Source organism: Haemaphysalis longicornis, unplaced genomic scaffold (assembly GCF_048455015.1).
Source record: "Haemaphysalis longicornis isolate Haplotype H1 unplaced genomic scaffold, Haemaphysalis longicornis Haplotype H1 scaffold_3, whole genome shotgun sequence".
In the NCBI taxonomy this organism is placed as follows: domain Eukaryota; kingdom Metazoa; phylum Arthropoda; class Arachnida; order Ixodida; family Ixodidae; genus Haemaphysalis; species Haemaphysalis longicornis.
Window position 1 is genome coordinate 142,921,620 of NW_027526335.1, and position 71,708 is coordinate 142,993,327.

The 71,708-nt window shown below is 45.2% G+C and overlaps 3 protein-coding genes across 3 annotated transcripts; 1 reads left to right on the forward strand and 2 right to left on the reverse strand.

Annotated features, from left to right (window-relative positions):
- Positions 1-20,362: 20,362 nt before the first annotated feature.
- LOC144173438 (P2X purinoceptor 7-like) lies at positions 20,363-21,919 on the forward strand. The gene is made up of 3 exons (XM_077701864.1): positions 20,363-20,599; positions 20,883-21,098; positions 21,603-21,919. The coding sequence occupies exons 1-3, from the start codon at positions 20,400-20,402 to the stop codon at positions 21,754-21,756; spliced, it is 570 nt and encodes a 189-aa protein (XP_077557990.1). The 5' UTR covers positions 20,363-20,399; the 3' UTR covers positions 21,757-21,919.
- Positions 21,920-21,992: 73 nt separating this feature from the next.
- LOC144175112 (uncharacterized) lies at positions 21,993-27,784 on the reverse strand. The gene is made up of 4 exons (XM_077704193.1): positions 27,563-27,784; positions 26,508-26,679; positions 25,903-26,051; positions 21,993-24,357 (listed from the first exon to the last, which is right to left on the reverse strand). The coding sequence occupies exons 1-4, from the start codon at positions 27,657-27,659 to the stop codon at positions 24,200-24,202; spliced, it is 576 nt and encodes a 191-aa protein (XP_077560319.1). The 5' UTR covers positions 27,660-27,784; the 3' UTR covers positions 21,993-24,199.
- Positions 27,785-27,799: 15 nt separating this feature from the next.
- On the reverse strand, positions 27,800-39,965 carry LOC144175456 (uncharacterized). Its single transcript, XM_077704549.1, has 10 exons — positions 39,299-39,965; positions 39,130-39,226; positions 38,376-38,501; positions 38,082-38,232; positions 35,393-35,504; positions 33,133-33,375; positions 31,396-31,566; positions 29,484-29,608; positions 27,889-27,940; positions 27,800-27,805 (listed from the first exon to the last, which is right to left on the reverse strand). The coding sequence occupies exons 1-10, from the start codon at positions 39,626-39,628 to the stop codon at positions 27,800-27,802; spliced, it is 1,413 nt and encodes a 470-aa protein (XP_077560675.1). The 5' UTR covers positions 39,629-39,965.
- Between the last annotated feature and the right edge of the window lie 31,743 nt (positions 39,966-71,708).

Sequence of the window (71,708 nt, forward strand, 5' to 3'; positions counted from 1 at the left end):
TGATTGATTGATTGATTGATTGATTGATTGATTGATTGATTGATTGATTGATTGATTGATTGATTGATTGATTGATTGATTGATTGATTGATTGATTGATTGTAGGGTTTAACGCGCCGACGCAACGCAGGCGATGAGGCGCGCCGTAGTGGAGGGCTCCGTATTAGTTTTGAGCACTTGGGGATCTTTACGCGCGCCGAAATCTCGTACACACGGGCATTTTGCTTTTCGCCTACATCAGAGAAGCGGCCGCCGCAGCCGGGAAACGAACCCTCAACCTGTGCTCAGCAGCGCAACGCCTTAGCCACTTAGCCACCGCGAATTCAGTATAAGATTAGAACACCAAGAAAATCGGAACCACCCCGCGCCGCATTTAGAGGGCGTGGCTTTGAAAGCGGGCTGGGATCAGTCAGTAAGGTTTAAAATAAATAGCGAGGTTATCTAATTTAAGCGACGAAATGCTTATTGCAACTAGATTCTAGACGGCGCTGCACGCGCATGTTTGCACACACCGTGCTTTTTCAACGTTTCAAAGTGAGTGACATAAACAGGGCGAACTGACGAGAGTGTAAAGTTTGGCTTGTTGGTGATGCATTCTTGCAGGCAAAGCGCGAGGCAGAGAGAGGACGAGACAAGACATGAGACCAGGATGCCAAGCATTCCCCCCCGCGATTGTCCCGGATTTGCTCGAGCTTATCCGATGTTCTACTCTCACTACTTTGATATCTCGGGCAGCTGGAAAATCGAGGGTTAGCTATCCCGGGCCTTCTGGAATAGCGCCCCATATAAATGCACGTCTTATGTCTGGAGGTTATGCGTCCTCGATGTGATGTGTGAACGTATGCAAATTTTCCAGCACGCCCGGAGTGGGGCCAACGTAGAAGGAAAAACCGAATGATTTTATGGTGTCTTTCTGGAGCGATAGAACTGATACTCTCGATGAGTGATGGAATCCATATGTTGCATTTAATTCTTTAAAGTCAACCACCTGTTACCCAAGGTCATGCGTCATTGCTTTCAATGAAGCGGGCAGGTTCTACTACAGTTATTCAAAGAATTTATGCGGTTCTTGAAAAGTAACACCTCACGGAACGCTAGGAAAGTAGTGTTGATTTTGGGAATGCAAGTAATATCTCGTTCGTTGTGCATCGTAGTTTTTGAGCTGAACTTCGATGTGTGAAGTAAAGCTGCCACTATCATACGCTTGTGTTCATGCCATCCCTGCATTTGGTGTTTCCTATTCCGCGCAGTGTTCTGCAAACATTTTATTTCGAAGATATCAATGTCGCTGACGCTATGGTTTCTTCCATTTATGAAACCTGAAGAAAATCCTTCACCATGCCCTCGAAATTGTTTAACGTAGGACGACTACCACTGAATAGCAGAAAAGCACGACTCGCGCGAACGTCAGCAGCTCGATAAGGTTACACTCCTGGTGGCAGGAATGGCGAAGACGCCGGAGTCTGCTGGTCCAGCTGCCCGCAACGTGACGCATGGGGCAGCTTGACAACGTCACACTTGTTACTTAGGCCTCAAGGTGTCTGAAAAAAGTAAAGAGCCGCGCATCCCTCGATCAATCTCGGGGCACATAGAAAATGGTCCACTAAATGGACAGTCTCTGAGAACCTTGGGTCAAACCATATCCCCCCTTAGAGATTAAAAGCTGCAAGCACGTTCAGCCACTCGTTTAAACACAAATATATAATACGCGAGCACAGAAAAATTTTTATCTTGCTTCCTTTATTGCATATTCCCAGTTCGTTGATTTTCATCACTGTTGTGGTACGGGTAAGGCGAAAATATCGCAAACACGAGCACTGACTTACAACTGGCGTTAGCTTTGCCTGGCGGCCGTGTTTGTATTAATTCACTGTCGCCGTCCTAGCTTTGTTTATCTGTTTGTTCGGTTTATAAGAACTAGTCAGCAAAGTATATAAGTGATATTCACCTCACGATTACCATAATACCTACTGCGAACGTTGTGCACAGGGCGAAGTGCACTTTTCTAGGTGACGCCGCTACCTGCTGCGTCTCACGAGGGGATCGCCGCATCAGCGAACGTGCGAGGACGCACGGAATGCTCTGACGTTGTCTGGTAGCGCATCGCCGTGGTGCACCTTTACATGGACCTAATGCCATTCGTTCGTCCTCCACTTTTGCATGCAACGCATCTCATGCTCGCCCCTCTGTCCTTCCTGCGTCTGTCCGGCGTTGTCCGCACAGCTGCGCCTCTCCTCCTCTCCTCTCTCCCATAGCGAACACTATCTCCCAAACAGCCGCGGGTTAGCGCAGCGCGCTCTCACTCCGTTGCTAGACGCCGGTGGGCGGCGCTGCGCTGGACGCTTCGCGCGCTGCGCATGTCCAGTACTCTCTGTCTCCTCGCTGTCCTCTCCTTCGGGCGCTGTGAATATAAAGCGGCATGCCGCGCTCCGGCGGTCTCAGTCGACGGTGGTCCTCCCGCCTCCCCTTCGCGTGAGAATCCCTGCTATAAGCGTAATCAATACGATGGAAAACGCCAATGGAACCCCCAATAAGATGCGTTGCATCACACCAGGATTCCCGCGAGGGGAGGTGGGCGTAATGTTTTTATTTATTGATTGATTATGAGGTTTAAGGCGCTAACGCTACGCAGGCTATATGGCGCGCCGTAGTGGAGCACTCCCGATTATTTGGGACTACCTGGAGATCTTTAACTTGTGCAGAAATCTTTACACACGGGTGCTCTCGCTTTTGGCTTCTATTAGAAACGCCCTCCACTTTCATACTCGCTCTCGGTTATCTCGTAGCGCATCCACGCCATAGAAAACGTCTCACGCCGTCTCGGCATACCTCGCTCCCCCTCACAGTTTCTCAATAGTTTCCTCCTCCGCTTTCCTGCTCGTTCTATCTCGTTTGTCTTCGGAATCCCCTTCATTTTCTCAGTAACAACGAGGGACGACTGCGTCATGAAACTACAGGAGTGGGCGCTTAAGCACTGCGCACTCCAAATATTCATTTATTGGTAACAGTCCGCTTGGTATATTGATTTTAAAGAAACGTGTAAAGTACCAGGCTCCGTATTAAAATATTAAACCTGCTCAGTGTTTTTGAGGTGTCACAGGTGTCAAATAACTCCATTGGGATTTGCAAGTTCTTTGTTTACCCTGTCTGGACCATGCCGTGTTTTTTTTTTGAAGCACTAAAATGCCTTTACAGCGTATTTTTAATTATAAAGAGTGAAAGAGAGCAAAAAAAAGGAGAATTGTAGCAGCAAAGTAGAATAGGTGTCGTTCATACGACAGGAACGCATGCCCAGAAAAGCCGATCTTATAACCGGTCAAGGCAAACACGAGACACCATTACCATTCAGGGATCCAGACACTATACAAAGCCAGTTTTCCTAGAACGCAGCTAAATAATTGCACCGATTGTATTAAAAAGATTTTCCTACCCTGCCGTTTCCGCTTGCGCCTGCACAGAAGCTTCGTGACCTCGACTTTATTTCCAGCTTCTCCTATAACGTTCGCACCATTTCTGGACCCAGGTATTGTCGAGTTGCTTGTGGTATCACTCGTTTCTTCAACCACGAAACACGATCACACATGTTAAAAGGAAAAGCCTAGATCTGCCTAAAGGATATACATCGTTTGCGCCATTTTGTTTTAGCACACACACAAAAAACTGCGACCGCAACTGGACAAAGGTTGGTAACATTGACGTTTAGGAAGGGCGAACCTTCTCAGCAGTGTCATGACCACAAAAGAAGCAAGTTAAGTTGGACGTTCCGAGAGACCTTTAGTGAAGTGCTCATTTGGTGCACGCGCCAGCAAGCTCAAGATGTTTCGCGATGATTGTCTTTTTGTTGCCACACTTTAAAAATTCAGAAACAAACGTTTGAGGATTCTTTCTCCGCCTAATGACCGCGCATGCGACTACATGCTAGTAAACATTAGTAGTAGTAGTTGGGTAAGGTCGAGTTACGCGACCACTCCAAATACTAAAGCCCAAAGAATAATTCCACCCCCCCCCCCCCCGATAAGCACTGTACATGGTCGACCACTCTTTAAAATGCTTCAGTGAACAACAGTTTATTATACACGGTAATGACTAACCGTAACAAGATATTGCTTGCAATCTTCCGCTTCATGCGTTTCCACTAGGACGAAATGCTCGTCGTGCGTTCTGGAACTGTTCCTAATGGTAGCTCCATGAAGGTTTCTGCTCCTGTGGACAACATCTCGAATTATTACTGGCCACGGTGCTCTTCTTGCGGAAGCAAAAAGCGACAATGCAAGACATTTCTACACTCGTACAGATACTAATACGGCTTAAACGACCCGCCGCCATTCTTTATAACCAGCTTCAAGACACAAGCGCAAGTTCGGCGCGTTTAACTTGATATGTAATGTGAATATATGCTTAGAGATAATTTGTTGAACGTTCCCGCGGTAACTTTTAATATTTTGCCCTAAGCCTTTTTGTAATGAGGAGATTAAAAACTTCCACTGTTCATTATTACCTATTAGTTATGCTGAAGCGATCGTCTGGTAAATATCGGTAAAAGTTCCGTCGTTCTAAAAAGACGTAACAATATAGTACCCGTGGCATGAAATGAACGTTACCCACTAACGTCTTCGTTGAGGCAACCTGCGGCGTGTTGGGATATGCCCAAATCTTTTCAGTAAGCCAGCACTTTTTATTTAAAACTACCCTCTTTCGGATATGTACACCAGCACACATGCACCCAGTATGGTCTCCGGGAAGAGGGGAGGGTTGGTAAGCATTAAAAAATACGACGTATAAGCTGTACTACTGATCGTGAAAATGTTGAAAGAGCTCATGAAGACAGCTAAAAACTTAGCTTCATTCACTAAGGCTGCCACATCGAAAGAATACTCAAGTCGATTTTAAGGAGTATTTATTTATTACAAGAGAAATATTTCGAAAAACGAGCAAAGACATTGACAAGCTACGTCGCTGGACTGTAATTGTGGCGCTAAATATTTAATTTGCGCAATTGGCCGAGGATTTACAATAAATCAAAGAGCGGAATGAAGGCGAACTGAAGATGTCAGTTGTATTTCGTGTCACGGAGGGAAAAATTTTGAATTGCCCGTCTCTACACCTATCTATGCCACGGAAATACACCCTGACGCAGTGCCATGTTAAGCGTTACTCTGTTTTGTTACAGACTACTATATTTCGTTATTTTTTTCCCGTAGGCGTTGGGTAACTTTTCTATCTGCCCCATTTCAACATCACTATGAGCCTCAGTAAGAAAAGATTTGAACTACTCCATAAGCATTAAATCCCGATACCTGAAACCATAGTTTGCCTCGGCGAGATAGTTCAGCGAGGTGCGCGGAAACCAGACATTTGGAGGAAAGTCCATTGAACGTTGACTTAACGATTCTTTTTACCCCTAACTGCGGTGGTAGATGAATCGGCGAAGACCCCATATCATATCATGCAACCCTTTTCTCCGAGAAATGGAAAGCGATGGGTGGCCCGGCGAGGCACCTGCGTGACACATTTCAACAGCGAAAGAGAAATCCTGAACTGTCTAATGTTTATCACACGTCTTTTTGCATTATAGAGCGAGATAATGGCTTCTAGAACTTACTCAGGGAAGGCGTTTTACGTTTTCTCATGGTTATAAGCGTGTTTTCGAAGCTCTTCTGGAGCAATTCGGTTGGACCAACCGCCAATAATTCAACTATTTACCTGCGCACGGGCACAAATTGCTTCTGCCACTGCTGGTGTTACAAGAAAGAAGGACCGGCTTGCACGTGGCACCACAGCTCGTAAACGTATCCTAATAGATTTCGAGTGCAAGAAGGATTGTCGTACGACCGAGGGTAGGCAATGCACCGTTACTGTCGAGACTCCGGCAATGACAGCGTGCTTCTTGATGCTAGGAGACGCCAACACCACAGCCACCATCCCACACGAAACTATACAAGGCATGAGACTGTTTTCCGCGACCAACACTCTCAGTCCCAAACGACATTCGTGCCAAATCAAATCTTCCCGAAGTGGAGCCGATAGCTAATTTTTAGTTTATTAAGGGTTCTCAATTAGGTGGATTGGGATTTTGCAGTAAGCAAGAACAGCGTTGAGGGAGTGCGCACTACGTGCTGTCAGTGGCCTTGCAAACGTATCTCAATAGCTGGCTGTGTGACGCAAAACAGTTCACTCCCGCCACACCAAAAAAATATAGTTTATCCAACAACCCCGCAAACGCACCACAGGAAGAATTCCACACACTACTCCCTGACGTCCTGCTAGTTACCGCTTTGGCAACAGGACTTGTCCGCCTTCTCTCAATGACGCCTACAGGGAAGGCAATCTCATCTACCGACGGAATAATAAAACTACAATGTACGTGGTGCAATACCATCCCCCAGTAAAGCGACTGCATATGTAAAACCTTGTAAATTCCGCCTTGAGGCGTGCGCTCTGCACTACGTGGTTTGGGAGTGGCCGACGCATACCAACCCTTTTCCTAAGTTCTCTCCTCGGCTTCTTCTGTTCGCTTCGCTTAATGGGATGGCTTTCGATGTCGTGCGCACGTCCCATGATACGTTGGCGGGACACGTTGACGCTTTTCGAGACGTCCGCACCCACAAGCGACTATGTTTTAACGGCACAGTTGGCATGTATTTCTTCCTCTATAAGGCAAGCACTGAAGGCTGCATGATCTTCTTCCCGCCTTGTTTTCGGGTTATTGCGCCTGCCCCGCATTCATCCGTACTTCCCTGCCCCTAAAATGTCACCTCCTTTTGTGGTACAGGAGGCTCCTAATAGAGAGGCGGTTAATTGCTCACACTGCGACGCGTTTCATAGTGAGCGCTTTGTTTACTATAAAGAAGTGCGGACGCCAAGAACGTTCAATATTGACTGAAGGGCGAGTCAAACAAGGTTTCCGGCAAAATAAAAAATAACAAAACAGCAGACATAGCTGCTGACCCGAAAGCAGGTTAAGTGGTTGTGCTCAGACGTTTGTCCTGACCGACTCTCTTCCTTAACGTAAATTAGACTGCGGATTCCGAGCAACTGGACACAAAGAGAAACTCATTACTCAACCCAGCAAAATATTCCGGCCTGCTTTGAATCTGCTGCATATAACATGAAGTCCTTTGTCTGTAGCGTCCGGTCGGAAACCAGCACTAAAGGAAGTTTCCTGATCTTTTTGCTTTGCGAGGACGCCGGGACGTGTGTCTCAGCGGCACGCCTCCCGAAAAGAATGGCTCACTAGGTTATTATTCGGGTGGCGCGGTCAGTGCCCCACCTGACGTCTATGGAGTAACACTATATCGTGCTTTCGGGTCCAAGCAGACGCACAAAAAGGGCGTTCATTTTGTGTCTGCATTGAATGCGTACAACTACTTTTGTTGCGGTTTTTCTATGTATTGTGTTTACTGCTGTGCCGGAAACAAACTTTTCTGATCCAAAGCTGGAACCACCGTAGCGACATTTTCCCGTCTTCACTGGTTACTGTTGTGCCAACCCTGCTCGGTGAAGGTTCACCACCAAAACAATGGTGCTGCCTCTGGTTGCATACTTCTATCTTCCTGCGTAAAGTTTCAGTTTTTAGTTCTAGTCAAAGCTGAAGATATGTTTAACATCTATATATGGGATTGATAGGTTGTTGTGTCCGCTCATCTTTCATTTTAACATACATTCGACGTTTAGAGCTCTAATTTCTTGCAGCTTTTGGAAGAAAAATAAAAATACGTTGTGTAAGCGGCTTCCCTACAATTTACTACAGCGGAGTCTCAATGCAAAGTTAAATTGTTTTTGCTATGCCAACCTTCTAACACCCTATTATCGCCTCCATTTGGGCAAATATCTCACTCCTGCTTGTCCTCTCGCCGGCCAGACTAGTTGAACGTGCCGTCAATGCGTAGGTGAACATCTGTGTACGATGTTACAGGTTCAGGGGACATCATGATCATAAAGTTGGGCGCAGGATTCAGAGCTGGAATTATGGATTAGACACAAATATCAGGAAAATTTATGATGGATTACACGCCATAGGGGCCTAGCAAACAAGGACAGTTGAAACAAGAAAAGCTGCAAAGAACATCAAAGAAAAAATGAAAAGTAACCAAAACGATTGGTAATATTTACAAAATGTTTGAAGTATAGCATATACCTCGCTTTTTACACGGTAGTTGTGGACACGTGACCCGCCGCCAAGTCCTTAAAATAATGGGCGGGCATCCCACTCAAGAAGTAGCGGCGCTCAGCGGTGTAGCTTGTTGACGCAAGGATGAGGCAGGAAAAAAAGGCAAGAAGAGGTTATTTGCGTGAAAGTATGGCCACGGCCTAGTGTTCCTGCTGGCAATGCGGTGTCTGGACGTCCTACGACAACCACAAATCACCTGGATTCCACCGCAGGGCACGGTGCTGCCGGTAGGAACGTTGTGCCCTGGAGTGTTCAACACAGCTGCCGATCACCGCGCCTCTGGCCGTCTTGTAAGAGGCAGGAGAAAATCAAAACCCCGCCGGAAGCCTCGACTCTGCCGGCCAGTTGTCCTCCCTCCTAGACGCCCCCGTACTTTTTGCCAGCTTCCCCCAATTTCTCTGGCATCTGGCCATGTTGGTGACGGTGAACGTTTCTTCAACATATCTAATGCCGCCTTACGCTCTGTCTTTTCTGCTTTCTTTTCCTTTGCGATCACTGGCACCTCCTCCCACTTTGCAATACATTTCTATTTCTACTCTAATATTCCAGTGTGCCGATAAACTCACCCTAACGTCGCCGGCTCCGTTAAAATCTGTGTTGTTCGTGTCATGGTGAAGACGTACTCATATTCGTCGGCAGGGGGATAAGAGTAAGCGCGCAGGCGATCATCGGCTTATACGTGCTTTGTGGGCGATGTGTGCGTGGAAAGGGGAGCCGATTCCGCCTCTTTTTTGGCTCCATGATTCATGAATCCCAATACCCAGTTGCTACATTGCCACAGATATGCCTCTATTCCCAGGTGAATACGAGTCAAGGTGTTAGGAGTGATTCATCGAGTGTCGCATACCTATCTATAAATAAAAACGAAACCTGAACATGGCTTACACAACCTAGCATTTATATGACAAAAGTTTGGCCCCATGGCAGCAAACCTATACAGTGCCTCTTCTTTGCCGTGATTCCTACGCGTCAATTGCTAAATCTTTTGTTTGGCGGGGGCCACTATTGTTGCGGTAGTATTTCGATAAACTACGGTGAGTAAAGCGGCGTTAACAACGACACCCACTCTTACTGGAAGACCAATACACCGCTGTGTGCTATTCTGGTACGTGATATAGTTGTATAGGAGAACGTATGAGATAGTACTTTTATTTGTGTGTTCTGTGCGCTAAACGTTACATATCCCACAAGGAGAAATAGTGCTGCATCTTTACAAATCCAGTCATCCCCAACACGCACGAGCCATAACAAGGCTCTCGCAGATATATCTTATTCGTATTATGGCTGGTCTTGATTGTAGCTTCGGGTCGAAGTCTTGCACTACACAACATATTCTCGCCGGCATATCTGTGGAGCAACTTTCGTCACTTACGTTACGAGAAATGTGAGTGTATAAGTTTCTCTTTCTTACAAGAGAACATGCAATCGCAGCTGATCTAGTGTGAGCCCGAAGCGGTACCGGGGCGTGGTTGGTATAAATAGGCTAGGAGGCTCAGTGTTCAGGCGTAACTGTCTAATTTGCTTGCAGCACTTACTGAGCGAGCCAAACACGCTCACACACTCTGCAATCGGTGGTTCACGTATAACTAGGTAAAGTAGCCCTGAAGCGTCTATTGCCTTTTTCAGGAGTGCCCCGCATTATTTATCTTCAGTCAGGTCATATTTACCCTCTTTCTGTATGCCCTGTTGCGACCCTAATGTAGACGCGTTGTCTAAAGCCATATTTACGTTATAGTAAAACCGTTAGATCAATAGCGGCGGTGGCAAAGCAGTTTCAATTAGTAGACTCTCCCATCGCGTCGCATGTCATGGCTGCTGCCCCGTTTCTCGATTAAAGTGGCAATGCCAGACGAATGCAACCCCTTGCTTGCAGAAAATTTGCCCTCACCGCTTTGTCCAGCATGCAAAATTGTACAGGTTGACCATAACTAGCAAAAGTTCGCATGCCCGTTTGCATAGCTTGTAGTATTAAATCCCATCGAGCCTTTGAATTTCTATATAAAGATAACTTTCTGAACATCCAGTCATCGCTCGATGCCTCTTGGGTGATGTCCGCTAGGACGTCCTCGAGGTAAATATTAGGCGCCTGAGGTGTTGCCAGCCCGTGCTGACGACTACGAAGGCAGTATGAAGTGCGTGCCAACGGGGCGTGCTAACGAGAAGAGCGCAGTAAAGCAGAAGGCGCTGAATATGTCTTTCGGAGAGCACGCAAATGGAGTCCCCACGGGAGTGCGAGGACAAGAGTGGACGCTATAATATTTTACGGGAATAGCCTTCCTGAGATTTTCGAACTTTGCTCGGGCTCTTACTGGCGGCGCACGTCAGGGGAGGGCATTAGCTCCCGTCGTTTATTGTCGCTACTACGGCATACGATCGTTTGTCGTGGTTTGGCACCAGCCATTTTTGTGCGCCGCCGAGGCAGTTTGAATGTGCTCTCGTTGCGCGGGAGCCAGCCTGCGTGTATGAGGACCAGGGTAGACGCATTTTATTTTTTGGAGAGTAGCGGCGCTTTCATGCCCTGTGTAATTATGCCCACCATACCGCTGTACAGCGCTGTAATTACGGCATGGTGTGAATATATTTAGGCACAATTTATGACCGCACTGCAGCTTCTATCCACGTCCAAATACCTCGTTGAAATGCCAGAGACCTTTTGCTGTAATAAATGGCTGGCGCGAATTGGCTGCGGCCGCGAGTTCTTGTTATCACATCGCCTGCGGAAGTGTACCTCATTCAAAGGTGGAGGGGATTGGCAAGTAGCATACTGGGCTGTGTTATAGTCCCAACGGTCACTAAATAAGTTTCTGAAATTGGAGCTGCTTCCACAAAAAAACTTTCCACGGGGCAAAAATGCGATGTTATTTTTACATAACCGTCCCTTCGTACTGCTCGCCACCGTCAAATGAACGAACGGAATTTAGTCTACATGAATTTGATCAGTTATAAAATATTCTAATATTGAAGTTGTGGCTTAATGAACCGGAGACTAAACTGTTGATCGTAGGGTTTAACGCACCGACGCAACGCAAGCGATGAGGCGCGTCGTAGTGGAGGGCTCCGGATTAATATTGACCACCTGGGGATCTTTAACGTCCGCCGAAATCTCGTACACACGGGCGTTTTTGCTTTTCGCCTCCATCAGAAAAGTGGCCGCCGCAGCCGGGAATCGATCCCGCGACCTCGAGCTCAGCAGCGCAACGCCTTAGCCACTGAACCACGAAGGCGGGTAAAACTGACATATTGCTACAATACTAGGAAGCAGTGGCTCGGTGCCGGTAGAACCATGGTTTTATATCTATAGAGACGAGGATAAATCGACTGTGTCATCATAGCCTGGGTGTTCTTGCTATCGCGGCCGCCGTATCGGTTTTCCCCTCACCTCACATATTTCGCTACATTACTGTCATTACACCATCTAACATGTTTTGTAGAGGCTAAAGTGTTCATCCCTGTATCGGTCCTCCAACTCCGCACCATTTCGGTCCTAATACGACCATGTAGGTTACAGGTCATGCCCGGTAATTAAGGTACCTCCGCCCGCCGATCTAGCACGTCCATGTTTCCTATCCAGACTCGCCATCCCGCTTCTCTGCGGGGGCCAGCGCGCTGACCCGACGTAGAAAACAAGACGAGGCCACCATGACCAAAAAATCCACTTTGCTTTGACCACCATCCTTTCTTCCGTCGTGGTTTCATGTGCTTCAACAATTCTTCTTGGTCAGGGAGAGCTTCGCTGTTACGGGCCAGAGTTGATATAGCTTGCCTTTGTCGGTAGCGGCAGAATTATAATCTCGCTGTTTGAATTCAGCTTTCATCGTTGCGGCATTTGTCAATGGCGTACGGCCTTGAACGCGACAATTGCTAACATTTTAAAGCGAAGCTTTAGTGTTCTGACTGATTACTTCTGTAACAGGAAAACGCCGAAGGGAAAGAAAATAACGCTTCCCGTGCCCGAAATCAAATTCAGGTCCCTCGCATTATTAAGCCATCCAATTGCTCGATTTTGGTATGTTCGAAGCGGTGTGGAAAACTTAGACGAGAACCAAAGAATCCATCACGAAAAAGGGTCCCGTTAAACCCTCGTCGCCGCTTGACGGAGGTGCGCATGATTTATTTATTTTTTTTATATCAGAAAAGCATGGGCTTTTCTGGTACCTGCTCGCTTGGTGTCGGCTGGTTTGAAGTTTGTTTGTGTGTAGTAGAGTTGAAATATTTGAACCATGGAGCACAGAATGCCGTCTCACACAAAGCAATCAATGCTGTCTGCGGAGTCCATCCTGAGCGAAAGTGCCTAACGTGACCGCACGAAACTTCCAAAGCTTCAAACAAAATACTCCTGTCTTACGAAACGATGGTAGGGGCTACATTGAGGGCCAACTCTACATTAGGCACCTTGATCTCTTTCGTTGATTTCTGGTTTTGTTGATTTGCCAAGGCACACAACCTTTCCCTTTGCTAAAACGAGGTCGCAATGCCGAAGATTCAAAAACTTTGTGGATAAAAAACTAACACAATATATTTAAAACTCTACGTGCGTTAAGGTGTTCGGTGGAAACATCAGGCGTTAACATAAAGCTCTGCTAAAATAGGTAAAACTTCTACTCTCTTCCACGAAACCTAGCCATGTCGAAGGGTATCACCAGGGGAGCACTCAAACATTACGTATTTCACTTCTTCAAGACATGGGAGGCAGTTTGACCTGCTCGTTTCCTCAAAGTCAGTGCGAGCTGATTGAGAGGGCAAGGAAAGGAGCTGCTCCATCTGGTGCCGTGGACTCAGTTGAGCTCCCTGCCATCTCCTTACCCCATTTTCCTAAACCACCACAATTTCTTCCTGAACGAAGATATTCTATCTTCTCTTCTTCTCTTTCTTTCTTTCTCTGTCTCTCTCTTTTTATCTCTCTCTTTCTCTCTGTGAAAAAAGACAAAACTGTTCAGCCCTCCCTAGACATCACAGAATAAACATTTTGTTGCACTGACACGGACTCCTCCTCGCTCAAACTGACCAACACCTCGCATCCGCAACCTTTCAAGCGGACATTTTAAGTCACAGAAGCGCATAGAGCCTTTGCCTCTCCTAAGACACGGCAATTTAAAAACTCTCGTTTCTAATCTGTATCTCTTCAATGACCTTTTCGGCTTGTGAGGCATAGATCGGAAATACAGCAACTGCGTACGAACACGCTCTGTGGGAGTCGAAGTATCGCTATCAGGCCCTACATCCTTGGATACAAACGTAGATGTCTCTGCAACTTTTATTCCACATTATTCATCCCCATTTGAAGCAATAAAGACAACATTAAATGGTATCACCCCGCACTATACATCAAGATGAAATTCATCGTTATTTGTATACTCGCGAACCGTTATTGGTAAGTGCTTGAAAATAATAAACCGAGTGGCATTGTGTTTCAAGATTTTCCCGTCTTATCAAGCAAATAAACCCTTCAAGTGCTGTTATAAACCATTACTTCAACTGAATATATTTAAATAATATGTTAGTCACTTTTAGTACCCCATTCTTGAACTTACATCAATTGATTAAGACAGCTAAATATGTTCAATGATGCAGTTGCTAACACTAGAACGATGGTTTCCTTTCAGATGTTCTAACACGCTTCCAAAAGGCCGCTGGCCCTACAAACGTTCTAGTTACCCCATATAATGTATCTTGATTTTCATATATATTCTACCAGACTTTCGTCAATGGTGTACTAAGCATCGAATGTGCACATTAGCTCTGTGATGAGCCCAGTGCTTTGAACAAGATATATCACAGAAACAAATCTTCAATTATAAAATTATATCTTTTCCTACTCATGCCGCAACGTGCCCGCCAGCTCTAGCGGATACATTCATTAAGGCTACTCGTAAGGAATAATAGGAAGTGCTGGGAACTTCAGTATGGCTCTCCCACGTCTTGTCTAGCAACGGCAGCTGCAATTGTCACGCTTGCTCGAATTTACGTTAGTCTCAGCTCTTTCTCGATTCGCATAATCGATGCGCCAGCATTCATTCTTGCACATTGCAACCATGGGGAAATGAACGACAATATACATATCAGAATCGACATAAAACCGCAGAAAGCCACTGAAGAGACAACTGCAAAAGCCAACTGACGGCGCTTCTGGGGTTACCGATCCCGAATGAGACACGTTACGGATATTGCCGGATCGTTTTTTTTCTTGCGAATTAGGGCTGGAAAGGATAGGTCAGCGGCTGGTAGAGTTTTATGGCTAGGTATAAGAGCTATTCTGTGTATACGGAGGTTGGAGGAAGCAGGCCGCACACACAGTGTCAGATTCGGTGCTATAGACATGAAAGGTGCTGTGCTGAAGTATTCGTCACGCACGTTTTGTACTTCTTGAACTTGAACTTTAGATGCAATCATAACCTCTTGTTCTAGAGAGTCTCAAAGAGATAGAAGTACCCATTACGTTATTCGATAAAAATAAAATATCGCAAAGGCCTGGCCATTTATTTTCCGCGATATGTGGTTAATCTGGTAGCGATACTGGCAACTGTTAGCCAAGTATCCTAAAATGCACTTTTACTGTCACTTCCTAGTTATAATGAACGGCAGTGCGTAATTCGGGATAAGTCTATTTTTCTTTGTAAACCGCACGGTGCGAGCATGTGATTCCGAAAACGAGCGAGTTGTAATATAACAATCATGCACCCCTCCGTGTAACTACGACGACGATGGAACGCGGAGCTGACTCTTGATGTATTCTTTCGTTGGGGATTCTCACAAATCGAATATGTGCTACTCTGGACGTACGCATCACTTTTCCAGAATACCCACACCGACTGTACGGTGTGCACGCCGTAGGCCATAAGTTTGTGTTTGGGGTGTACGGCGCGAATCGCTACCTGCTGCTTGGTGTGCACTGACCAATTTTTGTGAGTGGGTGCCGGTTAAAGGTGGCAAACCTGAAGAGATGACGTTAGACGTAACGTCCTCAACCTCAAAATATGAAGTTAGGCTTAACATCTTGAGGCTATAAGCTTTAGGGTACGCAGAGCAACGCCATTCTTCTGGTAACGTATTCTTCGGTAGCAGTCCGAGATTTCTAAACCACTTCAATTATATCACGTGGAGCAATCCGATAGACGCCATCTTCATGACGCGAAGGACCCAGGTTTGATTCCGACGACGGGAAGCGTTTTTTCGTTCTCTTCTGGCACGATTATTTATCGTCATCGCCAGACAAAGTTGGCTTACCGGAAAAGCGTATTGGCACACAACACCATCAGTGAGGACACTAAAGCTTTAATATAGAAACTAACAACAAACAAACCGATCCCCTTCAAGGCCCTTCAGGATCAGCTTTTCAGGGCACAGGGGTGCATGACAAGCTGGTTCAACCTCGTGAAATTGTATACTATCCCTTGTGAAATCCCTGCCACTCGTAATGCCCAAGCCCTGTTTCCGGAACCCCTTCAGTCTTCACGTCTTCGCCTGTCTTTCCAATACGCCTTAACTTAGTATTAGCTCGTCTAGCACGCGCACGTTTCTGGCCCGCTCCCGCTGTCCTTCGTTCACGGAGGCCTGCTCTCCGGCGGAGCCCACCAAGCGCGACCTACTCACGGCGCAGCTCGCCTTGAACTGGCGAGAAACGCGCCACACGAAGTGAGATCGTTTCCCTGCTACGGTGGAAGGGAGTCCCTGTGATTGGCTGAGTACGGTGTGATCCAGAGCACCAATTTAGGGAGTGGTGAATTTCGCGGCCACTAGGTGCGGGTAAGAATGGAGGGAAATGAGTGATAAAGACGGTTTGGCGTGCAACAGCAACAGAAACACGAACGGTGACACGAGTCAGCCAATACGATCTTCGCCTGGAAACCCATATAGATTATTGGATTTTCTCAGACCCCTGCTGCGAATAGGCACCGTTCTGTGTTTACGTATGCTTTTATTGATAATAAAGAAACATGCATGCTAATAATGACTAGTTCAAGTGGTCATTTGTCCATCATTCGTTAAGCAGAAATGGAGAGGTCAGCCACTTTCATTCGAACACTTAGTTAAACTAATGCGTTTCTTCGAACTCTACACGCAGCGGGGCTATCTCTTTACTCTAAGAATGTTGTTTTATGGAGCCTAATCTATTGCGAACCTCACCATCATAATTGCTGCCCTGCAGTATCAAACGGAATTTCTTTAATTGAATAAAATTGTGAACAAAGAAATTATTCTACTCATCGTGCCACCAACCCAGCCGCTGTTTGTCTACTTGAAAATTGGGTGCCATATCCCCGCAACACTAACTTCTAGGAGCCATTCAGTCTGCATACGTATTTGGCAGCGAAAGCACCACGGTTTCCCCTGGGGATCATGTACTTGTTTGGTGACTTATCGTGCTTGCGTCTATTTTTTTCACTTTGGTTCCCGTGGTTTTTGGATCAAATTAATTTGGTAGACAGACTTACAGAACTGCTGGCCATGGCAACTCCAGAAGGAGAGTTGTTCGCGGCTGGCGTGAACTATTGCTCCTATTTTAGTCACGCTACATTATTTCCGAATGGCAGACTTCCAGGTAACTCCTGTTTTTCCACTGGCCACGTGCAGAGATAGCATGGTGCTAGCCCACTCGGCTTCTGCTTTGAAGACCGGGGTTCAATTGTCGCAATAACTCAAATGTTTTTTATTTACTCTTCAGGGCGACAGCCATTTTCTGTACCTGAAAATAACAAATACAACAGCACACACAACTCCGGTTTTTTGGCAGTTAGGCACCTAATGGCTTCGCCCCAAACTGCAACTCTTCAAAACTGGCCTCGGGGTATACAACAATGCCCGAAACGTTTAGTGCAATTCTCATTCAACGAGATCATGTTAAAATATTCCAATTTTTTGTTGAATTGGCCATTATAAACCCAATATTCCGCATAGGTCCGAAGAAACGTCTACTGCGCAGTACAGAACGTCGATTTATTTCCTGTTAACATGCGAGCAATCCAAAATCAATAAATATTGCACCGCGTTACATGATAGCGCCCTAGCATCCTGACTGCAGGCCCTCGCTCATATAAAATCCGAAAAGTACGTCTTTATATCAACATACTAATAACCAGAAAGAACTCAAAGCATCTGTGGGTCAACGTATAGTGGTTTGAAACTACAACGTGAACAGGGGCTTTACCGGGCGCTGTGAGTAAAGGCGCTTCCCTGGCCCGCACTCCGGCCTGGTACGGGGAGGTCAGTGTTATCGGCCGTAACTCTCCCGGGTCACTTTATCCGCTTGTTGTTTTCCCTTCCCCGTAGGTGTGCTACGCGTACCCCAAAACTATCTGATGCAAGACAAAACCCAGCGACACACACGACAAGAATGGAGAAGTACTCGTAGCAGCAGCAGCCCCTGGGAAACCCACAGACGAAGAAAAAAACTTCACTTTAATATAATAGCGTCACTAAAAGCGCTAGTATAGGAGAACGTGAGCAGGCGCATGGCTAGAGCGCAGAGAACCCTCGGCGCGGGACTTCGGAAGAAGGGGGGGGGGGGTGTAAAAAAAGCTGCGTTGCCGCCTTCTACAGCCGGAGCAAGGCGTGGACATTGGACAGGCCGAGGCTGAAGTTTACATGGGAGACTGGCGACACGCTCATGCCTTGGTAAGGCTCCACCAGGATATCAAACCGCTTCTTTCTTACGGAGCAGAGATTAACGTTGCTTTGCAACTGAGAGACTTCTTTATTTGGAGCACTCGTTACAAGACAAAGGGGATTGTATTGCTTTTCAAAGTCAACTTTCTCTGCGTTGCTAGTCGGCATAGCCCAGATTTGGAAAAAAAATGGAACGAAAAGTAAAAAGGAATTAAAATGTTTTTCTCAGTTGAGTCCCAAGAAGTGTACGAATAAACGAACCTTCACACGATTAAACTGGAAGAACAACCCAAGCAAATCAATTGTGTAGCAATGTTTCTCAACTCTCGAAAAACAAAAACAAGCGAAAAACTAAATTTTCCTCTGCAATGCACGCTGTCACGTAATAATGATATTAGGTGCTTTTGTCGTTCCTTGTACTTTTTTCATAACATAAATTAACATAAATATCTCTTCAGCCATTGCGTTCGCTTGCGTGTCGTCCCGTACGATCGAGCTCGAGATGTCTAACATTTTCACGAAGAAAAAAAAACAATAACGGTCTCTAATCTGCTTGTGTATCAAAGAATACAAGGCAGATAACAGCGTACCCACTAAAATACTAATAATGAAAACTGTTTTAGTGCCGCTGTGCGTTTTTTCATGCACAGTCGCTGGGGTTTTTTAAGGCAGTTCTGCACTATGGGAAGGCGTCGCTTTACTTATCAAAGCGGCCTTTGATGAAGTCGTTGTTTTATCGAACGAAATGGGATAACGGGAAAATTACGCCATTCACCAACGCTTTTGGTGTCTTCTAACCTCAGCTAAAATGTGTCGAAGAGGTTCGTCACCTTTTGTGAAGCTGCACGCCGATCGTTTTAGCTGCGCAGTTTAGCAATTTCGCACCGACATATGCCTCCCGTTCTTAAGGAATGCTGTAATATATTTTTATAAGGTTTATGATCCCGTGGGATACAACAGATAGAAAATATCCGCTTCAAGGATTCCACCCTGGCTCCCCATGCTTTGTTGTTATTCTATGATACAAAGCATGTATCCATCTATTATTTTATTGCATTTATTTAATTTTATCAATTTCATCTATTCAATTGCATTGTCATTATTTATTTTATTTATTGTATTTATTGTACCCATTTTTTAGACGCTATGATGTGTGTAAAATAAAACCGAATTCAGAAGAAAGGTGATAATAATCGATTCTTTAAAGCGTCCCCACTCAAGCTTACGATCCAGGAAGGGTTCCCAGTGCAAGTTGGCGAAATGTTGTGGTACGATGTTAAGCAGTCAAACGTTTATTGCTGTGATAATAACGGCACGTGCCCACACTAAACACCCATTAACCGTGCAGGAAACCGCAAAAATAGCTTCCGGATATATTTTGTGTTCCTGCTTCATGACGAAGCTCTTTTACTGCCCACTTCTGTTGACGGGCAGCCTGCGAAGAACTATATGGCTGCGTTCAGTCGGTATAGCGGGTGTAGGTTCCATATACTTCTCGGTTATTGAAGCTCTGCGGTCAAGCTTTGGCACGTGGCTTAGAAGAACGTTGACAAAATAGATAAAAAGGGGAAGAATGTCTGTCTTCAGTTCCATTCAGGCTTTTATGGTAGCTTAAGCAAAGAAAAATTGCTTAGTATTGCTTTTTCCTGTTGTTATGTGCAGCCGTAGCACTATAAAAAAAAAGTGGAATAAACTTTCCTTGAGGGTAGGTACATAAATGGGAAATATGTATCTTCGTAAACCATCAGTAAGAGATTTACGTGAGCTTTTTATTTGTTTGGGTTGATTTAAATGTAGTATGTCCGACGGCATAGACAGCAGCTTCATTTATTCTCGAGATCATCACCTTCACCATGGCTCACAGTGCGGCGTGTGAGGTGAAGACAAGGCCAAACAAAGATGCCGAAACGGCTTGTGGTTTGAACTTCGAGGCATGCTTTACCTACGCATGCTGCTGAATAAATTTGCTAATCACACAACAAAATTTCTCTTCCCTGACGAGATCGCTTTAATTGCTAGCTCCGCGTTCTGATCGCGGACCTAGCAAGGTGAAAAATTAGTGATGGAAAAAATTTTTACATTGCACAGAAGCTATCTTTATTGACTACCCTAGGAAGGTCTGTTTGTATGTAGATTCGTATTAGCCGCCGAACAAGACGACTGTAGACAAAGGCAGCTGTAGGCAATGTATATGAGAATTCTAGTGGGGGTGGGGGAAGAGGGAGTACTTGTTTCGGAAAACGTTCGACATAGGAACGAAGTTTTGAGCTATGCAGAAGTTCGGGAAGCGAAGCGTTCGCTGCTCCTAACGTTATTTGATGTAGGCTTAAAGGGGCACTGACACAAAAATCTTGCATCTTGTTTTTTTTGTTGCAATAACTAGCTAATGACCTATTTATCACGCGTACAAACCTCATTTGCTTCAGCGCACGACGGTTGTTTAATTAGAGACGTTTTTAATGCGGCCACTTTCAGTTTCGGTTTCAGCGGCTGCCACGAACTTCCGGATTTTTTATAACCAAAGCTGTCCACGTGACCACACAAAACTGTGACGTGCGCAGCTCCCTGCAACCCGCGCACGTGAGCGCGCTGCTTGAACGGTCTGGTTCGTTCGCACGAATTCGCCATGTCAACACCGTCGTCTTCGTCCGTGTCGTCCTCGTCATCCGTAGACGAGGATTTGTTGCAGGCGATAGACGACGCTCTGTTGGATGTGGCAAACCACTTCCAGTTTGACCCACTTGCCAGCAGCGAATCGGAGCATGATGCCCACAGTGACAGCGAGGAGCAGCCACACCAAGACCCGCGCGTTGGAAATGTTGAATGGTAAGTATCACTTAACTCCGTGTCGGGCGTCGTAACATCCAGGGCGCTCAACAGCGATGTCTAATTGATACATTTGTACGCCATTTCTTGCGAGACAGCGAAAAAAAAAAAGAAAAGAACGGCATGGCCCTGTAACGATGCATTGCAAAACATGCAGTTGGCTTGTCCGCTTTGCATGTTGTGTTTTTTTTCTTTACAAATTTTGCAAGGATTATACCTACGATGCTGAATAATGTATGCACGACGGATTGAAAGTGTGAAACGCTTCTCACGTTAATCGCAGGTGCCAGTGTGGACATTGCAGGGCGATGGGTACCGAAGTGGAGTCAGTTTGCTGCAGGGAGCTGGATCGTGTGGACAGATTGAGAGGCGACGACGACTGCATCACGGCACACGAAATGTTCGCTGTAGCTTTTTTGAACATACGTGTTCTTCAGATAATGTATTTCGAACTTCTGGAGGAGCGCCCTGAAGTTGTGCAAGCTCCGGAAATACACAGGTCGGACATTTACATACGTTTGCTACCGTGCTCGCGACCCTAAATGATCGTCGGTTCGCAAGATTAGGTTGTCAGTGCTAGCAGTTAGCCATCGCACTTGCGTACGCTTGAACAGCCGTGCTATCGGAGTTATCTTTGCGGCATCAGAAAACGTTCCGGCAGCGTAGAATATCTATTTTCTTCACTGGCATCGCGCAGGCTCTTTTTTTGTTGACTCGGACGATATGCTACACGAGGCACCTGCACCCTCATGTCAGTGCATAATTGTGTGTGTTATGTACGCGTGCGTGTGTGTGCGCGCGCCTAGTCATAGAATGCAAATATCAAGTGTTAAAAGGTACGAACAAGCTCAACCCCTGACAATGCATCATGTTGTTGGGAATAATTTACATGGGTATGTATTGGGGCTGGTCGTTGTGCTGGTTTGCTACATACAAAAATTTGCATTTCATGACATGAACGCAAGTGGCGAGATATTCCTAATGTGATACATTTTTTTTTTAGATGCTACAGGTACACTGCGTACCGCATGTTTGCCCGATGGGTCTGGCGTCGGCTGGGACGACGCAATAGGAGGGTCCTGCCCAGCTGTGTTGTGGGCACAATTAGGGACACCTTCCCCTCTCAAGAATACGCCGGCTTCCAGTACCCACAATAAGAAAGCTTTATTGTGTTGGTACTGTGAAATTTGACAAATGTATTTTTGTCAGCTGTTTATGTCAGTTATTTTTATGTCAGTATGTATGTTGCCAAGACCGTGCAATTTAAAAAAATTATTTCTATGTCAGCTGCTCTTATTTTTTTATGTCAGTATGTATGTTGCCAAGACAATTTTTTATGTCAGTATGTATGTTGCCAAGACAGTGCAATTTAAAAAAATATTTCTGTGTCAGCTGCTCCTATTTTTTTATGTCAGTATGTATGTTGCCAAGACCGTGCAATTTAAAAAAATTATTTCTATGTCAGCTGCTCCTATTTTTTTATGTCAGTATGTATGTTGCCAAGACCGTGCAATTTAAAAAAATTATTTCTATGTCAGCTGCTCCTATGTATGCTACCAAGGATATTTTCTGGCATATTTTACCTGTTGAATAAAATGTCACTAAAGTTCCATAAATTTTATTTCATGAGACTGCGTGAAAAATGCATCATTTGATCACTCAGTGTGGCCCGAGCTGCGCTATGGCTGCAAGCAATATACGTAACCATGAAAGTGAGCTTCTACGTCAACACGATTCATATTGGGGAGCAGATATAACAGATTTCAAAGGTGCCTTAGGTTGTGGCAAATAAGAAATAGTAATAAGAAAAGTGCATAAATGTGAAACTGCACATAGCATGGGTATAGTACTAGAACACAATAGCACGTATGAGCCTGATTGGAAAGCACTCATGATCGAAAAATAAACTCCCTGGTAGGTGTTTCTTTCTTTCTTTCTTTCTTTATTTGGTACCCACACCGCCTTTTTAGCATTACAGTGGGGGGGAATAACAAAAAGAAATACATCAACTAGTCACATTGATAACCAAAAAAAATGTTCCAGAGGCCGCGAGCCCCTTTTCAGATACATTTGTACACACAAGGGGAGAAAAAAAAAAAGATGTGCCATGCTCTTCAGGAACTAATAGTTGTCAGTAACAGCACAAGTGGTACAGAATATCAGCTAGTTTCAATACCTATACAAAGAAAAGGCCACAGCAAGTCGCTCCCTTGCTTTCCATCAGTTGCAGTCGCACAGAAAATATAACACACTGCATCAAGAAAAACACGAGCAAGTAATAGTCAAAAAAGTGAAAGTACAAGGCTGTCCTGTCCTACCATGTCGGGCTACAACGCAGTTCGAGTGTCACGTACACACACACACACGCACATACACAAAAAAAAAAACGCTTGTTTTGCATCACAATAAATTCACAGTGAACAAATGTGCATTAGTTCAAAGCTTTCAGCAAACACATGGAAGCGTAAAATGCATCCGCAGACTGTTCCGTAACTATGGGCGCAGGTAACCAATTCCATTGGTGTATTGTTTTCGGAAAAAATGAGTTTAGTGTCTCCCATTTCAAAAACTCTTGACAGTGACTTGCGCTAAACTTAGAGTTCCTAGGAGTCTTACCAATGGCGTACCGGGCTGCAAGGCTTTGTACCCTTTCTAATTTATTAGAAAGTTCGATACGGCGCAAGCGTACTCTAAGATCGACCTTACGTTAGACTTGTACAGCAATTCGCGCATTGCCTGTGGAAAGTTTCTTGTATTGCGCCGCAAAAAACCCAGAGTCCTACAAGCTTTACATACGGTGTAATCGACATTAACACTAGCAGATCAACACTAGTTGATCTGCTAGGCACATCATCACAATCAACACTAGCAGATAAGGGGAGGTAGCAAGTGCATAAAGTTCTGGATGAAGCACCAAAAATAATAGCACCAAAGATGAAGCACCAAAAAACCATCCCTCCCTGGCCTCCTCTAACCTGTATGACAACGTATGTGAGGGGGGACCCGCAGTGGTGGCAACAGGCGTGCAAAGTGGCACCGGCATCCCGAAGTCTACAACACAGCTGGTACACACATGGTACACGCTATGAACACTTTATTTAATACACTCTACTATCAAGTCAAGCAAATACAGCATGAAATTATAGTGAATGATACTTGACATATTTTCAGTACAAAAAAACACTGACAAGAAATGAACAATAGTGACATAACGTACTAACATGGATGATTGGAGTGCCCGTACATCTCCGGAAAAATGAGTGGTTGCCGTGCCTCTCTGTAAATTTGCCCGAAATAAATGCCACACACAAAAGAACCGAAGGCAGGCCTCTGTGCATATGGAAGACACCGGTGCTGCTCATTCTCTTGGGTGTGAAAATGCACCATCAAACCGGAAAGGGAAGAACACATCTAAATGTCGTATGGTCTGCTTTCTGCCGCGGCGTGCGGTGACACAGTGGACTCGGCACAACAGCACTGGGCGCAGAATTGACAAGTAGCGTCCACACAAGATCAAGGCAGCCAATGCCGCACGGAGCACAGATGCTGTGGCTATAGCACTGGTGGCGGTAGTGGCTGCGTATTGTCCTCCATCATCGTTTACTTTTTCCCAAACCTTGAAAGGTGGGACTTCACAAGGGCTGCCTTGTCAATAGAGACAAGTGCGGTTGTCAAATGAGGCGGCTTCACAGGAAGGGCATTTGGAGTTGCACCACTGACGTACTCCTCAAGGAGTGAAAAGAGACGGGCCACATAATCTGCATATCCAAAAGGCACTCATGTCTGTTAGAGAATCAAAGTAACAAGCACAACAAAAAGGTTATCAGAATTGTACTGGGTGCTCCAAAATTGTGGCAAATAAGTGCTACTGTCACAAACTCGGGCGTACGACGCCTAAAAGTATCATATAATTTTTTCATTTTATTGGACAGGGCCTAATTCTTGTTACAGTCGTCCTATTCATTCACTTTTGTTCTATTCGCCCCGAGAAAATGTTGGAACTCTCTCAAACGAAGCAGCGGTAACACGACCACTTGCCGGCAAGAAAATACCAAAATAAAAGCTCCGCCGCTTAGCTTTCACCGAAGCTTCGAGTTCTTTGGAGGGGGCGAGAGTAGCTTTGCCAGTGCTAAGGCGCGCCGATGATTCCAGAAGGCAGAAAGAGGGAAGTTGTGCACTCGACAGCGGCGGGTGCGTTGCGCCCTCTCTCTCCGCGCCAGCGCAGTTATAAAGGGAGAATCTGCGCCGAAGAAAATCAGCTACGTTTGGACGTCGTGATGTGACAACGGCTTCAGCCAGTTTGCGCACCACACCATCGGCGACCCGTGCCCTGGAGGACTCCAACGTACTCCCGGGCCTCAAATCACCGTGATTGTCCCGGACGGCCTGGCCTACGACGAAGCCACGCTTCACAGGTAGCCGAATCACCTCCGACAGCGGTGCATCGTCCGGCCCGGTCGGTGAATATTGTGGGACTCTGTCTCTCGTATGCATCGAACTGTTCATTTTCTTTTTAGTTAGCTTGTCTGCTTCGTAATATCTATTTGTTATTGCTCCTGATGGTATCATTTTGTCCAATTTTGAACTGTTTCTCGCACTTGTATTCATTCTAAGTTACCTCTCGTTTACGTTACATGTTCTCGTGCTTGTACAGTGTTTTGCCTGTCCAAATACAAGTCTTTCTTTGTGTTGCTTTCGTTCAGGGCTCGGACTCATTCTTACCGCTCTGGTCGGTGAACGCCGCACATCAGACGGCCACCCCCTTCGTCACCTGTGCTCTGTAGATTCGGTGGGGTTGTTTACTCGCTTGAGTCAACTCCCCACATCTTCTAGCAGCGCACCCAACTAAGGAAACGGTGACAATTTCTGGCGTCCAGAAATTGTCACCGTTTCCTTAGTCACTGTTTCCTTAGTATTAAATGAAGAGTGTAAAACATAGGTATATTAGTTTCTGTACATTTTTTTTGGTGAGATTACGCATCATCACCCTGCTACAAAGGGGATACCACTATCAATCATCATCAGCAGCACAAACACGGTTTAGCAAAAAGGAAAACAAAAGTGGTCATGGGGGGGGGGGGGGGGAGTTTTGAAAAGCGCTTTGCAGACCCCTGAAATGCCTTTGTGGACCACCTGAGGTGTACAGAGCCCCATTTTCACTCCGCTGAGCTAGCGTGCTAAATCTGAGGCCAAGATAGGTGATCAAAGAAAATAACCAGCTTTAGTGCGTTCAGCTACTGTTGTGTGCAACTTGTGGGAAATTACTGAAATTTTTATAAGAGGGGCACCAGCTTTCTCCATACCATAGGTGGGCGGTTCCTTGATAGAAGAGGCGGTTGCTTCCCCCTTCCGCGCTTTTGGGTTCTTCACCCTGAAGCGGGGCTCACCGCTGCGTGTCACTGCCTGTCCATTGTCGGCATTCTCATTGTAGTGCAAGGCAGCCAGTGCAGTTCTGCAGTACGTAAAGATGGCACAGTTATGTATATTACATATTCATAGGTCAGCACAAATGCAAATAGTAAGGCCACTGATATCATTATAATGGCCAGAAATCCCAATTGCAAATCCCAACTCCCAACAACGTGAAGGTAGATCTTCCTAAAGGGAGGTCGACTTGATGCATAAACAAAGACAATGACAATAATTTGATATATTTCGATGCCATTTGTATATACCAAGTCTAACTGCAGTGTTGTGTTTTCCTCACGAGTGACGCTAACTGTAAAAAAAAACATGTCTCTGCACCAGAGTATGGTCAGAGATGTAGTCCCTCTATGGGAGAAACTGGATTCGATGATGGTGAAGGGCACCAAATATACTCCATAACATGCCAAGCTTCGAACAACAATGAAGGTTCACTAATAAAATTATTCACACGTTTACCCAGGCATTTTTGCAACAGACTTGCCTTGCAAACATTCCGTGGAAGGAAAAGGCATACGCCTTGGGCGCGAAGCGATTAATGATGGAGTGGAAGGACTCCACGCTGAACGTCTGGAATCGTGGAGACATCTGACGAATGTCATCCAGGAGCCTCTTGCTTGTCACGATGACAGTCAGCTTGTCAAAAGCTTGGGTTCCTATAATAAGTTACAGGTTGAAATGTAAAAGTTACAGGCTGAAATGTAGAGCGCTGCTTGCAAAGCACTTCACTAGCAGCCACATAAAGTACAGCTTACAATTGCAGCAATTGTGTGCTTCCTAGCTTACGAAATGCCTGCAGCGTAATGCACACGTAGGAAACATGGACATTGAAGATCACAAGCCCATGTCAATTGTGGCAAGTGACATTTTGTGCCGTCCATACATTCATTTCCTCTCAGAAATTTACATTATGCGACCATCAGTTTTACGAATGGAATAGCATGTCGCCACAGTTTATCTACCCTTTGCGCTCACGATTACTTTCAACATGGGCTGCAGTTCGTGGTGATCCTGGTGTCCCGACGCCTCGTCTGCACATATTTTGGGTGAGCTGGGAGCTGCCATTTTGGGCAGCCGGTGCGTCACGTGAGTCATGACGGCTTCATGACCCCGCGCGACGCGCCGAACCTGCTCGTCGCGAATGTGTGCGGAGGGCGAGGCGGAAGGAGGACCAGTTCATTGCCTTCTCTCAAGCTGCCCTTTTCCCAACGGCTGGAGGAGACCACCTCTACCACCCCCTTCCCCCCCCCCCCCCCCCTCGAGCCGACGAGTGGCCCGCGGGAGCGTTCCGTGGGGACTGTAGGGGGGTGCGTAGCACTTTCTCTAGGGAAGTTAGCCGGGGTCCTCTGCTATCCTGCACGTTAGCCCACAAGTTGCGTAGCCCTGTTCAATTGGCCTGAGGTGCCAATTTTTGCCTCTCTCCCTCTCCATCCTAAATGGTACAAATACAGCCACTGCCAACCATTAAATTACCACTTAGGTGACCATTCACGGGAGAAAAAAAAGTGTTTCAATAAAAGAAGCATAACAAAAATGCACCTGGAAATATCCACTTTCGTGGTTCAAGGTCACCATGCTGGCACCGCTCGTACTGCAGGCTGTGGCCGTCATGTTTGTCCTGTATGTGGTTCATCATGGACAACCACACAGCCACTGCAAGGTCTCCATTCCCATCTCCACGCTTCACTGAAAAATACAGATGGTTCACAAGGGAGCGTGACCAGGAGCCGATGGCTGTGCAGCTGGTTGATTTGGCAGCTTGCAGAAGCTTCTTGTTCAGTCCTGCAAAATGAAAAAATGACACCAATGCAACCATGAGGGAGGGGTCTCTGTAGAAACAATTTACAATGCTGACCTTTGAACACGTGCCAGGAATCGAACCGATGGTCCACCTCAGGCTTCTCTGTCTTGAAGTACCTGTATTAACGCAGAAACAGAACTAGAAACTGAACTGCTCAAGTCAATATAGCATCTAATAAGTACAACCAGCATTTTAGCAATAACAAAATTACTTCATAAGGAAAAAGCAATGAAACATTACCAAGCTCAAACTACAAATGTCATTGCAAAGCTTGTAATGGTTCCCCAGCATCTTTCTAAGGGTGGACATGAGGAATCATGTAGGGGGAAAAACAGCAAAGTACGTTTTTTTTTTCTCTGTGTGCTCTGTGCTTGGGCAGCATTGCAATAGCAGGAAGGGGAGGGGAGAAGAGTGAAGTACTGGGTCTACAAGCAACCCTGTCTGCAAGCTGTGGTACATGCTGGCAACGAACAGGGGAAAAGGAGTCCTGTCATGTCTTTTCAGCTTTCAGCTGCTGTTTTTTTTTTTTTACAGTTCGGGTCTGAAAAATTTCACGCCTTGCATTTCGATGCATATATTATGCGCACTTTTACAATGAGTGCCAGGAAAGTTTTGTCTAGACCTATGAAATGTAGGAGTCAGTGGCGTAGCCAATGGGGGGGTTTGCAGGGTTCAACCCCCCCATTTTCACTGAACCCCCTCCCCCCTCCTCACTCCGTAGTTTTTAAGGAACCATATTCTGCCCACAGCGCCGCACATTGTGCCTCCTTTTCACCAAATTGGCGAACTAGGCCCGTAGCAAGTTGAAGTTATGAATGACGGCGATTTTCTTGCTACTTTTGGGACCACCGAAAGAAAAGAAAAAAAAAAAAAGACTGGAAGCAATGTGCTGCTTGCTTCCGCGGCGCGTTTCGCCCCTCTATCTACCACGACTATTCCACTCGGTACAAGCCTTGTTGATCGGCCATCACGGGCCTGGGAAAAATTCCTCGCAAGGTCTCTGCCAGGGTTTACGTGGATGAGTCACCTGAAGGCACGCGGCGTAACCAGGGGGGCTGACCGGGCTTCAGCCCCCCCCCCCCCCCCCCCCCCCCCACCTCCCCGAAATTTTTCCAGCCCGCGCCATGCTGCCTGTTATGCCTAAAGCCCTATAGATACAGGGGCTTTAGTTAAGCCCAGTACATCGCCTGTGAACAAAGGCGCAAAACCTTCATACGTGAAACTATTAAAAACATTCACGACTCAATACTTGTTTTAACGCATTGGTGCTTACACAAAACGAAGCGCCCACGTCAGGACAATTGCGGAGGGGTGCAGCTCCAAAAGCGGTGGCACCTTCGGGTAAGCTCAGCCCACGGGACGCTAAAGGGAGCATTGTGTCCCTTTGTGTGTGGCATGTCGCCACACAGAGAATAATTGGCCGGCTGAGTCGGCTGAGTGGCCCAGAAATAGACATTTTAATATTGCTTATAGTTTCGAATATGCAAGCACAGGTGGAATTACTACGTACAGAAGTTGGTGTTGCAATGCTTTTTTATGCATGATGGTCCCCACAGCATTCACATAATTTTGTGAAGATCAGTGTATAAGTGAGTGGTTTGGTCTACTTTTTTTTTTCATTTTTATTTTTTACTTTCATTTCTATTTAACAACACTTACTTGCGCACTTGTGGATGTCGGTCTGTCACCGCTTCGGTGACCCGCACACCGCTTTCTTCAAGGGCGGTTAGAGCCCTTTTCAGGCCCTCAAGTTCCATATGGCTGCTTGAAGCCACCTCGTTGCTCTAGAAACGAATGAAAATGCGTAATGTGAATACAGTCTACGCCCATCACAACGGACCCTGTTAATCCAGAAAAGAACGTCCGCTGTAGCCGAAGTATGCAGAATCCAACCCCCCCTCCCCGGGGGGGAGAGGGGGAGGAGGGGGGATATATGAGCGCAGAAGTGGGTACTTTGACCGGTATTGCATATACATACTATAGACGCTTTGTTCTCTCTACACACCTGCAGCACCTACGCAAAGTGTAAGCGCGAGGGCAAAGAATCACCTAAAGACCGTTTCTAAAGCTTAGCACCGGCACCTGGAAAAGGAAAAAGCCTAGCGCATGCGGTCAAGTGTATAAAGACGCATGATAAACTGAGAAAATAAAGCAAGACTATAACCAGGAGCAATTATTAACCAGCTATACAAATCAGTCGTGGCCACCAGAATTAGCTAAGCTCTTTCAAACCCCTTTGTGATGAGGAAGGTTTACCCGAAACCGTTTGTCAAACAAATCTGATCTCTGCCTGACGTTCTCCCAAAGCAGCTTCCGCATTTTTTATGATTTTAGTCTGGTCATTGAAGCAGCTTATACGAAATAATCTGATGAAGGACAGCTGTGAAATCAGAAGTTGGACAGTTAGACTGCGCACGGCTACCGGAAGATTGCACACAATGGATGGGAACCAACCCTCTACTTAATACATTTCTTACCTTTTTCACCAAACGGAACGGGAACGATGCATGCATATGAATAAGGTTCGAACTTCACTGAACCCGACTTCTTTATTGCATAAAAATACTGACAAGGGCAGACTTGACTCCAGGTGGACCACTTAGCGTATTCGATAGCGCTGTTGTTCAATCTCACCGGAGTCGCGTTTATCAGCAGCGGCCTTATTCTAGACGGCCGAGCGGACTGTCTGCTTAGACAGGCCTGTACTTCTAGCGATGTCGGCCTGTTTTTCCCCTTTTTCTACAGCGTTAATTATGCTCAATTTATCCAACAGTGAAATCAGCTACCCTGCTGCGCATGACGCTAGTCGCAAAAAAAAACAAAAAACAAGGCCACTGGCACTGGCTTGGCTGCACCAACGATCCTGCTGCCAATGATGTTGTCAGACATAACAGTTTTCTTGCCAAACTATACAAATAAAAAGCATATCGGGTGCCAGCCCCATGGAAGTTAGCTATCAGTCGAAACGATTTTTGCCTAAAGTTTAGTCTGTTGTAGCCGATAGTCTGCTCTAGTAGGGTCCGTCATGAGTGGAGTGGACTCTAAAATGCATGGGGACCAAACAAAGAAACGGTCTGTTGTAACCAGAAGACCGTTATTGCCAGATCCGCTGTAACGAGCGTAGACTGTAATTAAATGTGCCTACTACATGAAACAAACAGAGATGGGTGGCTGACAGAAAACAGGAGGGCCCGCCATGTGCACCATAATTACATGTGCAATGCAGATGACTGACATGAACCTGAAGCAAGCAGTAAAGCAAGCAGCAGTAAATGAGATCAAATTATGGCTGTAGAAATAAGTACAGTGAATGTGGAACCAAGCAAGATTCTGTGCATAATAGGGATCAGTTGTAAGAGATATTTGTCGCGAGTTATCATAGCCAACCGACATAATTACATAATAAAAAGTGATGAAGCTGTGCTGCAAGGAATTTCTGGTAAGTTGCAGCCACAATGAATGCTATAAAAGGACATTTTTCTATAAAAGGACAGAGTGGCACTATAAGCAGAAAATATTGACAAAAAGTATGTCTCCACTGATTGATGTAAGTGTATTACTGCACCCTCACCTGCACAAGCTGAATGTTGATTATTCTGTTTATGCTGGTCTCCAGGAGTGTGTAGACACCATATTTAGCACTATAGCCGGGAGAGTCAGCACGACTGTCTCCTGCCACCCTTGCGGTCCCTCCATTGGCCACCAGACTGCGCAGGAGTTCACCTTTTTCATCCTCCCAGACCTGAAATCAGCACATAAGTTCTTTATTGAAAGCATGTCTTTGAACATACAATATACGTAGTCATGAAATATACAAATAGTCATGATACATAGTGCCACTTTCACCTAACAGTGGGGCAAATGGGTTAGTCGATATGGGGAGCGTGTGACCCCTAAAAAGGGCACGCTGCTCCGCCGTGCCAGTACCACCATCGGCCGGGCCAGCGTCCCGTGGTGGGACAGGCGTGCTGCAGCCATCTACTGGACTGGCATTCGTGAAGGTGAACAATGTAATCCAGTGAGCTGAATTTCATGTATTCACAGCTCAAAATTTTTTACTGGCAAAAAATGGGGTAAAAACGTGACGTTTCCCAAGGGCAAGTGCATTTTTGCTTCTATACGCTTTACGCTTCAATGCTTCTTTACGACTGTTCGTATGCTTGCTGTTACGCCTAGTGCACTGCTTTCGGGCAAAACAAAACGCGATAAACAGGCACCAGGACTGGTAAAAGCTGCTATGTTGAAATGCATTTTCCTGTTTCACGTGAATAATTTCCAGCAACGAGTTCACTTAACTAAGCCGTCCATTTTCATGTTCAACAAATAGTTCTTGTATTTAATTTAGGTAGCCGCAGCAAGCAGCAGAAAAAACACATCCCATTCGAAAAACCCCTACGCTACTGATCCAGCACAGTTATATTTGAGCCAAAAATAAAGAGACTCCCAGTGAGGTATCAATTTGAAATACTAAAAAAAAAGCGCACAGCAGCATGTAGGTGTCGATCATAATATGTTTAGGTGCAGTAAGTGGCAGGCAGCGGTGGTGGCTAAAAAAAATTTCACACAGTGCACATGAAAAGAAGGCGCCACAAAGAAAAAGCTATAGGTAAAAAGATTCCAAGGCGCAAAGTGTGTTAAAAAGCAAAAACACCTGTCTGTTCGAGATTTCGGCGCTGTTAGAGGTTAAACGCCATAATCAACCAAATCAGTGAAAAGCGTTCCCTGACAAATACCAAAGAAACGACTGGATCCCCTGCCTTCAGCTTTCCCAGGCATTTTTCACTATGTCAGAGGCAAAATCATAGGTACATATCTTGCATGAGGGAAATCTTGTGTCTATCGATTGTCTACCACCAACTAAATGTGCGCTGATAATCTTATCCTCTTTGCTGGCTGCCATTAGGTTTTATCGGCCCAATGTTAACAAAGGAACAATTTCCATTCATCCTCCACGTGTGCACATACAACAAAATGTAAACAAGCATTACGTGAGGCACATAGGATATTGCTTGTGTTTGCTAGGCATGAAGGGGCGAACAAGCTAAAAATCGAAAGAGCTTCATTTCTAGAGGAGAAGTAGCAAAAGCATTAGCACAGTCCACAACATAAATATTCTTGCGCACACCATGAAGCCACCGTCACAGCATAACTACACCAATGACGTCTGTTTTGCAGCCCAATGCATACTCTAGAAAGCACCTTCGTGACGGCACAGCAGTATTGTTCCACGGTCCGTATATTCTACAAGCCCCTCCACCCCCGACAGATTCTGCTTCTGTGCATATGTGTAATACAGAAATTTCATTACCTTGTACACCGTGGGAAGCAGCAACTTCTTCTGCAAGCGATGGTAGGACCGTTCGCTGAAGCAAGCAATGCCTGCGTTGTTCAAAAAACGGAGGGACTGTTTTGTGCTTCCGCCCGTGAACAGAACAGCAGCAGCCAGCGTGATGTCGCCCAAAGCACGCTTGCCCTTCTTCGGCTGACTGTGCCATGTGATGACGTGGTTCTCCTGGCACGTTGTTGTGATCGTCGCAAGGGAACCTTTCACCTGCAAAAAGTATCCAGTACAACATTCACATAGACGCACATTGCAATGATCTGTTCATATGCATTTGCTATCATAGCAGTAAAAACACGAGAGGGGTGGGAAGGTCGTCAAGGCCATGACCTACTATAATTTCGAAAAGGCTACTGGTCCCATTTAAATGCATACATATCGAGTGAAGATTATGTGTCAGCAATTTCACACAATTTTGTTCAGTGTTACACCTGTGGAAAAGACCATTGGGTCGTTGTCAGCTGATATAGCACCATTTCAGTTCCGTTTTCAACTTTATGCATGTTTTCCCGCATCGCGTGCTTGTCCCAAATACTCTGCTGGCCGTCAATGGAAATTCAGTCATAGACAAGATGCTCTGACATTACGTGGGGGCAAATTCGTGCCTCTGATAATGTCAAACCGCCAGATTTCTTCCATGGAACCACCCGAAATTGCACATTTTGAAATGGAGGTTGGGCTTCATCGCGTGGAACGAGACACCTGCTAACATTTTTATTTATATCTGACAAACTGTTCCGCGCAAGTCGACATTTTTTCTAGGGCGTGTTTTTGAAATATTTCCCTACAAAATGTATATTCTAATTTTTTCTACTAACGATGGTCTGTAATACACAACCCCCTTTTCGTCATTTCCTTCGACAACTCGACAAAACTTTTGATTTTAATATTTTTTTTTACAACTATGATGTACGAAAACATTTCAAAACTGGTGTTATTGGAAAAGACGTTAAATATTCTGCATTTTGTGTTTTCATGATTAGTGCCTAACCAATTTTTTTTTGGCAGAAAAAAATGTTTTGTTGGACCCCTAAGGGTTGGTCAATTTCCCGCGGTCAAGAAAGAGTTAAGAAAGCTCTGAGCGAGATGGGTATCGGTGGCTTTATTGAAAGAGAGATGGCTACATGGCCACAAAAAACCATTACCAGTGTAGCCTGTACACTAGAGCTTTCTTGGCCAGTGCACCACATAGCTGACGCAGTGGCCAATGGCAGACAAAAATAGAAAATATACATGATGTAGGTGGTTGTCGGTTGCTGACACAAAATTCAAGTTGCTGGAAATGTCTTGTGCCCTCCATTTCGAGCTCAGTCATGCAGCAAAAGCTATAAAGTCAATTTTTATGTATGTGATAACAGCAATTTGCCATTCATAAGTTGCCTATTTAATGTGTGATGTCCGCACAAACCTACGTTAGAAGTTACTACGCCTTAAAATTTTTTGCCGGTACTCAACCTTGATGTAACGACACCATAAATTCGTTATACCATGATTTCTACCACGACGTGGTGTTGGGGTTTTCAGCATTAGGAAAAACACCAAAGCTTCCCAGTCAATGTGTGGGGATAGTTTCTTATTATTAGTTGACTGCTGTCTGAAAAGAATGCAGGCTTCCAAGTGTAATGCCACCAACCACGTCTGCAATGAAGGGAACAAGGCATGTTGCTCTGCACTTGCAGCAGACGGAAGCACGATCATTGAGATGAGCAATGGTGGAATCTAGAAAAGCAAACATATGCTTTTTCATCTCTGGAAATATATATAAGTCGCACTACTTTTGGTACACAACATAATTTTCAAGACTGGCTTGTTTGGTTCCGAAACAATGTTATGAAAGCTAGTAGGCATGTTGCCGTAAACAACCACCTCTAAGAATGGTAGTCAACGAGCCATGTGGTACGAATCTGTGAGCACAACAGTGAGCAAGAAACGAGGCTCTGTCTCTGCATTTCTCTTCTGTCCCATTTCATTGCATGCTGCTTTATGCTTCTCAAAGTCTTCAAGATCAAAATTTGGCTCCTATGTGTGGGTGGCCTCGCAATGCATGGCCACAACAAATGGCGCAACAGTGATTAAAATTGGGAAATAAAGTGATGTGTTACCTCAAGGATTTCGTTAAATTGACATTTGTTATACCATGGTTTGACTGCATTACCATTGCCTTCATTTTTAAACCCATCTGCTAACAACAGCATAATGTGTTAGAGGGATAGAAATGTAACCACACCTGTAGTGAACATTCAGCAGGGAGGCCACATGTCTGGCACATCTGGAAAACCTTCAGCAGGCATTCCTCGTACACGATGAATTTCCTATTAGCAGGAGGTGCACCTACGGATCTGTTAAAAATAAGGTTGATTGAAACACAGTAAACATACTTTTCTCAGGGCACTGCATGGTTTTGGGTGAAATTGCTGCTAAAGTCGGCAAGTGATTTCACGCAACCACCATGCTGTGAAATTAACTGTATAAATTATCGAGTACCGTACTTACCCGATTCTAACGCGCCCTCGATTTTCCTGGCAAAAAAAAACAAAAAAACTTGCACCTCCGATTGTGACGCGCACGGGACTTTGTGACCCAGACAAACGAATGCGAGAGAAACGGGCGATTTATTTCCCAAAGTAACCTCACTCATCTCACTCCTCGTCGCTCTCCGCTGACCACAACATCTCGGCCTCAGTGCCTTCATGCGCGTTCGCGATGCCACACTTCTGAACGAACGTTCAACCATGGTCAATGGGATCGTGACCCACGCCTCGCATGCCCATCCCGAGAGCTTCTCCAGAGGTGCGCGCTTCAGCCGACCACTCGTTTTGAACGCGTGGGAGCTGCTGCTGCCATTGCTGTTATCAAGCGCACAAGTGAAACGATTTGACGATTTGTGTGAACGGCGATGGAAAAGCCTAGGGGCCTAGGCTTGCTGCGTCTAAAAAATCGTTACTAAAAGCTTTGGCGCCATCTTGAGATAACGATGGCGATGGGTGGGATGAAATTTCCACTGTTTCGGCAGTTTCGGTTTTGTATCTGATTCCAACGCGCATGCGATTTTTCGGCCTATTTTTTCGGAAGAAAAGTGCGCGTTAGAATCGGTAAATCGGTAAAGACAAGTACCGTATTTATTCGAATATAGGTCGACCTTTTTTTTCCGAAAATGTGCTTAAAAATTGAGGGTCGACCTATAATCGTGACCGAAGAACCTCGACCTATAGTTGTGATCAAAAATGGCGAGCGCACCGAGCGATCCGTTTCTCCGTCGCGCCCGGCGCTCTTCAATTTGAGGCGGCAGCGCGGAGCATCTAGAACAAAGACAGGCAAGAAAATAAGGGAAAACATAACAAAACAATCAGCGTAAGAAAACCACCCACAGTCACTGCCGGCCATGGAGGCTGCCGGCTATCGCGCATTACCTGCGGCCGAACTATAGTGCCTAGTATATTCTAGGCACTATAAGCGAGCTGACGTATTGGCTAGAGAGCCAGATTGGCTTGGCTTGGTGTCTTCGGAGCCGTGGTAGCGGCTAGCGCGAGGTGGGGGTAAAGGTGACTTTCGCCACCTAGCGTAGCCACCTCGTGAACGGAACGGCGTTGCCTGCTTCGCTCGCTGTCTCTACTATCTCCCGTTCTCCGTTTCATGCGCTTTCTTTGTGTTTGCTTCGTTGTGATTTCCGCACATAACGTTTTTCTCGTGCGCATTTCGCGATGTCACGTCGGACTTTAAGCGGCGGGTGATCCTGTTTGCTGAGAACTTGAACAACTGCGCCGCTCAGCGAGAGTTAGACGTTAATGAAAAGCTGATCAGGGGATGGCGGAAACAGCGGGACGAACTTTTTGCTTGTAGGGGACTGCGTCGTGCGTTTCGTGGCCCTACAATTGGAAGGCACGATGCTCTCGAGAAAAAACTCCGGCTGCCCGTGGAAGAGGAGCGTGCGATATTCAGACCAAAGCTCAACAGTTAGCGCTGCGAGGCAGGATTGGCCGTTCAGCCTTCAAAGCCAGTCGGGGGCGGGGGTGGGTAATGAACTGCGGCGCAAGTTCCGACGACGACGCAGTGTGTGGCTCCAACCAGTGAGGTGACCGCGTTGTAAATAAATGGGAGTTTTAAAAAGTTTCCTCAAGTTTTTTCTTAAAAGTATGGGTCGACCTATAATCGAATATATTTTTTTTTTCGGCGACTTCAATTTTTAGGGGGTCGACCTATAGTCGTGCTCGACCTATTTTCGAATAAATACGGTAACCGCTGAAGGTGCTGCAAGCAGTAGAAAGCGTTTTCTTGCTATCTATAACACGTGTTGCACAAGGTAATGTTTCGACAACTGCAAGCCAATATGCACACTTTCCAAGCCCATATTGCAAGCGTACAATGTCTCTCTTGTTGACAACTGACTACATTGTTACTAAAAAAAAATAGGCACCTCAGCAATAAAACTTCGACCAATTTCTAACTGTGCCAAAGAGACAATTTCGCTATGAGGCACTGCATACAGGGAGACCCACGTTATGTTTGACAAGCTAAGGTTCTTGGACGTGCCACAAAATGACGGCATACAAGCATTATCCTAATTCATTACATCGAAATTGAACCGCCACAGACCAGATTTTGTTTTGCAATATCATGCATGACAGCACAGGACCACATACCTAGGAGTCAGAGTCAGCACAGTGGGTATATGCCCAAGACGTGAATTGTCTGACTGCCACAGTCTGTGGTTTTTGAGGACTTTGTCAAGCGAAATGTGTGGTGATGAGGAGTAGTTGGTATGAACCTTTGCTTTTTGTGCCCATTTATTGACCTTGTATAAAGCAGCTTTTTGGCTTGTTTTGGGATAGCAAAAGCCTATTATGTTGTGATTTACTCCACCCAATACACATTCAAATACACATTCAAGCATGAAAATAAAACGTCGTGCCACTTACGCGCATGTGGTGTTCAATGTGGGTTCATATGTTTTGTCCAGGGGATCATCAATGTGAGTGAAAGATGGCTCAGAGCGTAAAGGTGTTGAGCACCGCTGCTGCATTTCCTCCATCAATAGTATATCAGGTAACTCCAAGTCGGTCTGGCATGCTGAAAGTACAGTAGCATGCTAGTATGTTTAGGAAGCCACACTGACACCTAAAAAAACATGAAATGTTCCCCAACGGGTTGCAATTCTAGAATTCAGAATGATCGATATGAATACATATCGCAGTATCACGAGAGGCACTCACCCATTTCCTTCACTGTTCGGGTTGTTTGAACCTTGGCAGCTTTTGTGTGAGCCTTCAGCACCACCTGAGTTGCCTTAGAAGAAACTTGAACAATGCACTGGCTCTCTGCATCCACCTTTACTTGTCCTGTGGAAACAAATATCGAGCTGTTTGTCTTCAAGTCAAGTTTTTACATGCTGTCGGTGCATTATCCTTATAGACCTTTATAACTGGTAATGATGTGTTATTTTTGACACATGTACTGAATGAAACTGTCATGTTTTTAAAAGCAGCAGTGGTTAGTTAGTAATGGCCCACTTACCCATTTATACTTATTCGATGGTGTTAGCTTATTCTGATCCACAATACATATCAGTACACTGTGGTTGAGATATATTGAAATGCACAGAAATTTTTCAAGTGCAGGAACCCTGCATTTGTGTGATAATTTTGGTGTGCCCCAGCATGCTGTCACCCGTTTCTATTTTCGCAACGCTCGTTTACTCACGCGGTGCTACTCGAATTTATTGATACTTCGAAACATCACTTCATGAAGTACCATATATTGCCGGGACCACGGCCACTTTCGATCGCGATACAGCCGGGGCCTTCTGAAACACGATCGGCAGTATGCCGCAGTCTGTTACAGCCAAACGTGTACGTGGCGTTCTATTAACAACACCGCAAGTGCAAGCGCGCCATGCGATATCCTAGCTCCGTACTTCACGGCCGAAAGTGGAGTCGTTACACGCACCGGGATAACAATAATACCCACCTGCTGCCTTCTCGACTTCGTTCACCTCACAATCAGCGCTGGGGCCCGCCCAAATCGTAGGGGATGCAGCATCCTCAGGGTGCATGTCAGCGAGAGCCTGCACGATATTGGGCGTCATTACATATTTGTGACACCAAACACATGCAAGCAGAACGTAAGCAATACGAACCTCTAGCCGAGGACGCTTGGATAGCGAAGAATGCTCCGAATCAGGGCCCACGAAGTTGTAAATAGACGGCACGGCATCAGGCTCAAGACAGCAACGCGGACGGGGTAGCAGCACGTTCGGGAGGTCCTGTTTGTAGCACGCCGGCTCGAAATGGAGCGAGCAGATCCGACTGCTCTTCCGTGGGGTCCACTCTGTGCGTCCCGCAGCACCGCGCACAAACTCTATCCACTTTTGGCGGCGAGGGCCATCGCCCAGCGGAAATCTGTGCATGCTTGCACCCGAACCTGTATGCGATGGACAGAAGTCCACGGAGCACCGTACCCCCGACATGGTGCCACAAAGTAAACACGGGCAGTGCGTAAACTACACCAGCGCACGTAAACACGCGCGACGCCGCCGCGCAATGCAAACTGGGCAAACTGCGCAGTGCGGGAGCGGGAGAAACCCGTGACGTCTTCGGATTTGGCTTATTTTTAAAAAATCCACGTAATGTCGATGGCGCGAGGTCCTCCGCCGGCTGCTCGGTTGCGTTTCGCTCACTTTAAAATTGATTTTAAATATGTTCTAGGCTGTATTTTCCGCTGAAATTTTGCAGACGATGTATGTGCGTTCTCAACAATCTATCTCCGACGTTATCTCGCCTTCAAAATTTTGTGTCAGTGCCCCTTTAAGGCCCGTGAGAAAGCATCGTTACTTCTCCTAGTTTGTGTATTTCCTTCCCTCCGTTACGATGACTGCGAGCCCTTCTGAATCGCTCTCATTTGTTCAATCTTTACGTTTTACGATTGGGTGTCTTAACGTTATGCCTAGTTAAATGTCAGTTAATGACGTAATCATTGTAAGTCACGCTTGGGGTAAAGGCGGACGATGAAAAGCCAATTTTTGAAGTAATTCCTATCGTCCAGTGCGTAGCTGACCGTGGCTGTAGGTGTTTTCTTTGCGTCTTTTTCCAGTTCTGTCCGTTACTTACAATAAAAGCACTTGTCGATAACATTAGTGTAGACGGCTATGAATTTTTATTCCGCTGTCTGTATATATGGGCACCTGCAGCCTGCGTCATACCAGAAGAAGATGGCCTGAAGCGCGGATTGCCATAAAAAGGTCCCCACAAGCACCGTTTAACTAAAAAAGATATAAACTTGGGGGGTTTCAAGTGCCGACGCGAAAATTTAGCTTTACAGTTTAACTATTTAGTGGTGGCTCTGCAATATTCTAACCCAACCTGCAACTTTACCCCCCACAAAAATCTTTGTTCTTCCCTGGAGCCCCCCGAAAACCGAAAACAAAATGACCGCCACTGCGTGATCGAAACACTGCATTTTTGGGCAGTTTCAAAACGCCTTAACCTCTGAACTGTGGGGTGGCTTAAAATGAAGTTCTCGATCAGCATTACAACATATACAGAATTTTAGGAGTAAGAGTACTGAAAATGTATATATAAAAATTTATAGAAATAAGAATATTGTGTGGGGATCTTCATTTCCCGCCGCTAAATTCGCTCTCATTTTGGCCCACCTTAGCAGATGGAATGACGCCATCTAAAATAAGAAACTCGAGTTATTTTCAGCGTTAACTTCGGGGTTTCTTTTTAATATCTTTTAAATGTTAGTATACCGTCCATGCCAATATCTGTCAGCTTCATACAGCTTTCTCCGAGATGGCCCCAACGTAAAAGGCGGTTCTTCAGACCTTTCCAAGCACAATGCACAGATGGATGACGGTAAACGTTGCGAATTCAAGGCAAATTTGTTGGGTTAAGAACGAGCACTCTGAAGGGAAATTCGCCTTAATTTGTTGGTAGGCCATGTCATGCGTCTTCCATATTAGTACAAACTTCCATATTAGTCTGGTGTTACACAGCTTGAATCCTTAGGAATTGACTTGGAGGTACTGGGATGGCAAGACATGCGTGCGAAAATTTCTGTGCTGAGGATCGGTGTTTCCCAAACCATTCGGGAGTTTTCAAATGGGGCGTGATAGTCAGCTCGTCTTCTGTGCCTTTCTTTTGTTTGCAGAGGCAGCTGAAGGTAATTCAAGCGATTTTTTCACGGTAACTCCAGAGGTGTCCGTTGTCTTAAAGCACCAACGGGCGAATATTAAAGCCTGTTCTGCAGCAATGCTGGTAATTTTTAATAATTGACTTTTTCCAAACACAATTCTCGAAGCCTCGTGCGGTGCCGGCACAATTGTCGAAACCTCATGCGGTGCCGGCCAGACATGGCGGCTTTAGTACAATGATGGTGTTTCTACCTTCATACTCTCACTTGAAGGGAACATCCCGTCCACCACCGCACGTCACCTCTGCTGCACAAAGTGACACCGCTAATCGTCCGCATACAGCTTCATTCATTTGTGAGAACTTCATCAGAAATATTAATGTCGTAGTGTTCTCCCCAAAACCAAGAAAGTTACATTACTGTCTCCTTGCATTTTGGGAGGCGTCTTGATACGTTCTCGTGCTCCTGCATTTTATGCACCCTTATGAGTTCATCGGTTCTTCTTTGCCCGACGGGCGATTTCGGGCATGCTGGCGAGGCCAAAAAGCGTCACCGTTTTCCTTCGCATGCTACTCCTTGCTGCTCCACTCGCACGGCGCTTCAGCCCGGACGAACACCGCGGACGGGTGTACCTAGTACTATCGATACAGCCTGGACAACGTTTCCGGCATAAAATTGGTCTGTCTGACAGTCTTTCTCGGCCGCATCGCGTTATTCTGCATCTTGCATATATGAATGTAGGAATGGATTTTGCCGGAGACGTTCAGAACGAAGATGAGTTTGCTACCGTATCACATTCGCAGAGGACACGTCGTCGTATTCGCTCCCATTTCACGCAATATCAGTTTGCCTCGAACTTTTACTTATAAACCATCGCTTAGTTTTTGCTCGTACTTTCCTTCTGCCTGGACGCACGTGCTCATACGGGTAACAGCATTTCCTTTTTAATAGAAACGGTACAAAAATAAACGAAGTCAGTTGATCCTACTTTTGAAAATCTGGCTCCTGATCTACTCACGACCGAGAAACTTTCCTGCCATCACCAGCCGCCGAGCATCTCCATCCTAAACCACGCAGCTCACCGCGCGGCTGATTCACAAAGTTAGCATTTGCCCTGACGTAACCACGGGACGCTGTGATTCCACAACTGCTTGTCGTGTGGCATACGCTTAGCCCAATAATCTGCATGCTCTTTGCCTCTCCTCGCTGTCATCCGAACATCAGGAGCGGTTCCAAACTACGCATAATTCGCCCTGTTTGTTTTTGACACCACCGATCACGAATGTCCCTATCACAGTATCCGTGTCAAATCTAGCGGGTTTTTTTGTACTCTGCCATTTTCTTTGACTCTGCCTGACGTAATTTATTGGTTCCTAATTTTTTATTGGTTCCTAATTTTTTGCTGATCTTGGGGTTACACACTGTTAACGTGTAGCATCCTAATCTCTCGCACACAACCTCTACACCCCGAAATATTGCTAGTTACTATAAGCTGAAATAAAATGGCTGCCAAAGTATCTTATCCGCAATGAAACGTCGTTTTTATGACTATTTAGGTGACGTTTTGTTGGTGACATAATTTACAACACAAGAAATACGAGAAGTATAATTCTCAGATCACGTAAAACTAGAAAACTCAGGATGAACAACTTTAAGAAAGAAAATCCTATCTCAAACTCGCTTGGCTCGCCATTTGTACATCTCAAAAGTAAGAGCACCCCTTTTTCGATATTTATGATGGGGTGCATCACGCAGGGGGTGCGAGGAAATGCTCTCAGCTCAATTGCATTGTTTTAAGGTGTGCAAAAACGCCCTCAAAATCTGGAAAGATACTCCTTTCCCGCATCTCAATCAAAGTTCTAAGGAGGCACTTAAACGTGTGAGGAGAGAGGAATGAAATATTGCTCAATCCTGATAGCCTAGTGACACTAAGCATAGAGAAAAGATGGCGCAACCAAACTCTCGTAGAAGGGCGCTCACAGCTGTGCAAATTTAAGCCTCCAAATTTCATACGAAGTGCACACTCTGAATACAAATACTGCAGTTCGTAAATTTCCCTTCGCTTATTATTGAACTGGGAATAAATATCTGTCTTCTTTCCATTAACGCTCTTAGGAATAATAGTTTCTCTTTTAGAAATCGTATTCAATTCATAGTTTCTGCAAAGCACTTGAATGTAGAAATTACGCGGTGCAAAATATGCTTCATCTAGAAAAAATGCCCACTTACAGAACTGACATGTTCTACAGCGTTTACCATAACGAGGGCCAAACTAGGCGTCCTTATAGGTCTTTGTGGTGTGCACATATTGAAGTTTTGATCAAGCCATCTTCTTCTTTTCACTGACATGGTCGTGAGGATAATTTTAACTTAAGCGGTGACGATGACTGCTGAATCGTACATAGGTGTCACTGAAGCAGGTTTTGCTGCATAGGTTTCTGTAAAGAGAGTATTCTATTTATAAATAAACATCGGCAATTTTTTTTTTCAGAACGCCCTGTAATAATACTGGGTTACTTACTGCAGACATGTCAGAAACAACGAAACAACGATTAAGCGAATTTGTAACAATATTAAAAAATTCTGACCGTCTCTCAACGAGCAAAATATTCAAACACACAAACATATTGCGCAACAATAATGCCTCATTGCGACGGAGCATTTCGTACCTCTTCAACAATCAGAAACGGTAAAGTTTGTGAACAATTGGGTATAGACTACCAACAAAGCAAAATTTGCCATTTTAGACAAACATTATCAAATGACCGCTACACAAGCACAAATACCACTACTGTCAATAGCGGTAGTAGTATACTGCAGGAAGCGGATTCCTATAGTTACCAAACGCAGTTGTTGAGCAGCTATGAAAACAGCAGTTACAACTTGCATCATACAGATGTTATCCTAAGACCAACGGTAAGTGTAAACAGGGCAAGTGGCACATAAAATATGGATTGTGTCGCACTGTAGTTGGCTAGCGCACCATCCGAAAAGGCATAGTTCTGCTAATTTATTCTCTAAATAAATACCCTACTTAAAAAAATTGTGATATTGCTGATGACGATGATGTTTGCTATTGGTTTCCCCTTTGAAGCGGGGTGATGACATTTCATCTTACTAAAAAGCACTATTATAACCATGTTTTACACTCTTGGTTTAATACTAGCGCTGCTTAGGGCAGGCACTAAAGCTTATTAGGCCCGAAATACTTTTTTTTCTGTTACAGGTGGTAACTGTAATAGGCAATATTCCCCTGTCTACTTTTCGTCCACCAGCGTTCTAATCTTCTTTTCGTCACCTCGACAGCTTTGAAGTTAACTTCCTCTCTGATACGCTTAAATCCTAGGGATTCTGGAAGCCCAATATCCCCTTCATGTAGATTTGGATGGATACCCTCACAATCTAACACTATGTGCCGCATAGTTTCTGTTTCTTTTCCGCAGACCACACATACCTATCATTTTGGAATACCTCCCCACAAAACTCTTACTTCGCACGCAACCTGCTCTAGCGTCAAAAATCAAAGCACTGCCCTTGGAATTATCGTAGAAATTTTCCTTTCTGATGTTCATTTTCTCAGCCCTGTACATCTCTAACGACGTTTTAGCTTCCATTTTTTCTCTCCATTTATTCGTTTCAATCTGCCTTGACTCTTTGTTGGTTACCTTGGCTGTTTTGGATTCTCCACTGTACTTTCTGTATTTCATCGTTAGCCTTCTGGTCTTTCTTAACCACTGCGTGTCCACGCGTTTCAAGTATAGGTACCTAAAAACCTTAGCTGCCCACCTTCGTTGATCCATTGCCCTCAACCTCATCTCAAAGCATATTTTACTCTGGGCTTCTCTAACTTCAAACGACGCCCAGCCCATATCTCCGTGAACTGCTTCGTTAGTTGTTTTTCCATGGGCGCGTAAGGCCAAACGTCTTACAGTTTTCTGGTTTACTTCAAGGCCTGATAGAACGTCTGATTTTAAGCAGAATACAGCATTCGCAAACGTGACACCCGGAACCATTACTCCTTTCCACATTCCTCTTACTACTTCATATCTGTTATACCCCCCAGAGCTCTATGCTTCATTATAGTTGCATATCGTTTTCCCTTAACCTTAAGTTGCTTCTCGTGAGTTCTTAAGTAGTTATCCGCTGCGTTTATCCACACTCCCAAATATTTATATTCATTCACTCTAGGTAATTCGCCTTGCTGGATAGACACTACATCAGTGGTAGCGTCATTGAAAACCATTATTCCTGATTTTTCTTCACTGAAATCTAACCCGAGGTCGGTGGCTTCCTGGCCGCTAATATTTATTAGCCGCTGCATATCGGTTTGGTTATCAGTTGAAAGAACAATGTCGTCTGGGTATAACATTCCCGGAATATGCTGTTGTACCACTTCGCATTGCAGCATATGGGTTAGGCTAAACCCTACTTGACTTTCTTCCAGTTTCTTTTCTAACGGTGCCATGTAAAGCATGAACAGTATTGGGCGCAAAGGGCATCCCTGTTTCAGTCCACGATGAATGGTGACCTGCTGGGCACATTTCTGTACTTCCCAAGTATGGTGCACTCTATTGTCTTTATAGAATGCTATAAAGACAATTATTATTATAAACCCATTATAAACACCAACATTGCCCTAGATCATTTCCTCAGGAACTACGCACTGCGCATCAGAACTTTTCCTTGCCCATACGTTGGTGAACATGGTATTGAAGTTACTACAATGCTAACAATCGGCCCAGAGCCTCTCACCACAGGGCAAGCTGAAACAGAAAACTATTGCTTACACGCATTAGACTATTGCAGGAGTCATTTTTTGCTGGATGTTGTTGTATTTGTATATATTTCCAGAATGTTTGCACCCACCGAATCTATTACCACTGGTGAAGTGGTCCTGTATAATTTCAAACAGGTATACCCCAACCTAGGTTTGGTTGCTACCCGGTATTGCATACGATATAGTGCCAGTAAATAACAAATACATAAAAACAAAGCAGAGCCGAAAAATGTCACTCTGAGCTGGATTGCGATGGTGGCAAAAAACATAACAGATGGTAAATACTCTGTCAAAAGCAGAATAGCCCGCTCCACCTAAAGTGATTGATGGCATTAACCGAAAGGTTTTCGCAACCCAGTGAGAGTTCCAGCGGCCCTTTTTAAGAGCTTTTTCGTGTGCCGTTTGCGTGTGTGAAAACGCGGAAGAACTTGCAGTTTTGCAAGCTGTGTTACGTCAATTTGAGGAACGGTTCGGGATACTGTGGTAGAGCAACTTTAAGAAAACGATCTGGCAGTTTTCGCAACTATCTTAAAATTACTTCAATCTCAAGGACGTTGTCGCTCAGCCCAAGAAACATTATTCTCATACTCAGACAGCTGAACCTAAGGGCAGTTACGGAGTAGTGGACACAGGCTAGTAAGGGAAACAATGGTTTGCACGAAATGGCGAGTATTTTTTTACTAACCAACCGCCATTTTTATAGCCTAAAGGTTCATCACTAGCTTCGCGACATTTCCCGCACTTCCCATTTCGTTAAACTGAAAACATTTACAACATATCTCATCCTTCCAACGCTTTGGTTGTTGTTGTTGTTGTAATATGTATTTATTAATCCTATATACACTCCGTGCCTTGACCTTTGTCATTGCCGGAGGGGGAGATGGGGGAAGGGGGTTGGAGGAAGGGGGGGGGGGGTGAGTGTCCCGACTAAATGTGGTCCTGTACGGCGGCTTCTCGAACATATACGAGAAGAGAGTCGAGGACTATCTTCCTGTGTTCTGTAGAGCCTTCAGGATGGGTCCACTCCCGCAGCGTTTGTGGCCTGACTTGAGGAGGAATGAGCGCATGTGCGCGGTTTCTCTGGTCCTTCAAGGCAGGGCATCTCCATAGAAGATTGTCAAGGTCAGCGACTTGTGGGCTGTCAGGTGATTCGCAAAGTTTGCAGGTACCGTCACCGGGGTGTAGACGAAAGCGTGCAATGATGTGCGGCGTTACGGCAGTGTTCGTCAGAATGCGTCGGAGTGTGACCGTTGCCCACCGGTTGTAGCCGGATGGGATGGGGTCATCCTCTTCGGGTAGACGTAGTCGAAGCGCTGCACGTCACTCAGCACGTGCTTTGGCGATGGCTTCCTCGTAGTCATACCCTTCCTCTTCCGACTCGTCGGGCAGCAGCTCCAAAGATGGAGGTGTCGACGCTTGGAGAGCGGGGAAGACGTTCGTCGGTCGCGACGGAGGTTTCTGGCAATTCCAACGCTTTGGTACCACCTAAAATTGTGTTCAGCGTTTTGGCTTTTTAGGGCCGTCTTGTTTCTCTTAGTGAAAGGCTTTTCTCACTGCATTTATTAAAAGTACTGATCCGCGCACTAATAAAGTAGTTTATTCAATGCTGGTTGGTTTGGAGATACAAAAGTTTGGCAAAAAGCAAGGAGTACTGTTGGGCTAGTTGTTAAGACATTATTATAATACTATAGCGCAAAGAACGGGACACAAAGACAAGTAAGACGACAAGACGAGCGCTCGTCCCGTCGTCTTACTTGTCTTCGTTTTCCGTTCTTTGCGCTATAGTATTATAATTTTGGCAAAAACTAAGGGCTGTTGGTTGCTTCGAGCTAAATCTTTTTAGAGCGCAGCTCTTAAGCACCAGGTCCTGTGGTTTCTAGTCGTCCGTCACCGCCGGCCTCGTTTTAACCCAACAAGCGAACAGGACTCCGAATATAGACGAGATAAAGCGAGCAGGAAAACGTAATACGAACGTATGTCGGAAGTTTCAAGAGGAGGGCGGTATGGATCTGCCGCGCGAGACAGTCCCCGATGCGGTGTCTTTACAAACGCTTCACTACACATCGCCCCACGTCACATGTGTGATGTCCCTGCGGGAGCTATTCTACTTACTCCTGCTGAAACGAATCTAGTGTTCGGGTTCTGCGGGCTCGAGGTGGAGTTCTGGGTGCTGGCGCTAACAGCCTGGGTTCGATCCCCAGCCAGTCTTCCTTTTAATTTTTTACTTGTAAATTCCTTTGTTTGAAAACCCATTTTTTGTGTTGTTTTTAATATTAACAAAGATTTGGAGCCTTTTAGGTTGCTTTAGGTTCGGGGCTCAGCCTTTACTGTGCAGCCTAGTTGAAATGGGCCTTGTTAAAAATACGCTGCAGCCGTGTTTAAATTGCTCTTGTTTTGTGATGCAACGTTCTCGCGAAGCGCCGAAGCCCTCCATAGAAGCTACAGCGCTAGTATATACTCTAGAAAGCGCCAGGACCAAGGAAAGGTTGCCATTCGGAAGCTTATCCTACTCCGTGAGCGGTAAAACCAGCTTTCATCTCTGTCCGGGGATCTTTGCGTCTGCTTTGATTAACTTACTCAATGACCAACCGTTCATTGTATCTTTTACAAATTGTCCCGATAGTGTTCCAGTTAAAACCGCCGAAGAAGATAATGTGATGCACGGCGCCACACATTTGTACCCGGATGGGTGTGCAAAATGACTTCGATAATTTTGTCGAGAGGCTAAAAGGCAGGAAGTCTTTTATTTTGCGAATAAAGCCATCGTCTCAGAAAAAGTGAACCGCCGAAGAACATTGGGCAGGGGATCCTGCCGTAGAAAAAAAGGATGCAAGCATTGTTAAGAAGGTGAACAAACAAAGAGTTGAAGCGAAGCAGCTGGCCACTTTTGCGTGTCCGGCAGACATTCCGGGATAAAAAAATCGCATCACCACGAGAGACCACGCATAAACGTGGTGTGACCAGGTTTTTCCATTCAAAATTTAGGTGCGCTTTTCTGGAGTGCGGCGCAATTCTCTTCCTAAACAGTCTCGACATGATTGTTACAATCGCACGCGTATCCGCAAGGCGCGTTACCAGTACACAAACAAAACGTCTTCTGACAGGCGCCTCCGGAATACACCGTGACGAAAAAAGTGGCTGTCCAAAAGAATTTCCCTCTAATACGCATATTAGATTATTTTCTTTAAGACGTGCGAGGAGGTGATCGCTGCTTGAGACATTTTACAACTTCGGCCGCTTCGGCCGCTGCAAATTTGGATCCAAAAGGTACTGTTGGCGAATAGTTTCTGCGAGCCCGCGGCCATCACCAGAGCTGGCCAATTCAAAACTCTGTAAAGCCGTAAATTTCGTGGTTACACGTTATGATTCCGCTCACAAATGATTCGCTAGATAAAGTATAGAGCGCTGAGCTCTCAATTACAAAAGAATCATGTATGCGTAATTTATTATTGCTATTTCTCACACACGCAAACCAACGCTTGGGAGCACCGCCCTAACTACCCATCTCAAACACTCCCTGATCCTCTCAATTCTAAAATCGGACAAGTTTCACACTAAACAACTGGCCTCTCAAACCTCAGAACTAAATTGTTCGCGCACGTTTTTTTAAAAAACACATTGAGAACCTCATGTGTAATCTACCGATACCCTCCTTACCTGGAATACACTGAGCGCGCTGTCGACTCTGCTCGAGTGGGTTAACCCATATCGCATAACTGGTTAGCTTTGGCTTCAACGTGGAATGGGTTATAGCCCGTATACTGACTACTTTAGGGCCGATTACAACGTGACCGTGTATTGCTGCAGAGTTTTTAAATACATTCACAAAACAAGCATCCTCTAAGATTTTGCTCTAGTCTTCCTGGTACTTCATTCAAATGCGGAATTGGGAACCTGCTTGACGCTCCAACTATCAATCTTCAAACTTCCAAATTTTGGGTGTACCATTCCACAAGCAGGTTCTGCCCCTAACCATGTGTGTTTCATGGAACTTTCTTTGGCCGGAACATCTAAATTTGCCTGTTACCACAGTAGCCGGAAATGTAAAGATTCAGCAGCTAGGTGTATAGTGCACGCAGTGGATATCACGGTGCGGCAGAACTCAATTACTACCCGCCGCGGTGGCTCACTGGCTAAGGCGTTGCGCTGCTGAGCACGAGGTCGCGGGTTCGATTCCCGGCCGCGGCGGCCGCTTTTCTGATGGAGGCGAAAAGCAAAAACGCCCGTGTGTACGAGATTTCGGCGCACGTTAAAGATCCCCCGGTGGTCAAAATTAATCCGGAGCCCCCCACTACGGCGCGCCTCATCGCCTGCGTTGCGTCGGCGCGTTAAACCCTAAAATAAATCAATCAGAACTCAATTACTATCCCTCCAGAGGAGCCGCGCAAATAGCCCTCCGAGCTAGTTTTCAAAGTTCTCAAGCGTCAATTTATTCCTTTTACCTTCTATTTGCCGCTCACAAGACAATATTTTTTAAAGTCATACAGCCCAAGAATGACAAGCTCGCGTTAACCACTTCAGCTGACGTACTCGTCGTCGCATCAATGAGACACTTAGCTTACTTGGTTTACTTTTGCTCCTGCAAAACTTGCCATCAAATTGGTTCATCGCTTGATGATTGTGCAGTAGGCTTACGACACATACGGTAATGCAATGCGGGTAGAAGCACGAATTGGGCAATCGCCGTTCATTCCTTAGTACACCGCTTGCCCTGTGTAAACGCACGCCTATATCAAAGCCCTTAATTCAAAAACGAGCCGCTAATGTTTGGAGATCCGCTTTCGCGAGTAGCCTCCCCCCAAAACCATCCTCGTTTTTTTTGACTACCAAATCAAAATTGAGCGCTATTTGAGCACTGCTCCGCCAAACGCCAAGCTGCAACCATGATACCGATTTAGGATTTTTTTTGGTGGGTTGTGTTTTGTTCCTCCGCGTTTTCCAGTGTTTCATCGCTCCACACGAGTTTTAAGGACCAGAAAAGCAAGTTCCGTTACCACTTCTAGAGGTCGTCCATTACATTTGTACTCGCAAGACGGCCCAATAATGGTGGCACTTGTTTGGATATTAGAGGGAGCACGTGGACCTAAAATAATTGAATGGCACCACAACATAACGCGAGAAACTTTTGCTCCCGCTTCAGAAAACGCTGTACAGGCAGCAATAATTTATTTGGCTTGCTCTTTTTCACGGCTAAGCGTTTTAAATCAAAATTGTGCGTGTTCAGTGCGCCGCAACTTTTGGCGGAATTTATCAACCAATTATTTTAGTGGTCTGATCTCTGAGTAGTTGTTAGTCCCACTTGTACGAAGCACACGTTTATTGGAATTATATATATATATATTAAGCCGGTAGTGGGGTAGCGCTTGCCGCAGCTCCTTTTTGTTTTATACGTTAAAAACCGTCCAGAGTCCCTAATAATACGCGCTGCAGTCAACCTTTTTTTGCCTGATTCCTCCAACCCAAAAATCGCATGTGTGTGGTTTCCACCCCTGTGCCGCAGTGACGAAGAAAAATTGCTACTGGAAAAGCATGGTCGCCACAATATTTGTTGCCTTATTAGCCCTACGGTTCACTAACTTTTTTAATTTTCAACTGTAAAGAAATTGAATTGAATGTGATATTAGCTCTGCACGTTGGTATGCTGTTGTAGAAACATTTATTTGAGCGTGTAACAATGAAACACAGGTGTGTGGCCTCCTCTTATTCTTTTTGAATTTTTATATCCACTAAATTACATTCGTTCTAGCTCGCCCTCACTAGGTTAAAAAACAGCACGTTTTAACATTGGGTGGAACTCTGCACGTTGAGTTGCAGATATGGGGACAAACCAGCTTTCATGTTTCCTCCTTTGTAAACGCTGCTCTTTGCTGGTCTCCACTTTATTGGAAAAGCCTTAACTGCCTCACTAAGCAAAAATGCGGCATCCGGCGTCATAATCCATAGTTGGCCTGGAAATGGCCCAAAGCGCAAGCAGAATAAACGTAAAATAGTTTTGTCAGCCTGGAATTCCAACACGGCTCCTACAAAATGCCAGTCCCACCCGGGTATCCTGCACCATCACCGAGCTTCGGCTCCAGCAAACAAAATGCACCTTGTAATGCGTTGTGGCCTCCGATGTAAAACCGTGTATTAAAGACATGTATCCACGCCTGCTGCAACAGCGTGCGCAGATGAATTGCAGAAGTCACAAACCAGCAAATGGCCACTAAGGTGGTCTTACAAAGGGAGAGCAGGAGTAAACGGATAGGAATGGGAAAACTATGCCCCTCTGTCGGCACCTGCCATTATCCTTAAGGAGAAGAAGAATGGGAAAGAAAAGGCAACATAAGGTTAGGTATATTCAGCCTAAGGTTTTTGCAATCTTGCATGTAAGAAGTCAACAGTGTCTCACTAAATTACTTCACTACCAAGCATCCAAAATGACCACTCTGGAATTAGGAGTTCTAAGAAAAAGACCCCAATAAGCTGCTCCCAGATAAAGATTTTCATTTTTTATTTTAGGTCATTGACAACAAAAGAAAGCGAGATTTATTCGCTGTTGCCTAAACTGCGAGAACATGCCGTGAGCGCGCAATGGAAAGCGGGGATAGCACAAATGAATTACCATTCGTCTCACCAAAAAAAACGGTTTACGGAAAAACGCAGGCAGGCAAAACTCTGAACCTTTAGAGAGAAAAATAAATAGAAGGGGAATAGCTGCGCAGTGTTGCAAATAAGAGATAGCCTTATTTTCAAATCGTCACAACGCGTTCTTTTATTTAAAAAACAAAAACAGCGCAACCACTGAATAATGAAGCTGAGCACGAGTTCGACGGTAAGTGAGGGTTAAGCGGGTGTTCGAAATTGTGCGTTTGATGGGTCCTCCACTGCGGCACAAGGCCCGCATAAGTGCTGTGATAGATTTACAACCTATTTCTCAATTTTATTAAAGGAGCCATGAAGAGAAAATACAACTTCGTTTAATTTGAAAGAACTAGGATTCAGTATCTCACACAGTTCCATTAGAGCCACAAGAGTAGTTTTTTAACGAAAAAAAGCAAGAAGTATTCAAAAACGTTAAAATTTTGCGCCATACTGACGTGTTATGAGCAAGAATGACGTCATACGGGCCAACGATAAGACATACTTTTCAGTGCGTTAACTGCACGTTAGCATTCAAGTGATGCGGTCAAATGGAACTAGAGGCCTCATTACAGATGTCCAGTCATATGTCGTCGTGGCAGGTCAGTTAGGCGGCCGCCAATCGCACAAACAAGCTTCCTTGACGTCATAGCAAAGTAGCGGGAAATTGCCTAGGGGGTCGCAACTGCTTCACGCAATTTCTGTAATATCTCCGTTATTTGTTCGAAGATTGCGATGATATTGGTATCATTGTTATCGGGACTAAGCAGTCTTTCAAATAAACCTAACTTGTCTTTTGTCTTCATGGCTCCTTTAATAAACCTCAAAATACTTTCGCGAACTCCGAGCTACGTACAAACAAACGTTTAGTTGGAATGACTTGTACGTTTTCAGGCAGTTCCCTGAACGCGTGCCAGAACACGTAAGTGGCTTCGTTGGCTAACAATGAAATAGTGGATAAACGCCAAAACAAGCTTTAGGGAGCGACAGATGACGGTGGAGGGCTCCAAAAGCATCCTCAGCCTCATTTAGTACTTAAATCAATGTCGTAGTTCTGTTTGCTGGAATCATTCATTATTACGGACGGAGTGAAACGCGCTTCTTGCATTAACCACGATATTAATTTATGTTGCAGCGCTGATTAACGTATGCTATCATTTATTCAAAACAAAGCAGGAAAGCATAAATGTAGGAAGTTGTAGAACACAATTCTGCTCTAAACGGGATTTTGCAACACCTTAAAATAACTAAATATACTAAATAAACTAAATAATACTAAACATAACTTCATGTATATATAAAAAATTCAAGTAAAAAAATTGTTCAGAAAGCACAGCGAAAATCCTACTGGTTAGGTTACTAAGCATTGTTAAAGGCACTGCAGCATTCATCAAGCAACGTGACCACAACAGGCTAGCGAAAGTTTCTGCAATCATGGCGCCGATAGTTACGTGCCTCATTAGGCTGAAGCTGTTCCGAAGTACTCGCGGCTTACCGAAACGAGCGGACAGTACCTCCAAACAACCCTGCGTAGCGCCCCCATCGGCGATCAATTTTCATCCGGGTGGAAACATCGCTTGGTGACCTGCTTCCCCTACCACTCAGCTGCAGGAAAAAAAAAAAGCATCGGAGAAAACGGGAATGAACTAATTGAAAAAAATCGTCGTCATAGTTCAAAAGCTGGGCGTGGCAGCATGTTTTCGGTATTGCAATAAGCCCAAGATAATGAGAGCGATAATCTGGACGCTGAGCCGTATGATGTACCTTGAACAATTATAGCTTATACTAAAAGGCCGAAATCACTTCTTTCTGATTCTGATCAGAAGAGAAAATTTACTTGCTTGGGGATTGTTCACACACGCGTAGAGAAAAGGATCCCTGGAACTATACAAAAATACACTCCTGTAGTGTGTGCCTGTGCATAACTCTGTGTGAGGGGTACTTAGCTCCTTTCATAATAATGGCTATATTATCGTAAAGTATGAATATATTATCCGGCAAATTACATTTAAACACCGCTGAATTATTTTGCAAGTGAACCCCTATTATAAGTGTACTGCTTGAAGGAAATGTCGTACGGGCTAGCCGTTTTTTTCGAATAATATCTTTTTGTAATATTTTGATACTTCAAAAGCACATTTCTGATAGACCCATTAAGATAAAGACCTTTAAGGAGTCTTGTCGACGCTGTAGTGCTTCTCCAATGGGAATCAAGTTTCCCTATCTGCACAGAAACATAAGTATCTGTAAAGGTAGCGTTTGAAGGCGGTGATACTTGCGAAAGCCCTGACGTCACCAGCGGTGGACTCACCTTTTCAAACATTGCATTTTAGATGCGAAGCATCTTAAGCTCCGGGCTGTGTCCCTCCCTCTCTTCTTGTCATTGTCCACCGTCCACACACGCACTGCGCATGCCTGGCCAGAAACAGCTAATGATGATTGCGGCAGGATGTCCCTAGGTATTGGCCAACCATAGAATTCATCACGAGATAGCTTCGCGTTCAAGCACCGTCGTCATCTTTCCCTAGGGGAACCTCGAATACCACACCCCCACTGCGCATGCCAGGCCAGGCACCGCTGATGATGATTGTGGCAGGTTGCCCCTAGGGATTGGAGTAGATGCGAAGCATCGCACGCTCGGGGCTGTGTCCTTCCCTTTCTTGTCGTTGTCGTTGTGCGCCGTCCGCACACCGAGTGCGCATGCCTGGCCAGGCACGGCTTATGATGATTGTGGCAGGCTGCCCCTAGGGATTGGCCAACCAAATGACCCATCACGAGATAGCTTCGTGTTAAACCACCGTCATCATCTCCCCGTAGGGGAACCCTGAGCCCCACACCTCCACGGCGCATGCCTGGCCAGGCATCCCTGATGATGATTGTGTCACGATGCCCCTAGGTATTGGCCAACGAAAGAATCCATCACGAGATGGCTTCGCGTTCAAGCACCGTCGTCATCTTCCCGTAGGGGAACCCTGAGTAGCATGCGAGGCATTCCTCTTCTCCTCTCCGGCATTCCTCATCTCCTCTCCGGGTTTGCGCAACGGATGGCAGCACCTGCGGCTCCGCGCACGATAATGCGAAGCAGATTAGGGTTACAGACGCGATGGTAGCCGCTGCATACGCCGCTAGGGGCACCACTGTAGCTCCGCGGTATAAATGACGCGCGCGCGCGCTCTGCTCCCCTCATTCTACGCCCGCAACGCCACGATAGAACTGAAAACTAGTGCGAACTTGAGTCGATCGCACGGCTGATTCGCATACTACTGAGGGTTCCCCTACGGGAAGATGGTGAAATTTTTTTGTAGACAAGAGGCATCAAATACCTTCCACTTGATCCAATGTATGAGTGAACATTGGCTGTGAAGTTAAAGAAACATGACTAAAGAAAAAACAAATCCACAAGCATAGTTAGGTGTGCGCCAACAGAAAACGCCTAGAGAGCCATTGTTGCATTAAACGGAGTAATCACATCTGAAGGCGTGGCTCAGGAAAAATCAACGAGGTAAAAAAGATGGGCGCACGAAGGATAGCCCCTCAGGCCTTCCAAACGTTATACAAGCAAGATAGGTAGGTGCCACTAAGTAGGGCACGTCTGAAACTATACCGCGGAAAGACCACAAAAGGGAGACAATAGTACGAACTCCCTCAGGCAGATACTACGGTTCAGAGAGAACCATTGGCACTGTGTCTTGCGTCTTCGAACCACCTGCAGTTGCCTGACGTAATATCGGCGTCAAATGAAACGCGAACACGAAAATATGAACCACAAGTGCGAAATTGCAAAGTACTGTTCGTAGACTTCATATAATGACATGCTATTGGTATGTTTTGAAATCCACCTTTCCCACCTTTCTTTTTGTAACTAAGCCAGACGTAATTTTGTCTTGCATGGGAAGAAATCACGCTATTCGTGTGTTGAGGTTCATATGTTTGTGTTCGCGTTCCATTTGACGCCAATAGTACTTACAGGATGACAAATGGTCTTGTTTCTGCCGATGCACAACCTCGGGGCGATAATAACATCAGACAGACAAGCCTTCGGCGTTTGTTCCGCTCTTCACCCAGCTTTGCTTCTCTGTAGCGAAGCTGGTAAATGGTGCTGGTCACATGTAAGCGTCGTAGTTGGTGCCTATCATGGTGCCACTTAGTGCAGATTGTAACGAATGGTCCAGGCGCGCGAACTTGAAGACGTCGGTGTGTGTTATGTCTTTTCGACGGCGTCTTTGTGCTTTTTATATTTTTATATGTTATTTCTTGCAAGTACGCTGTACCTTTTGGGTACATTGTAGTTCTGAAAAACATTCTTGGAATTACAAAAAAAGAATTTTGCCTGGAAAGGGGTCTTACATGCAGGATCGCAGAGGTCTGCACGGTGCCCCTTTTTTACATAGTCGGGACACACCTTGCCTGCATGTTCAAGTTTTAAAGTTTTGAGGATGGTGAGATCAAAATATGAGCGAAGGGCGCTTCTACTTCGTCCTTTACTTGCTCAAATGTCCTCTCAAGGGCAAATCAATCGTCTTCCGCACCTTTGCATTTGTTCTTTTAAGAATAAAAGCAGGGCAATTTGCATGCATTACCTTTTAAGAGGCATCCATTAGGGACTGTGGTGCATCTGTTCAGATCCACCTTGTCGCTTATATAAAACATGAAACGTAAATGTGTCCCTCTGACGAAGATGGCCGGGGAGGTGGGGTTGGTTCACAGTGCGTAAATAACTAAAAAAACCGCGAAGAAACGAGAGAAACTAAGACGGCACCATCTAAGTACTACGGCTGCGACTTTTCAGAGATGATAATTTAACAGATCTCTCCATTTTTAGAAACTTTGTTGCATCGGCCAATATGGCGGTATAAAAATGTTTTTTACAGCCACCAGAAATACGCACTTCAGTGTCAATAGGGTCAGTTTTTTTCAACTTCTTCTTATTGTTCAAACCTAAATTACATAATGCGGTCTCTTCGCCACTAATAGAGCATAATCGATTGAATGCTTGTTTGGATATACGGAATCAGGTTGAATATCCCGTAATTTTTTTGATGTTGCAGATATAAATAGTAAACAGAATTACGGCAGCAAATTCGAGATATCTTTTCACATTTGCTGCTGCATTACACATTTGAGTACGACCTGCCATCCTGTCGGAGAGCTGCAGAAGCGACACCGCTGTTGCCCTAAACACCACCTTTCTGAAAACCAACCCATGAATGAGTAGAAAAAAACTTCACATTTGAAATAACTTGATGCTGGTGTATTTTTTTGAGTGAAGGAGCCGAAGGCGCAGCAGAAAAGTGTTTCTGTGCCGTTTCCTGACAGGGCTGGGCGCCATTGTTGAGCTCTGAATAAAGTCCACATCTAGTGTTTTGCGAAGGCTGTGTCGTCGAACACGTAACAGGGCATCTTAGTGAAGCTAGCTGCATTGTGAGCTTTCCGGCGTTGTGTCCAGTGGATAAAAACGGTTCACCATACACAAGCACCTAGCCGCATGGCTTGAACCCGACAAATCCAACTTCAACACCTTTGATACCTGCCTTCACTACCCAATTAAGGTCTCTACCTATTGAAAACAGCTACCACAACGCTTACCATAACAGCTCCCAAAATCAACCGTTTCTAAGATACCTCTTAAGGTGTACAGATTTCAGCTGGATCTTTGCAACCAGACTATCTGAAACCACTTAAACAACAAAGACAAAGGTTCTTGCCATAGAACCAAAGGTTCTTGTCACGTCTTTCCAAAGGTTCTTGTCTTGCCAAAGGTTCTTGTCACGTAACCATAACGTCACTCGTGGGTGGTGGCAAAGAACGCAACCGCTGTGTCGTAGTGTTTTTCCCGCAATGCGCAAACTTTGAAGAATTATTAAATTTGTCCTCCTTTTACTTGTGTTGGTTGGTATCAAAAGTTTACATCTCTAAAACTTTGCTAGATATGTTGACTAACGGTTGGTGACCTCAACAATGTTTTAAATAAGATAAATGCACACTTCCCCTTTGCCTAAGCACCACCAAGAATATGCTTCCTTTAGCGCGGTATAAAGGATATTATCGAATTGCACAAGGTGCTTGAAATCTTCATCTTAACTGTTGTGCAAACAATGTTTATTTTATGTTTCTACCAAAGATTCATATTCTATCGGAAAAGCATAATGAAACGTCTCTGTTAATTTGTAGGAGATCTCAAGTGGCCACCAATGGTGTTGTTCAACCGTTTTTGCGTTAGGGGCTACTGTATTGTTTGTTCTGACTTCGGCGTCATTGCTTTTGCTGAATTTGCCTTATTAATTGAGTACATACGTGAATTCATACAACTTTAGAGCGAAATTACGTTGAGATGCAAATATTTGCAAATAGTTGAGAAGCAAATATTTTCTTTTTAAACCGGTCGTGCAGGCAAGAATAGACATGCATAGGACAAGAAAAAACATCCAATGCGAAATTGTACGGTTCTTTTATTTGGGTAAATAGAAACCGAGTAAAAGGAACAGTCGAAACTGGACAATGCATACATTGTCGTCATGTAGTGAAACTAAGCTCTTCGGAAAAGCAAATTTCCCACTGTAATTCGGCTGTTGCATGGTTTGCTAGTACTTTTTTGGCTGGAGCTAATCACTGCTGCATAATACAAAGTTGGCCAGTGTGTGAAAAAGACGTTGTTTGTGGCTGGGCTCACCATAGCCTAAATATAAGTTAGACTATAAAACAGAGAGATTACTATTTTCCTATAGTTAGGTACTACTTTTTACGTACAGACGCGTCAGTGAAGAAAACAAATCCGACAGAGGTGAATAATACAATTTTCACATTAGACTTTCCAGAAAGGGCGTATGCGTAGACATTGGGAATGCTTCGACAAACGTTGTGATGGCAATGTATTGGACGTAACTAATGTTTTACGCACATTTAAAGCCCACCTGAACACATTTACAACACGCGTCACATTTTGGATAGACAAGCTTGAAATACGAATACCGAACTTCTGTTTCTCGAATTTTTAAAATAGACATAAGCCACCCTGTAGCGGTAAGAGCGTCGAAGATTTGTTTTGACAAACTGAGAATATTAACAATGCAGAAAAAATTGTCAGATGCGCGTGTTTTTTGCCGTCGTCTGAGAATCAACTGAAATTACTTGTCTTTATTAATCTTTTGTGGGGAGGGGAAAAAAAATGTTCCAATGGCGAATGGTATAGTTTACTAAGGTTAAGTGGACAGCGGTGGACCAATAAAGGATTTAAAAAAAACATAGGCATCACTGAATATTTCTTTATTTGGACCACGTAAGCACCTGCGCGAAAAGAGAGTGAGAAGAAAGGGTCCTTACCGCCGTCTTTATCATCCCCCCTTCTATTTAAAGGTCGGAGGTTTAAATAAAAAGATGCCTTCCCTTTCATTGAGGCTAAACAACACATGCCAGAACTGCAGAAGAATTCGCCTGGCACTGCCAGCGTCAATAGTTATTTGTATGCAGGGAGAACAGACTCTTTGGGTTTCCCAGAGAAGGTACCTAAGAGACAGCGCCTGCCTGTCACCACCTCGGGATTTAATATCTGCAATGAACCCGGGCCGTTCGGCCTCTGCCATCCCCACACCGGTCATCCGGGTATTTCTCTGCTCGTTCGCTCACGTTCCTATCTGGAAAGGGCCAAGATAACGTGAGTATTGCTGCCATGGCTTTCGTTTTCTTCTTTGTGTGTGTGAGAGCTGTGACATGATTATTTCTTATTTTGTTGCGTTTCTGGCATCGGCCGTTGCTCGGTAAACAAAGACAGGTGACGGTTACTTTATTGGTCCGTGCATTGTCATGGCGAGGGATGGCTGTTTCATAAGCAGGGGACGGGGAGCTTCGGAACCGGGCATCCAAGGGCAATGGGAGGACGAAATTGGAGGAGCTCATGACAGGGAAATGAGCCGTACAAAGACAGTAAATGTAGAGTCCCTGAGCAAAAAAGTAAGATAAGATTTGAAGGCAAATAAGACGGTAATCAAAAAATAACAGTGCAGCAAGATTTATTCAACAAGTGGGGAGTGGTTGAAGGAAAGGGTTGAAATATCAGTGACCCTTTCTGTTTTTGTTCTTCAGTATTTAAACATTTCGCAGCCCTTTTTACAAAACGCAGCGTCGTTGATATTGGTAAAGCACGCCTTTGCTAATGCATCGCGGTTATCAATGTGTCTCTATTCATGAGAAATGAAGAGAAACCAGGATAAGGCAAAGCCTGTATACAGGCGTAAATGGGTCTACACACCGGCTGTAGCACACAGCTAGTTGTGTGGGTCACGGACACAGGGAAGATGGTGCCTCGCAAGTCAACCACGACCTACATATCGACGGATGGAGGGGAAATGGCATCGTAATTTTGTTGCCCAATTTTTTAAACATCGCACTCAATCATCCTGCACAACCTTGGTGCTTCTTGCTATAAATGGTGTATGCCATTTATTGTAGTATATTTCTACAAAAACAAATGCGTTCCCCCTGATTTTGGACAAAGCCGGCTACTTCATACCTGTACAGAGTTTGTAAGACCAATGACTACCCATTGATCCGGTTTAACCAAAAGGTATTGGCTTTGGGGATACCGCCACCGCTTGCTTGCAGTTGGCGTGATAGAAAAGAGACAATACATAAAAAATCCGAAACATTATTCGATGTAACGGTTTTTTGTGTGCCCCTGGTGCTTCTGGACCTATGCAACACAATATGTGATTTTTCGTTTTGTATACTTCCATGCATGCGGGCATAAATGACTTCAACGTGTTCGTCAAAACCAACATTCTAGGTTCTCTATACAGGTATTACCGTGTATAGTGTAGCACCTTTAATGAGGGAATCAAAAGCACCACATCTGAAATCTTTTTCTCTTTGTATAGCGGCGACCGTCGTGTTTCATAGGCAGAATGCGGAATAAGAGCTCGTTGTTAGTGGGTCTTCCCCTCACCAAAAAGGCCACTACTGCACTCATCGTGGAGGCGAACAATTTTTGTTCGTTCATAGATCTAAATGGCACTTCGGTGTTGACGCAAAACTGCACCGGAATTTGTAAGATTACAGAACCTCGCAACTACAAGGAGGATTTCCAAGGATAACAACGACCGGCACAAAAAGAGCTAAGATTATTGGCTTCTGGGACACCCTAACTGCCCAGCACAAGTGTTTCCATAGAAGTGTCTTACCTCGAAGCGATCGCTTCTTCCGTACAGAGGCTTCTCCTCTGGACTGTCAAGAGGGTGGCTCTGTGCCACAATTACGCGCTTCCAAGTGACGATCCATTTAGGGCCAATTTCATCATTTTTCGCTGCCTTGTGACAGCTTCACACAACTGTCTGATAGAGCACTGGCTTACGTCGCTTGTTGGTCCAATACTTGTGGACTTGATGAACTTAATACCTCTCAAGGGGGACAACGTAATTTCTATTATTGTTTATACATTAGTTTTAATTAGCATGCAGCTGGGTGACAAGTTTTTAGGCCTTGTCTAAGGCGGGGAGAGACCGGGGGTGCAATTTCGTTCGGTCTACTTGTTCCTTTTCAGCAACTCTAACAACAAATATGCAGTTATTCTTGTCAAAAACGCGTCGCTAAACAGTATTGACTAGCCGTAGTATCAGCGTCTGTTCAATACCCGGGATATTGTTTGAGTACAACGTGTTTCGGTTGTCTATTCACTTCTTTCCCCGTGAGTATTTTATAGAGGTAATATCCGAAATGTCTTGTGTATATATGACACGTTAAAACTAGAAGGTTGAAGACCAAACCAAAAGAGGTCAGCCGTGCGCCCTGCTGCCATGCGGCTTAGAGTGGTAAGACCTAGCTGGCATAAGCGTGGACATAAAATGGAAGAGAATACACATATGCGCGGAAAGATACCAAAATAACGAAAAGATTGATACAGTCGATAAATGGTATCTCGTCCAGAGCCTTTTACGAAGACCGAGATAGCATTTGTGTCCCGCAACGCACGTTTAATGGCTTTGCAAGAGCCTAAAGATTCAATTCTTAGAGATTTCTAACTCATAGTAACCTTGGCGTCGTCGCTTGCACCGGCGAAGGGCGCATACTAGCCGAAAAAAGTGTTAGGCACCCTCTCGGGCACCATAACTAAGGCAAGAAGCTGGGTCCACCAGTCTGACCTCCAACAGAAACGTTTTTACAATAATCGACAAGATTTAGGTAAAATTCCTAAAGTGAAGTAAGTTTGTTGGAAGGAAACTTTTGTTTCCTTCGCAGAAACATTTTTACGCAGGGCAACGTCGATACATAAAGGATGTATTGCGCACTCTGTGAGTGTGGCAAACGTTACGTCACAGGCAACGTGCATTCCGGCCTGGCAGCGTAGAAGGATGCACACTGTTCGTCCGTATTCCGCCATCGTGCCATTAGACCACCCGGCCATGGTGGAAACCTCTCCGATATGGTCCACCCGGGTGCTGAAAAGAATGCTGGAGAGGGCGTGAAGGGTCCTCTCAGACATTCCTCGCGCTACCCGTCACACTTTTTCTCTTTCAAGTTAGCCTAAACTAACCATTGATCTCAGCATGAGCAAAACAAGGACAGTGGGTGATCTATAAAACCTGTGCTTGAGCTTAACTCCTCAACAGTCGTCGATGTGTTGTGGCCCCAGCCGCAACTGTGAAGAGCATGTGGATATGAAGTAAGTTATATACGCAGGATTTCTTAACAGGAGCCAATCCTTCGTCTCATTCTGCAATAAGAAATCAAGGGTTTCAAGCCGCTGATCCTGTCCTAAACGTGTAAAACAATAAAGAAGCATGAAAACTAAACGATCCGCTAAAAATTCTGCCGAAAGAAATTGGCGATCTCTGGAATGAAACATTTGCGTAGGTTAGGACGCACTAAAAAGGTATATATCGCCGTGTACACTTGCTGCTGAATAATATATTCGCAGCTATTACTTAACGCATACCGTTTTCGAATCCATACCCAATGCGTTTTGAGGTGCTATTAATAACATTTTCAAATTAAAGTATCGTAAACGCCGCTCTGCGCGAATGGGTTCGGCGGCGCTTGGCGCGTTTCGGCCTTTTTTGTGGTGCTTAGAGAGGCATCTATTCCGCGGGAAACAGGCCGATCCCAGTATTCACCACGCCGTATGCCGACGACCAAGTGACCCGTACTTAGTTTTAGTCCGCTTTGGTTGCCACCAGGAAGTTCCCCCCCTCCCCCTCTCCGCTCACATATTCTACAGCACTGAGGGCTAAAATTAGATCCTTAAGGCGGTTTAACACCTGATGCTGCCGCCTGGGGATTATGAGGGATTAGGGCTGTAGGATTTAGATCCCTGTGTTGCTTGAACGGCCGCGAAAGAAATAATTGTGCCTGTCTACTCCAGGCGTCAAGGGACGTAAGCAGGTGAAGCGAAGCCCCGAAAGTGCTGAAGTTTGGGATCTTGCTTAATCTTGTCCGACGCGCTGTCGGAAAGGTACCCGGCGCCTCGACACTGTCCCTTTTTATCCACGAGAACGTTTGGCTTGGGCTACTTCACACATATCGGTCAGGGTTATTTTGTTCGCACTAAGTACTGGTGACTGAGCTTCCTACTAACGAAACTTACCCGTTAATAGTTCACCAGTCTATCTCACGCACACGTGGAAGCCCGCCACGGGGTTCTTTTACTTTCTTTTTCTAATACAACTTTGTTGATAATATTACTCTTTCCACACCAAGCCGGAGAGATCAGACGGGGTGCAGTGCGCTTGAAAAGTTATTTTTTAGAATGAGCACACTACCCCACACGCTCGGAGACTTGTAGAAATTCAAAACATGCTATGTGTAGATGTAGAGGCCATGCCTTTAACTGACTGTCACTATCACAATTGACGAGACATAGGGCTGCCACAACAATGCGTGTAGGATCTTTCTGGAATGCGCTAAACATAATTGTTCGTGTAAGGCCCCTCCGTACAAGCGCTTTGTTATAGTGGTCTATTGCTTTTTTTCAACTTCCCAATTTACGAATCTAAAATGGGTGACCTCACTTTTTTCAACGCGATACATTAGGCCAGTGGCAAACTGAATTTTCGGTGTTGGTCGGGAAAAGCCCAGAAATCACTCTGAGAAGAATTCTGTGAACACATAACAGGCCATAAGCGTGCCTGTTTCGGTAGATTTGGGTAGTGGCCACGTACGCCAACGTCAGAAGATAACGATCGATTCAACAGTTTCTATTTGGCTGCGTAGTGAACATTCAAACCAAAAAATCTCACGTACCCAATCAAGGGTCCACATCAGTGCGGTGAAAGCTACAATCGGAAAGTTACGACGACTTCACTACTTCCAGTTGGCTGAGGGCGTCAGCAAAGAAACCGACAATAATCACACACCCGACTTCACACTCTTGATCACTCTATTTTCAATGGAAGTGTCCTCAATATATCTTCTTCGCCCTTTATGATTTCGAAACTGAAGAAGAATGGATGCGCACGCAACATTCCACCATAGAAGAATGGTCAGAGCCCGGGGCTACTTTTACTTGGCCAACTTAGTGAAGTAATCATTGAGCAGGGAGTGATGAGCACCCGCTAAGAAGGATGCAGATGTACGGCAGCTACAAATGCATCAACAAAGCGTGAATTACGCTTAACAAGCGCTTTTCCCGTTGTTTTTCATTCGTGTCGTTGTCCAAGTCACTCTCTATTTTTCAATCATAATGCAGCAACTTGCTCAACAGCTGTGTTTATTATGGTTAACCCCTAATACTAGCGAGGGATGATCACGCGAGCCTAATTCTTGTTCAAGTATTTGAGATTAGAACTAAACTAACGCCTTGTGAGCCATGGCGTGCTTGGGGGAACGGCTATATGGGTGAAACGTTCTCGCATGCTGTGGTAGCATTTGGTCACCAGTAAACGCGAACAGAGGTTGTGCTTGTGGTAAGCTAATGTAGTCATTCTTTTGGCGTTTTCCTTTTTCATCCGGATTTCGTGACCACGCCATGATGTAAGATAGTTTGAATAAAGCAAACTGCTTCTTGGAACGGTTTTATCGTATTGTGAAAAAGCGAATAAGTGTTCTGTGATGAATATGGGACCTTTATCATGGAGCGCCTAATTGAGACCTGTAAATGTCACTGGTAAATGGCGGCGCCGGGGATAACAAATTTTATATAATATTTGCATTTCCTTCGCGTCTCGGTCATTTGGCATTTTAAAGCGTTTGCGATGTTAGTAAACGAACGACACAAAAGCACAGCCGAAAACTCCAAATCTCCAAAGCACTTGTGCTGAAGATGCGTTCTGAAGCTTGTTTTTACACCGTGACATTAGCGACGCAGTCCGCACACGTTCAGAGACGATCGATTGCGAACAGTCTTAGGCGCTCTCAGCGCGACGCGTATGAGATCAGCGCGAGGGCAGTCACCGTACACGGGGGGATGCGTGCATATCTTCAACCCGCAAGCAATCGCTTATGTCCGTTAAGAGGGGGAAGCGAAGGTGGTTCAGAGATATCATCTTGCAAAAGCAGAGACCTCAATTTCTGTTATTCATGAACTTCCAAACAAAGGCTGTCACAATGCCCCTCACTTAACCCGCAGCCACAGCTTTCTAGAACTACCCAACACAAGGACGTTTTTCTGTGGCAAAACTGCCAAAAAGCGCTTTATCACGTTTTTACTCATGTATGTTGCAGAGCACATGAATACAAGAGGAAGCGATGTGCAGAATAGTTGAAGCAGATAACGAATGTTTAGCATGTTTATTTAGCCTTCACAAATGATCCTTCACGTCTCCTGTCACGGTTGTGCAGCGTGTATGAAGGAAGAATCATTACCACTCTCTTAACTCAGTTAATATTGCAATACAAATGAAAATGTCGACTTATAAAACCACCGTTCTCTTTAACTACTTTCATTTCTCACGCAAAACATTATGGTCAGTAATTGTTGCCTAGGGCCTCTCTTTCGCCGGACATACATACTTCTCATTACCATATTAGCATACACGTTTTCATGTCGCGGCTGTTCTTGAACCCCTATTTGATAACACTAATATAAAAATAGGTATGCTGAATAACAGTAACAATAGTATCACTAGTGTAACAGAAGACAGCATCGCGAAAAGTTTATGTAGGCGAATAAAACCCCATGTACAGACTTTGCTATGTGCATGGGGTTTGTGTTCACAAGTACCTGTGGTATTTTTCTACTCGTGATATTTGCGCAGCCGAGCCCCAATATGCTGAAGCCCAACCGAACGACTTTGCACCCACACGGCGAAGTTTGGCTTTGTGGAAAGCCCAACTTCACACGAAGCCAATTTCTCGGCAACGTTATGGGTCGTCCTATGGCGTGGTGCTACCCCAGCGAAACAGTCCGTAATACCAATTTATGGGACCGCGGAATGCATAGGGAGTATTACGCACCCAGGTGGAATCAATGCAGATAGTATTTCTACAAAGAAGCGAATCAGCGGATTTTTAAGAAAAAAAAAACGTGTGCCACCGTTTTCATGTTTTTGTCCTAATTAAAGCTCCAAATACGGCACCATGCTTTCTTGTACATTTTTTGCATACTCCCATTATAAGGAATTCATACGGGTAATCATTTAGCATTTCTGGCTGTCGTACAGAGGTTAAGCCAGTTTCCATTTATTTTTTGACATAATAGCCTGCCTTAGTATCACGTGTTGGGGACACATGTCTCTGTTGTTATTCCAGCGATGTATTATACCAGGTGCAAATTTCATTCAGCAAGGCTTGGGAGTGGGCTAGTTGGTGTTTTAGCATCTTGAAGTGCAGAGGATAGTTTGCGCCTCACCTTGTCTGTTTTTGTGGTATTAACCCTGTCCTACGTTTCGTGTCAGGCAGCGCACCTCTGCACTTCAAGATACAAACTTCATATTCCGATATTTCTGTAAATACGGAACATTTCAGAAAGGTACATGTATTGCGATGAAATATGTCCCCCTTATGTGCCATTTCTATGTGGAGAAAGTAGCGTTAGGGGTTTTGTAGGTAAGGGCCAACCAACGGAGGCATTGCACAAGGCCTAGCCGAGAGCAATAGTTGGAGCATTTACGCAAACTTGATCGCCGTCAATCTCCCGACCGACAATTACAGAGAATCACAGGGCATCTACGGCGAGAGCTGACGTCAGCCCTGTCCGCACGGCATTGGCTGCCGTTGTTCTAGGCTTTCAAGATTAGTGTAGACCGGAGTCTACCCAAGCCATACTATTTTGCTTAACTTATGATACCACAGCAGCCTGGCTCCGTTGACTGCAGTGATCTCTTCCATAGCCATCATAGGCGCACCATTTCTGCAACATGGCTAACTCTACCTGCCTCTCCTCCCTCTTGATTGATTTATTGATTGATTGGTATTTACATCCCCTTTGTAACGGGGTTATCATGTGACATCTCACAAAAGAAGGTAATATATGTATATGTATGCTGTACTACTGGTTTAATTGGAGCCGTGCCCTTAGGGCAGGCTCAAAATAACTTTTTTACTTTACAGGTGGTAGCTGTCCTAGGTAGTCTTCCCGTCTCCGACCTTGTTCCATCAGCGTTCCAATCTTACTTTAGTCACCTCGACAGCCTAGACTTTTACTCTCTCTGTGCTGCCTTTAAATCCTAGGGAATCGGGAATAAAATTATTACCTGATATTAGATGCGACTGTATCTCATTCACTCGCCTTGTCCCTGCATCCGGCGTCGTGGGCGTCCACTCTTCCCCCATTCGCCTCATTGCGCCAGCTGCGCTCTCCGCCGCTCACCCCCTCTCCTCTCCGATAGCGAACACTCTCTTGCGAGGGGCATTGGATTGGATTCGATTGGCTTGGCTGGGCATGGCTTGGCTTGGCTTGGCTTGGATTTGATTTGGATTGGATTAAAGTGTATTGCGTTGGATTGTGTTGCGCCATAGCTGCGGCCGACGCACTTGCGCCAGCGCGTCCCCTCACCGTTATGCGCGCTATAAAACGCGGTGCCTGCGCCGCTCCGCTCCATCGTTCTAGCGCCGTTCCTCCGCTGTCCAACGCTGCACCGTAAACCCCCTATGCGTCGCATCTACACAGAGGTTCCCGCGAGGGGAGGTGGGCGTTTTATGTATTTGAATGAATACACTGATATTCCAACACTATGTAACACATAGATTGTTTTATTACTGCAGACCATGCATACCCCATCATTTTGTGTAAACTTCCCTACAAAGTTCTTAGTCCTCAAGCAACCTGATGTAGCCTCAAAAAGGAAAGCCGGAGGCGGTCTCCAGACCCATCTGTACCGGGCGAAAGATCTCGCAATGGTGAGCTCCTGTCCCTGCCGCAATGGGGAGGAGATTGCGGAGAGAGCCTCCTGGCGCTGAAGTTTAACTGCCGGTTGCTTGTGCGTACCTTAGAATTTGTCCGGTGACGGCGCTACCGTTCTCGGGCGAGCGCCCCTTGTCGTTCGAGCCGAGACAAAACAACCACAGGTCCGCTCTTTCAGGTACATTTCACATTGCGTGGAACTAGCTTTTATATTTTTTATTTGAAGCGCGGGCAGCGACAATGGAACAAAGCTATGCGCTGTTTCTGTGTTGCAGACGCCACGGCACTTCAGTAATAGGGCCATCATTTCGTTTCATATCAACACACTGTTAAACATAATTTCCATATATTGTTTTTCCATCCGCTTAAAAGGTGGGAGAAGACGAAACCAAACAAAAGCAGCAAAGGCACCTGCTTGGAATGCCTGAGAGCCATGTGTTCCCGCGATGACGCGTTCGAGTAGCCTTGTGGGTGGTTGCCGTCCAGCGAAGGGTCGAAATCGCCCAGACTCGCCCCCTTAAGTGGCTTGGTCATTGCCTTCAGCTCGTCTCCGAACACAGAAACCTGGTCCTCAAAGCCTGTAGCATGGCGGAATATCCGCGGCGTTTCGCTCGATCGTCGTGTCGACGTCTGGCTTCGCAATGCTATGCAGGCCCCCTCGTGCGAAGACATCTCAGACTAGCGCCAAGCACAGCTCTTGAAGCGTTTCAGGTTGCTTTTCGATCACAGCACCTTGCAGGTGACTTTCTTGTCTCTTCTTGCTTGTAATGATTATCCATATTGCTTCTCGATAAATAATCAAATACGGTGTATCTAAGTTAAACAGTGCTTGGTAACTTTGGCCTAGGAAAGCACAAATCAAGGATTTAAAGCATGCGGTACACGCACTTTATCCAGAAACCACGGAAGCGCCCTCAATTTGGCTAGAAGAGGTGATTTTAATAAACACGTTGCGCCCTTTGACTTGCAGACATGTGATAGACTTGTGCCGGGGCCAACATGAGTATTTCGAGACTTGTAAATACATAGGTCGCAATTGCGGAAGTGGAGATGTGCGGTTCCCTTAAATTTCCTCTTTGCTTGGCTATACAAACACGAGTTTGGTACGAGTATAGAAACAGAAAAAAAGACTCAAATGGGAAAAGCTAAAGGTAAGCGTAATAAATGCGTTGTGCCCTTAGCCCTTGAAACGTGTCTTCTAGACATGGACTGAAGAGTAAATAAAGACCTTCAGCAATATAATTCGGCGTATTGCTATTAGGGGAGTAGCTTAAGCACGTTTACATTTCCTTTGCAATGGAAGCACGTGTGCGCGCTCACTCATAATGACACACGAAACAATTAAAGGTACATAGGTAAAATGATAAGAATTGCAATAAAAGGTCACGTTTGGTAATCAAACACTGATGCTTTCAAAATCACTACATTAAAGAGAGTGCTTCAATGTCGTTGGTGTAGGCTAGCGTGCAAGGTGCTTCACTGGTTAACCTTCCCGCCTTGCGTGTACTAACGTTTTTCTTTGCTCCTCCTAATTTTCGGAAACATGATTTTAATGATACGCAAAATTGCCCACTTGTGTTATTTGAAACACTTCCCCATTTTAGTAATCTAATAGGCCGTGCGCTGGGAATACGTGTACAGATTTTATTGAGCACTTGATCGTTGGTAAGGCGTGAATGCTGAAAGTTCCTTTGTGCTCCTGTGCAGATGTGAAAGTAAGCTTTTTTTCCGCTTCCTAAAATGTTTAAGGCTGAATAATGCTCCTTCATAAAGCTGGGTGGATCTTGCGGAATACAAAAAAAAAGCTCATTCATGGCTCGCTATAGGGTACCTTTATATGCTGGACCAGTTCTTGTATTTGTTTTTGCACAGCCTGAAAGAGCTTGGAGAGTACCTTCATCACCAGCCTATCTACGCCCACTGCAGGGGAAAGGCCTCTCTCATTCATGTACAATTACCCCGGTCCTGTGCCAACTGCCACCAATTTATACCCGCAAACTTCTTGATCTCATCCGCCCATCTAACTTTCTGCCTCCTCCTGCAACGCTTCCCTTCTTTAGGGACCCACTCTGTTACCCTTAATGACCAGCGGTTATCTTGCGTTCGCATAACATGCCATGCCCACTTCAATTTCCTCTTCTTAATTTCTACTATGTCCTTAACACGCGTTTGTTCCCTGACCCACTCCGCTGTCTTCTTGTCCCTTAATGTTACCCCTATCATCTTCCGTTCAATTGCGTGCTGAGTCGTCCTCAATTAAAGTTAAACTTCCTTAGTGAGCCTCCAAGTTTCTGCCCCTTAGGTGAGTTCCAGTAAGATGCAGCTCTGATACACTTTCTTCTTAAGGGACAATGAGTACTTTAATACTTTAGTACTTTTAAAAGGGTAAGAGTAACTTAATACCGCATATACGATCTTTCTCTTCTGGGACATCCTGTGCGCCGTGAGATCGTGTTCACAGGCCTTTCCCAAGAATCTGTATATCGCTAAGGCAGAAAGAGGAGAACGCAGTAAGCTCCTTTACAGTACCCCGTAGGTCCTCCGTGATCCTCCGTAGTGGCATCATCAGTTTTAAAACAGTTTAGTTTATCGCGGTACGCAACACATAACATTGCCTCAAAGTAGGTGAACTGAAGCCGCAATATTTCCACTAGTAAAACTCCGTGACTTTCTGAGTATAATTCACGGAATCCTGCTTCTCTAGTGCATTACAACTGACATTTCACGAACTTTTTAGTGTCATAAAAT

Bases quoted from the DNA above. Each gene is read 5' to 3' on its own strand.
- LOC144175456 (XM_077704549.1), bottom strand. From the start codon at position 39,628: ATGTCGGGGGTACGGTGCTCCGTGGACTTCTGTCCATCGCATACAGGT. The intron at 29,609-31,395 runs GTGAGGGTGCAG...ATTCGTTTCTAG, and splicing joins TCAACATTCAGCTTGTGCAG to AGCAACGAGGTGGCTTCAAG. The intron at 27,941-29,483 runs GTAAGTGTTGTT...GCGTTAATACAG, and splicing joins CGACATCCACAAGTGCGCAA to GTACTTCAAGACAGAGAAGC.
- LOC144173438 (XM_077701864.1), top strand. From the start codon at position 20,400: ATGTCAACACCGTCGTCTTCGTCCGTGTCGTCCTCGTCATCCGTAGAC. The intron at 20,600-20,882 runs GTAAGTATCACT...CGTTAATCGCAG, and splicing joins CGCGTTGGAAATGTTGAATG to GTGCCAGTGTGGACATTGCA. The intron at 21,099-21,602 runs GTCGGACATTTA...TTTTTTTTTTAG, and splicing joins CAAGCTCCGGAAATACACAG to ATGCTACAGGTACACTGCGT.
- LOC144175112 (XM_077704193.1), bottom strand. From the start codon at position 27,659: ATGATGAACCACATACAGGACAAACATGACGGCCACAGCCTGCAGTAC. The intron at 26,680-27,562 runs GTGCATTTTTGT...AACTTATTATAG, and splicing joins ACGAAAGTGGATATTTCCAG to GAACCCAAGCTTTTGACAAG. The intron at 24,358-25,902 runs GTATGGAGAAAG...TTGGATATGCAG, and splicing joins CAAGGAACCGCCCACCTATG to ATTATGTGGCCCGTCTCTTT.